This window comes from Leptodactylus fuscus, chromosome 4 (genome assembly GCF_031893055.1).
Source record: "Leptodactylus fuscus isolate aLepFus1 chromosome 4, aLepFus1.hap2, whole genome shotgun sequence".
NCBI classification, from domain to species: domain Eukaryota; kingdom Metazoa; phylum Chordata; class Amphibia; order Anura; family Leptodactylidae; genus Leptodactylus; species Leptodactylus fuscus.
In genome coordinates, this window is record NC_134268.1 from 19,153,174 (window position 1) to 19,214,121 (window position 60,948).

General features: G+C 46.7%; 4 protein-coding genes across 8 annotated transcripts in view; 2 read left to right on the forward strand and 2 right to left on the reverse strand.

The window, feature by feature from the left end:
* MTSS1 (MTSS I-BAR domain containing 1) overlaps positions 1-4,615 on the forward strand; it is a 116,699-nt gene extending 112,084 nt beyond the window's left edge. Inside the window, exons 13-15 of one of the 4 annotated variants that reach the window (XM_075270118.1) lie at positions 2,097-2,258; positions 2,588-2,750; positions 2,865-4,615. In XM_075270118.1, the coding sequence (XP_075126219.1) occupies positions 2,097-2,258; positions 2,588-2,750; positions 2,865-3,556 (1,017 nt within the window). In that variant the 3' untranslated portion in view covers positions 3,557-4,615. The remainder of the gene's footprint in view (positions 1-2,096; positions 2,259-2,587; positions 2,751-2,864) is intronic. The other 3 variants (XM_075270117.1, XM_075270119.1, XM_075270121.1) reach the window with 3 other exon arrangements.
* A 6,813-nt stretch (positions 4,616-11,428) lies between these two features.
* NDUFB9 (NADH:ubiquinone oxidoreductase subunit B9) lies at positions 11,429-18,791 on the reverse strand. The gene is made up of 4 exons (XM_075270111.1): positions 18,643-18,791; positions 16,295-16,487; positions 12,045-12,158; positions 11,429-11,637 (listed from the first exon to the last, which is right to left on the reverse strand). The coding sequence occupies exons 1-4, from the start codon at positions 18,726-18,728 to the stop codon at positions 11,506-11,508; spliced, it is 525 nt and encodes a 174-aa protein (XP_075126212.1). The 5' UTR covers positions 18,729-18,791; the 3' UTR covers positions 11,429-11,505.
* A 330-nt stretch (positions 18,792-19,121) lies between these two features.
* On the forward strand, positions 19,122-38,132 carry TATDN1 (TatD DNase domain containing 1). The gene is made up of 12 exons (XM_075272067.1): positions 19,122-19,182; positions 23,022-23,087; positions 23,381-23,430; positions 23,877-23,940; positions 26,192-26,335; positions 26,414-26,456; positions 26,776-26,861; positions 34,486-34,526; positions 35,649-35,725; positions 36,155-36,225; positions 36,703-36,829; positions 37,708-38,132. Exons 1-12 carry the CDS (start codon positions 19,161-19,163, stop codon positions 37,808-37,810), a joined length of 894 nt encoding a protein of 297 aa, XP_075128168.1. The 5' UTR covers positions 19,122-19,160; the 3' UTR covers positions 37,811-38,132.
* Positions 38,133-42,070: 3,938 nt separating this feature from the next.
* On the reverse strand, positions 42,071-54,754 carry RNF139 (ring finger protein 139). Of its 2 annotated transcripts, none has more exons than XM_075270113.1 (2): positions 54,436-54,754; positions 42,071-44,122 (listed from the first exon to the last, which is right to left on the reverse strand). In XM_075270113.1, the coding sequence occupies exons 1-2, from the start codon at positions 54,449-54,451 to the stop codon at positions 42,321-42,323; spliced, it is 1,818 nt and encodes a 605-aa protein (XP_075126214.1). In that variant the 5' UTR covers positions 54,452-54,754; the 3' UTR covers positions 42,071-42,320. The 2 variants fall into 2 exon arrangements, with proteins under 2 accessions (XP_075126214.1, XP_075126213.1); XM_075270112.1 differs by having other exon boundaries at positions 54,395-54,754.
* Positions 54,755-60,948: the final 6,194 nt, after the last annotated feature.

Below are 60,948 nucleotides of genomic sequence, written 5' to 3' on the forward strand. Positions count from 1 at the left end.
CTCTTCTGTCAACATCTAATGTTTTTGGGTCTTCCATTTCAGTTTTTGAAAAAAAAAACGTTTTATTCTGTAAATCTCAGCTTTGCACAACCCCTGGCTAGAGCTGTCACCACTTTTTGGGTCCTCAGATTACCATTAAATGACCATCTAGCCACTTGACGGCACGATTGGTTGATAGGCTTATCTATGGATCATCAGATGACCCCAATGGACTGATCGTCCAGACAATGGATGACTGGTGGAGATGGGTTTTTGCAGAAGGTTAGCATTGTTTGACCTGATACGAGCAGTGCTAAAGAGGCGTGCCACTTGACCCATTTGCTGAGACGTAGTCGTGAAGGTTTGGGTCATGTAGATGAGACCATTCAATAGTTTGCTTGGTTATGTCCATGTCATGTTGTCTTATGAAGACAACTGCTTTGATAGATGGGAGTTCCCAATTCTAGTCTTCCCCGATGAGCCAGAACAAAGAGCTTCTCTCTTTTGACTGCCAATCTTCTGAATGGTTGGCTTTCAGCACCAGAGTCAGCTCAGTCATTCATAATGGGGTTGTCTTTGATAGGACAACCTCTCCACAGGCAAATCTCCTAAACTTTACCTTCTTCCATAAATTGTAGATACATTTAAACCTTGTTTAGATATTGAAACCTGTTCTCCTAGAAGGTGGTCCTCAAATACGTTGGCTAGTGTGCATAGTATGTGATAGACCTGGAATCTGGTCTAGCTAGAGGGTTGCTCTTCTCAAAGAGGTGGTCATTTGGAAAGGTGATCACATCCTTGGGACCCTCTCGTTACTTACCATTTTCCAATTCAAAGCAACGTCTTCTCTGTCCAAAGCGAACGTAAATATCCAACATGATGTTCTTGACTGATCACCTTTTAACCATTCCATGGTGGGCATTTTTCTTATTGCCCTATGTAATAGTGTCCAGCCTTATGACTTGACTGACTTGCCACCTGAGAGTCACAAATTCTCTACACTTGGATATGGAAAAAATTTTTGCACATCTACCACGGCAATGGACGTCTACTGCTCCTAACCATTCATGAAACCCCTTTGGCTGCCCATTGTACATAGTACAGGGCATTGCATCACACAGATTATTGACCATGTACAGTTTTGGTCGTGCTACATTATCAACTCTCTGGTTGTCTCTACCCAATTCTGAGGATCCTATACTGTCGTACAGCTGGGGTTGTGCACTGAGGTAGTTTCAGCTTTTGGGGTGAGCTCTTCGATCTTATAACTGTAGCTGATTTCTTCTCTATTAATAACCATGTCTTGGATTGATAGATCGATAGATGGATCCAACTTTGAACATCATTTTTGTCTGTAGGCCACTAGCTAATGAACTTAGTACATGGGAGCCGTATCCATCATACTTAGGAAGTTCCTCTGGTGGTGGCGATCAGAATTCTATCATCTCGATCATTTGGAGGATGGGTCTTCTGTATAGGAGTGTGGTGATGTTTTATCAATTCTGATATCCTATCACATGACCATCGTGGTGGACCCTACGGACGGTGCTGCTTTCCATAACTTGAATAGAAGTGAATGGTAGACGTGCACTGCTCCGCTATTTCTGAAAGTACTGGTGGTTTGGACTTGGGGCCAACTAAGCCCGTTTCCACCATGACTTGACAAGATTGGGATTACCCAATCATAGACGTTTATGGCTTGGACAGCAACGGTGCTGAGTTGCATGGGTAAATATTTTTGGAGTACAGTATTCTAAGACACCCTTAACTTTTAATTTTTGGCACTATGATTAGAAGACTTGGAGCTTCGGCTCCTATACTGATCTTCTAGTAAAAATGATCTCCACAAAATTTTGGACATGAAAATAAAATGATGTTCAATGTTGAAGACCCAGAAAGAAATTTGAAGTAGAAACTGCTAGAGAACTTTATTAGATTTTGATGCTGGACCATGTTTGATCTCATGATCATGGTGGGCAATACTCCTGTCCTATGGTTGAGCACTATGGTGGATCTGTAGGAAGCTTCAGTCCAGGACAGTCAGTTATATAAGGGGTTAAACCATCTTTCCAAGTGCTACGAATTAGTATCCATACAGCATATAACCTTTCATCCAGGACTGGGCTAAGCCAGGTCCATACGACCAACCTACGGTGAACACTCTTCAGAGACGTAAACGTGAAGCCAGTGATCCCTGTGGAGGAGCCTATATCTCCGCTCTTGGACTGACCAGTGACGCCCGATTGCACAGGAACGCCAGTGTACCTGCAACATCCAGGGTAAAGAGTCATGCCTTGGGTCATCTCTGCTTTTAACCACGCTTCTCTTCGAATGTCTTCTTCTGCTTCTAACACATGGCTGAATTGTTGAGTGTTTTTTTTCTATTGACCTTTATGAAGATCGCTGTAGACATATCTCGGATCTCTTGACTTGCGGTGATTTGGGTGTAGATGTAGATCCGGAACGTTTTACGATGGATGATATGTTTGTTGAACTGACCTTTCTTTTGAGATTATGGTTGACTTGGATGAAACTACTTCCTCTGGTGGTGGGTCTTGGTCGAGCTCGGTGCATTGTGTTCATTGTTCTTCTCTCTTGTATTTACCAGCAAGGTGAAGAAGCGGAGAACTGTGACGACCTGGCTCTGGCCTTGAGCAGAGGATTGCAACTTGATACGCAGAGGAGTAGCAGAGATTCCTTACAATGTTCTAGTGGGTACAGCACACAGACCACAACCCCATGCTGTTCAGAAGACACCATCCCATCACAAGGTATCCTTCTTACTGCCATTGGTGAATTCCTTTATTTGTAGACCCTTGTTGTACCGGCTGGACACTCATAACCTTATATGATCCTGATTTTTTAAACCTTGCTCTTGTCTTCAGTTTCAGATTACGATTACTTCTCGGTGAGTGGAGACCAAGAACCTGACCAACAGGATTTCGATAAATCTTCCACCATCCCTCGAAACAGTGACATCAGCCAGTCCTACAGGAGGATGTTCCAGGCTAAACGTCCAGCCTCCACCGCTGGGCTGCCGGCAGCTTTCGGACCTGTTATCGTCACTCCTGGTGTTGCCACCATACGTAGGACACCATCCACCAAACCATCAGTGAGACGTGGCACCATTGGTGGAGGTCCCATACCAATAAAGACACCAGTTATCCCTGTTAAGACCCCCACAGTGCCAGATATGCCAGGTGGGCTCCCCACCAGCACAAGCGAAGAATGCTCTGAGCAAAGTCCTGACTCGCCTTCCCCCATGGAGGCTTCGGTGCTTACCGGCGAAATACCAACATCACTGTGGAGTGGACAGGCTTCTGTAAATCCCCCAGTCCCGGGACCACAAGGCATGATCATGGAAGAACAGAGGCAAGGAAGGTCAGAAAATGATGAGGAGGATGATGATCAGGATGACTCTTACATCCCTGATGCCCCGATTCAAGCCCACCCAGGGGGAACCGAGTCGGCACCATCGGAGACACCTCAAGGAGAAGATATGCTAATTGCTATCCGCCGTGGAGTGAAACTTAAGAGAACCACCACGAATGATCGCTCGGCCCCTCGGCTCTCCTAGAAGAAATGGGATATGAAGGTTTGGGACTACAGGACTTCACCCTGGTGGCCACTCTCTTTAACCCATTCCAGTCCGTGATCGGCGGATTGTTTCGGAGCGTACCCAGGGATGACTCTTAATAAAAGAAGATATATAAATATATATATTCTCACAGCAGAGTAGAAGAGCAAGGTTACTATCTGTCCGTGTCCTCATACTGTAAATAGTGATTGGACTTCTGCACATAGTTACTCCCCCGTTTTACGTTTCTCGGTTATTTTTGGTCCCTTCCCATTTTTTTCGTTCCCGTTTTTTTTTTTCCATAAAGTGCCAAAATCTTCTTTTTTTCGTTTTATATCTCTACGTCTTTGTAAATTTTAAACCGCTTTTAGATGGGATAGGAACCAGTGTGCATCGTAACAGAAGAAGGACTGTTTTTGTGAACCCCCCCTTTAAGAAAAAAAAAAAAAAAGACAAAAAACTTTGTATAGATCAAGCATGAGCGTACCTTTGTGGCATGATGGGAGATGTAGTCCAACAACCGTTGCACAGCCGGAGGATGATGAGGTGTAGAACACCTCCGAGTCATAGCAGCTTAGATTTTCCTATACACGACTACAAGCTTAGGTTTTTGTTTTTTTTTAATTATTATTATTATTGTTATTTCAATTTTTTTTAACTGTTATAAATTATTAACAATTTAAGCAATATAAAAAAAATATAAAAAAAAAATAGCATGTAACCAGGGGGACTAAAGGGTTAAGAACGCCATGATAACATATGCTGTCACCTACACACACACGACACTTGTAATCTAGTCATTCATTGCTTGTAGTTCCTAAGCCAACCACAGTGTTCCTCATCCATCGAGTGCTTTCGACCCCCCATCAGTATACACGTCATATGTAATATATAGAAGACCCACTGTGTCATTTTTAGTACCGTATGTAATTTCTTACTGTGCCTACAGCGCCACCCGTGTCTACTGGTTGTGGGTGGTATTGCAGCTAGTTCACACGTAAATTACGTGTGGCTTATTTTGGTCCTGAAAAAAAACACTTCCTAATTTTTTGTAAAAACCGCTTCCCCTCCCGTAAAGTGAATGGGACGCAAAAAACGTGTCTCGTTTTTCGCCTCCCATTCACTTCTATTGCTTTCTTCAGGTGGAAAACGCCTGAAGCAAGGTCATGTCCCTTCTTTTTTTCTGTTAGCCGTCTACATAGACCACCATTGTATGGAGGCGGATTTTGAGGCGAAATCCGCCGTCAAAATCAGCCTCTTTGCCCCCGTGTGAACTAGCCCTTAATGGGATTGAACTGCAATACAACACACAACCTGTTGACGGGGGTGGCACTGTAATCCAGTGCAACCCTTTTAACGCTACCAGACTCTGTTGTTGGCAGCCATTTTGTGGGCTGAAGTATTAGCTATCACATATAGGGAGTTGGCACATGCAATGGCTGCCTCCAATGAAGACCGGTATCGCGTCCCTGCTTGTTTTTCATCTTTTTTTTTCTTTCTTTAGTAAATACGTGCGCTCACATTATCTCACCAAGTACTAACATAATAAGGGGTTAAGTATAATGTTAATTATAATAATTAAAAAAGGCTAAGGCAATTCTAAAGATATTAAACAATTACGGTAGCTGGGAGTTCACAGATGTAAAATAGAGATTAAAAAAAAATAAAAAAAGTTAGTAAAAATAAAATGTAAAAAAAAAAAAAAATTTCAAAAAATTGCTTATTCACCTATAAGACCCAGCGGGCTGGGTCGTGTTTGCAACGTTTGATCACATCTTAATGACACTTTACACCCACACGTCGCTGTTAAGTATTGTGGAGGCAAATGGTTTAACAAAAATTTTTTTTTTTTGTAAATTTTTGACACGAATTTGGCACAGGATTTCCATTGACTGAAGGAATATTTTGTTTTGAGGATATTCTCTGTGAATGATTCTTTGGGTTATATGTTATGTACTTTTTAGACTGTTTAGTGGTGGGGATATAACACTGTAGCAAAAAAAATAATACAAAAATAGATGTATATAGTAATGCTGACCGCCACTTTAAGAGGTCAAAAGAAATCTGCAGACGTGTTAGACGATGGAACGGCCAGTGGAGAGACCACTGAAATGGGTTTAGGTCTTCGAGACGTAAAGTGACTCCCGGATCAGGGTCATGTCACGTAAAACGAGGAAATTTTTTGTTTTTACCAATCTTGACAGCTGGCCAAGCACATTAGATCTACTGTATGTGGGGGGCTTCCAACTATCCTTGATGTCGGAGATGGAAAAATTTACTTTTTAGCATTGATCAGTCTTTTGTTCTCATGAGATTCCAAAAATTTGCAACTTTTTTTTTAGATATATTCGCCAAGGCTGCCATGGTAGTTGGATGGTAGAAGACGACTTTTGGAGACAAAAAGTTAGCTTGTGGGTAATACAACAAAAACTTTCTTAGAAACAGTCGTGGCCAGTCATATTTTCCCTTTTCTCCTTCGTTGACCCTTCTTTTTGAGTTAGTTTTTGACGTGAGGAGCCCAGTGTAGGTATCTGGAATTTTTGGCACTGGATTGATGGTTCCTCTTGTTGGCAATAGGAGGCCATAATTATATAGGAAGATCTATATCACGTAGGCCTCACTCGAATGGTTACGGGACCACTCACTGGACCTTATGTATCAATATTGTCGTGGTGGGGGCAAAAATATCTCCATGTTTTAGGTTTCCATCATTTTATTAAATTTTTTTAAATGTTTTTACTTCTAATAAAGTTCCCTTAGTCTTTGGCCTAAAAACCGATCTCTCAGATTCACAGATACAAGAATGATGCCATGCCAAAGCTCCATGTTATGTGACCCCCCCCCCTCCCAAAAAAAACTAAAAATATAAATTTTTGAATACCTTTTCTCCCCTATATTTGTAGACACATGGGAGTGATATTAACAGATATTCCTTTCTAGGGCAATATCGCGAAAGGGTCAGCAAACAAGATTTTGGTTCTTAAAGGAAAATGCACAGCAGGTTACAGAAGCCTAAGCCCCCGGCAGGTTACGGAAGCCTAAGCCCCTGGCAGGTTACGGAAGCCTAAGCCCCTGGCAGGTTACGGAAGCCTAAGCCCCTGGCAGGTTACGGAAGCCCCTGGCAGGTTACGGAAGCCCCTGGCAGGTTATGGAAGCCTAAGCCCCCGGCAGGTTACGGAAGCCTAAGCCCCCGGCAGGTTACGGAAGCCTAAGCCCCCGGCAGGTTACTGAAGCCTAAGCCCCCGGCAGGTTACTGAAGCCTAAGCCCCCGGCAGGTTACGGAAGCCTAAGCCCCCGGCAGGTTACTGAAGCCTAAGCCCCCGGCAGGTTACTGAAGCCTAAGCCCCCGGCAGGTTACGGAAGCCTAAACCCCCGTCAGGTTACGGAAGCCTAAGCCCCTGGCAGGTTACTGAAGCCTAAGCCCCCGGCAGGTTACCGAAGCCCCTGGCAGGTTAAGGAAGCCTAAGCCCCCGGCAGGTTAAGGAAGCCTAAGCCCCCGGCAGGTTACGGAAGCCTAAGCCCCCGGCAGGTTACGGAAGCCTAAGCCCCCGGCAGGTTACGGAAGCCTAAGCCCCCGGCAGGTTACGGAAGCCTAAGCCCCCGGCAGGTTACGGAAGCCTAAGCCCCCGGCAGGTTACGGAAGCCCCTGGCAGGTTACGGAAGCCCCTGGCAGGTTATGGAAGCCTAAGCCCCCGGCAGGTTACGGAAGCCTAAGCCCCCGGCAGGTTACGGAAGCCTAAGCCCCCGGCAGGTTACTGAAGCCTAAGCCCCCGGCAGGTTACGGAAGCCTAAGCCCCCGGCAGGTTACTGAAGCCTAAGCCCCCGGCAGGTTACTGAAGCCTAAGCCCCCGGCAGGTTACGGAAGCCTAAACCCCCGTCAGGTTACGGAAGCCTAAGCCCCTGGCAGGTTACTGAAGCCTAAGCCCCCGGCAGGTTACCGAAGCCCCTGGCAGGTTAAGGAAGCCTAAGCCCCCGGCAGGTTAAGGAAGCCTAAGCCCCCGGCAGGTTACGGAAGCCTAAGCCCCCGGCAGGTTACGGAAGCCTAAGCCCCCGGCAGGTTACGGAAGCCTAAGCCCCCGGCAGGTTACGGAAGCCTAAGCCCCCGGCAGGTTACGGAAGCCTAAGCCCCCGGCAGGTTACAGAAGCCTAAGCCCCCGGCAGGTTACCGAAGCCTAAGCCCCCGGCAGGTTACCAAAGCCTAAGCTCCCGGCACATTGGATATTTGATGTCAAAAATGCAATATTGTCAATGGTGCTAGTCTCAGAAAACCAACTCTGCAAATTCCTTGTTGGCTATCGTTCGAGTTGTAAAGTAATGTGTGAAGTTGTCGTGTTTCATGTATGAAGACGTTCGCTACTGTGATTCCTTTCAAGATGTTATGTTACAGTACGGCGTTATTAAAGGGCATGGTCATAGACAAATAATAAATAAACTGTTGATTTTTTTTGCTTTTTTCTTAGCCCTAAAGGTTTTTCTTTTTGTAAGCTTGACCATTCAACCAGCCACTCTGTATGTTCATGGCGAGCAAGATCAATAACAAGAAGGCAGCCATTTTGTAGAAAGTTTACTCATAGTATCCCGCACCATGTCATTGGAACAAAACGGATTGGGAACCCTCGGCGGAAGCGAGTACATCACGGAATGGACTCAGATGTCACTCCGTGTATATTGATGTACAATCGTCCCCCCGTCAGATGTCACACTCGGTCGTTTACATGGGGCCTTAGATCACCATAGGAGCTAATGCGGACACTAATATACATCCATATTACAGGCATGTTATGGCAACCTAAGGGCTCATTGGCCATCTAGACTGAAGCCTATGAGGGATCCCTGAAATCGGATTACCCAGGGGGGCGCACAAAGTGCTTTGTTCATGGCCGAGTGTAGAACTATGTTGTCTGAGTTAGGCCTTAGACTGAGGTAAAATGGCCGGGATCAATAGTGTTGTGTGACTAGTAAACTGACTAGTTACCTGCTCACAAAATGGCCGCCCCCGTGATTTATTTTTGGATCAAGATCTAACCCAACCTTTCACGCACAACAAGCTAACTGAAATCCCAGAAGGTAGCCATCTTGTTAATTTCCATAGCACACAACGGGGCAGATGGATTGAAAGGAATGGTGTTAGCAACTAATCACAGCGCAGCTTTCATTTCATATTCTGCTTATTAAAGATTAAACCTGCGCTGTGATTGGTTGATGTGGGAAACTAACACTATTTCTATTGGACAGTATATAAATCTTACCGGAGAGCTTTGCGGTTACAGACGGCAGCCATCTTGTCTGAATAAACATCACCGCTAATGCTTCATGGGAGTCAGGGAGATTTGGGACACAAAACCACCCACAAACCTTTATGGATTGGGGGTTTAGTGTCTGAAATCGACAAAGAGCTCATCTTATCTTAATAGGCCATGTGGAAACGGTCCCTGGTTTTATGAGCAAAATAAAGTTTTTGTCTGAAACCATCGCCATGAGCTGATCCCCTCAGTGTCTCCAACCTGAAAGGCATTGTCTTTAATGACACAACCCCTTTAATAAACCCAGTAGTTTATTGATAATCTTCCTATTTGGGGCTGTTGGTACAGTCCACAAAATGGCTGCCCCTCACCTATGTACAGGATAGGTACACCTTAATACGGCGCAGTTTACGTACACGCCCAGCTAGAGAAAGTCGCAGTAGACATTTTGTATACTCAACAATTCAATCCTTGGCTTGTAGAGGGTCCATTGGCCCACAAAATGGCCGCCCACTGTGTGTTCCTGAGGGGTCCACTTTTTAAAAAATTTTTGGTTACTATAAGGACGCAGTTACCCATGTCTGAAATGAATAAAGTGACTAGTATAAAGTACGTGGTTGTCCTTCCCCTCCGACCAGTAACGTGTAGTATGACAATACCACCCGCGGTCACTGTAGGATTACGCCCTCTTTTTATCGTTCTGTTTTGTGTTCTTTTTGCATATTGTATCGCAGTGTCACGGCGAAAGACGCGAGTCAGGACGACGACGTGCGCCTCTTCTGCTCTTGTGTTTAGTTGCTAGTTTGTACTGAGAGTTGACCTCTCCCTGTGCAGGTTGTTTTTCATTGTTTCAATGACTTTTTGCTGTAACTGTGCCTCCCTGTACATGTAACGATTGCTTCAGCCTACATAAAAAAAGAATAAAGAAAACCTGGATAAAGGCATGTGCGTTGTCTTGTATGAACTCATTCCTCTTGGTGGCAGACTCCTGCCTTCAAGGGCACCTCCAATTCTAAAACAACTTTCCATAGACTTCTATGTCTGAGCTTGGATACCAAGCTGTGGGACCGAGAGCCTTCAGAATCTGTAGCAACAAAGAACGTGGCCCTTTAGCATCCAACAACCACACACTATCCTAAAGGTCCGATGAAATGCCACAAAACTTTAAGCTTAGCAACTTAAAATCTTAATGTGCCGTCACTCGGTCAAGGAGTTTGGTGCCAGGAAAAGGCTTCTCATAGCCATAGCAAAATAGAAATAAATTTCCTGCACTCAAATTAATGCTTCCAAGATATTGTGAACTTTTATTAACATCCGACAAAAACGTTTCGGTCTTATATAGACCTTCTTCAGTTTGTCTGGTGGGTGCAGGAGATGAGAACTAGCCAGAAGTCCTGGAGGATTTGCAGGGAGCCCCTGAGATCAGCCAACACTTTACAGGTGGAGCAGAGGCTGCAAATAAAACATGGCCCTACAACGTGGCACCTGAGGTCCTCAGGTGCCACGTTGTAGGGCCATGTTTTATTTGCAGCCTCTGCTCCACCTGTAAAGTGTTGGCTGATCTCAGGGGCTCCCTGCAAATCCTCCAGGACTTCTGGCTAGTTCTCATCTCCTGCACCCACCAGACAAACTGAAGAAGGTCTATATAAGACCGAAACGTTTTTGTCGGATGTTAATAAAAGTTCACAATATCTTGGAAGCATTAATTTGAGTGCAGGAAATTTATTTCTATTTTAAGCTTAGCAAGATAGTGATCAAGATAGATCTTAAGACTGTGACATTGTCCCCAAATGTACTGGAACCCGCAGCAACTGCTGATAACACTGGGGATGGTAATAGGGTCACGACGTGACCTGCCTGTGACAGCGGAGGGGCTCATTATGTGAGGCAGTAACGGCGGGTCACATGGTAGTCCTCAATAGTATCTGCGGGCAGCAGAGAGATCTGTTCATACAGTAACCCATGCAAGAAAAAACAGGTCACACTGTGATCTTGTAACTCATTGGAAGAGGTGAACGCAGGACAAGGAAAGACGCTGAGGGGACAACTATTACCATTGGGGGGCGGGGGGAATAAATAAATAAAAATCACTGGATTGTTCCTTTAATGAGGAACCCAGAGACAGCCACCATGTTTGTGTCAGTACATATCATATCCTATAACACTACTATGCTGGAGCATCTGTTTTTGGAACTGTGTATTTCATTCTACTGTTATTCCTCCTGGAAATGTATATATAACTGAACATTGGGTGTTACCAGTTGGTGCGTATCCCTGTACTCTCAGATTGCTAGCACTGTCATACTATGGTAGGGGCGCAGCCTGCACCAAAGGGAATGGTAACACCCAGTTGTCAATGTACTAAGAAATTTCCAGGAGGAAAAACAGAGAAACATTAGAAAGCAGAAAAGATACTTCAGATTGTTATTTCATTTTTCTAAGTCAAACATAGAAGGTTTTATTTCTTTAGTCCTTCATTCATTAGATGGATTTAAGTGGGCGCCATGTTGTACCTGTTACCCCGCTGGCCATGGAGTACAGGAACACTGGCGGCCCCAACAGCAGGGGGGGGGGGGGAGGGGGGCCCAGACGTAGAAAGTGATTAACAAAGCAGACAAATCAGAGCCTGAATTATCTAGACATTTAATATATACTGATCAGGTCATGTATACGGTGACAACAGCTATTCGATGTGCATGACTGTTCCTATGTGGGCCTTTCACGTGGTCTTGTCACATAATCCCACCACAGGGGGGGCAGGTCACCCTCTCTGCGGGCCGGGGGCAAGGCTTCAGTCTTTGGACCGTCACTTGGGGTCTCCTCCATAAGTTGCTGAACCTGAGGAGAAGAAGAACAATGTATCAGCTACACATGACCGGCCATTACATACATCCTACAACATGGCTGCTGAATCCGGGAGGTTGGATTATGTGGCGCCGTTCCTGCAGGAATCACCGCGGCCTCCTTATGTATTCCAAAGCCTGAAAACCCCATAGTGTAAGATATCATGCTGTGGGTGAAAACTGCAGCACAAGTTACTTTGCAATCTAGGATTAAGTGAGAATGTGACGTCTCATTCACTGTTAGTTCTGTATATCAAAGAAGATTAGCCCCTGCAAATACATCCTGTGTGAATACACCTTTATAGCACAATATTACCAGTCCACAGCTATGACTGCACCAGATCAGAACCAGCAGAGCTATAGAGTGCACGATATACTACATGGCCATGACAGTGCACTGACCTCACGATCCCAGCTGGCTTCACGAAGCTTTTTCCACTGCTCTCTCTTAGCAAAGTAGTCTGGGTACATGGCCTTCTCCGATGGATGCCAGTGCTCCAGACACCACTCGGGCACCTGAGGACAACAGACAAATCATATACATGGTATTACATATACAGGTATATATCATACAGGGAGAGAAGCTGAGCTCTGTGATATATAGGTTATATGATAGAGGAGAGAAGCTGAGCTGTGTGATATATAGGTTATATGATAGAGGAGAGAAGCTGAGCTCTGTGATATATAGGGTTATGTGATAGAGGAGAGAAGCTGAGCTCTGTGGTATATAGGTTATATGATAGAGGAGAGAAGCTGAGCTGTTATATATAGGGTTATATGATAGAGGAGAGAAGCTGAGCTCTGTGATATATAGGGTTATATGATAGAGGAGAGAAGCTGAGCTCTGTGATATATAGGGTTATGTGATAGAGGAGAGAAGCTGAGCTCTGTGATATATAGGTTATATGATAGAGGAGAGAAGCTGAGCTGTTATATATAGGGTTATATGATAGAGGAGAGAAGCTGAGCTCTGTGATATATAGGGTTATATGATAGAGGAGAGAAGCTGAGCTCTGTGATATATAGGGTTATATGATAGAGGAGAGAAGCTGAGCTCTGTGATATATAGGTTATACAGTCCTATGAAAAAGTTTGGGCACCCCTATTAATCTTAATCATTTTTAGTTCTAAATATTTTGGTGTTTGCAGCAACCATTTCAGTTTGATATATCTAATAACTGATGGACACAGTAATATTTCAGGATTGAAATGAGGTTTATTGTACTAACAGAAAATGCGCAATATGCATTAAACCAAAATTTGACCGGTGCAAAAATATGGGCACCTCAACAGAAAAGTGACATTAATATTTAGTACATCCTCCTTTTGCAAAGATAACAGCCTCTAGTCGCTTCCTGTAGCTTTTAATCAGTTCCTGGATCCTGGATGAAGGTATTTTGGACCATTTCTTTCTACAAAACAATTCAAGTTCAGTTAAGTTTGATGGTCGCCGAGCATGGACAGCCCGCTTTCAAATGATCTGAAAACAAAGATTGTTCAACATAGTTGTTCAGGGGAAGGATACAAAACGTTGTCTCAGAGATTTAACCTGTCAGTTTCCACTGTGAGGAACATAGTAAGGAAATGGAAGAGCACAGGGACAGTTCTTGTTAAGCCCAGAAGTGGCAGGCCAAGAAAAATATCAGAAAGGCAGAGAAGAAGAATGGTGAGAACAGTCAAGGACAATCCACAGACCACCTCCAAAGAGCTGCAGCATCATCTTGCTGCAGATGGTGTCACTGTGCATCGGTCAACTATACAGCGCACTTTGCACAAATAGAAGCTGTATGGGAGAGTGATGAGAAAGAAGCCGTTTCTGCACGTACGCCACAAATAGAGTTGCCTGAGGTATGAAAAAGCACATTTGGACAAGGCAGCTTCATTTTGGAAACAAAAATTGAGTTGTTTGGTTATAAAAAAAGGCGTTATGCATGGCGTCCAAAAAGAAACAGCATTCCAAGAAAAACACATGCTACCCACTGTAAAATTTGGTGGAGGTTCCATCATGCTTTGGGGCTGTGTGGCCAATGCCGGCATCGGGAATCTTGTTAAAGTTGAGTCGCATGGATTCCACTCAGTATCAGCAGATTCTTGAGAATAATGTTCAAGAATCAGTGACGAAGTTGAAGTTACGCCAGGGATGGATATTTCAGCAAGACAATGATCCAAAACACCGCTCCAAATCCTCAGGCATTCATGCAGAGGAACAATTACAATGTTCTGGAATGGCCATCCCAGTCCCCAGACCTGAATATCATTGAACATCTGTGGGATGATTTGAAGCGGGCTGTCCATGCTCGGCCACCATCTAACTTAACTGAACTTGAATTGTTTGTCCAAAATACCTTTATCCAGGATCCAGGGACTGATTAAAAGCTACAGGAAGCGACTAGAGGCTGTTATCTTTGCAAAAGGAGGATGTACTAAATATTAATGTCACTTTTCTGTTGAGGTGCCCATACTTTTGCACCGGTCAAATTTTGGTTTAATGCATATTGCACATTTTCTGTTAGTACAATAAACCTCATTTCAATCCTGAAATATTACTGTGTCCATCAGTTATTACATATATCAAACTGAAATGGCTGTTATAAACACCAAAATATTTAGAACTAAAAATGATTAAGATTAATAGGGGTGCCCAAACTTTTTCATAGGACTGTATGATAGAGGAGAGAAGCTGAGCTGTGTGATATATAGGGTTATATGATAGAGGAGAGAAGCTGAGCTGTGTGATATATAGGGTTATATGATAGAGGAGAGAAGCTGAGCTCTGTAATATATAGGGTTATATGATAGAGGAGAGAAGCTGAGCTCTGTGATATATAGGGTTATATAATAGAGGAGAGAAGCTGAGCTCTGTGATATATAGGATTATATGATAGAGGAGAGAAGCTGAACTCTGATATATAGGGTTATATGATAGAGGAGAGAAGCTGAGCTCTGTGATATATAGGTTATATGATAGAGGAGAGAAGCTGAGCTCTGTGATATATAGGGTTATATGATAGAGGAGAGAAGCTGAGCTCTGTGATATATAGGGTAATAGGATAGAGGAGAGAAGCTGAACTCTGTGATATATAGGGTTATATGATAGAGGAGAGAAGCTGAGCTCTGTGATATATAGGTTATATGATAGAGGAGAGAAGCTGAGCTCTGTTATATATAGGGTAATAGGATAGAGGAGATAAGCTGAGCTCTGTGATATATAGGGTAATAGGATAGAGGAGAGAAGCTGAGCTGTGTGATATATAGGGTTATATATATGATAGAGGAGAGAAGCTGAGCTCTGTGATATATAGGGTTATATGATAGAGGAGAGAAGCTGAGCTGTGTGATATATAAGGTTATATGATAGAGGAGAGAAGCTGAGCTGTGTGATATATAGGGTTATATATATGATAGAGGAGAGAAGCTGAGCTGTGTGATATATAGGGTTATATGATAGAGGAGAGAAGCTGAGCTCTGTGATATATAGGGTTATATATATGATAGAGGAGAGAAGCTGAGCTCTGTTGATATATAGGGTTATATGATAGAGAAGAGAAGCTGAGCTCTGTGATATATAGGGTTATATATATGATAGAGGAGAGAAGCTGAGCTCTGTGATATATAGGGGTATATGATAGAGGAGAGAAGCTGAGCTCTGATATATAGGGTTATATAATAGAGGAGAGAAGCTGAGCTGTGTGATATATAGGGTTATATGATAGAGGAGAGAAGCTGAGCTCTGTGATATATAGGGTTATATGATAGAGGAGAGAAGCTGAGCTCTGTGATATATAGGTTATATGATAGAGGAGAGAAGCTGAGCTCTGTGATATATAGGGTTATATAATAGAGGAGAGAAGCTGAGCTCTGTGATATATAGGGTTATATAATAGAGGAGAGAAGCTGAGCTGTGTGATATATAGGGTTATATAATAGAGGAGAGAAGCTGAGCTGTGTGATATATAGGGTTATATGATAGAGGAGAGAAGCTGAGCTCTGTGATATATAGGGTTATATAATAGAGGAGAGAAGCTGAGCTCTGTGATATATAGGGTTATATAATAGAGGAGAGAAGCTGAGCTGTGTGATATATAGGGTTATATAATAGAGGAGAGAAGCTGAGCTGTGTGATATATAGGGTTATATGATAGAGGAGAGAAGCTGAGCTCTGTGATATATAGGGTTATATAATAGAGGAGAGAAGCTGAGCTCTGTGATATATAGGGTTATATAATAGAGGAGAGAAGCTGAGCCCTGAGCAGGGTTATAGTTGGAGGAGGAGAAACAGAGGAACACCACAAGGTAAGGGTTATTAGAGAAGCTGCTGCAGAGTTGCGGCCGGTATACGTTGTAGCACATACACATCAGGTTGTGACACGTGCGCACTGTATCGCCCGATCACTGTCCTGCCACCTTATTGGGGGTTCAGCAGAGGGGCCCTGCAGGGTGTTACGGTCATGTGGCCCATTAGGTCTCACTATCAGCTTTATCATGGAGGACCCAGCACATCTCAGCATAATACGGACACGGACTCCCCGGTGCTACAAGGAAACCGTTCCGAGGTTGCTGCAGCAGATCACTGGATCTCTTGTGATCATCTTATCAGGAGACCCTTTAACAATAAGGAACTGTCCCCCATTATGGCGCTATCCATGACTGACCTTGTAGCAATCGTATCTCTCGTAGGACGTTCCTCCGGGGGAGTCTGGGAAGATGTACGGCTGGGGGTGCTGGCGCAGGTAGAACTCCTCTTCTCCCGTCTTCAGCATTAGCGTCGCCTTCACCAAATCCTTCTCATTCTTATTTTCATCGAAGCGAGCTCTCAGCAGACAGGCCTCATAGCGGAACTGGTCTCTGTGCAGGGAGGATTACACGACGGGTTATTATCTGGCAGGGCCGCCTGGATAAAGCCACGTACACACACAGCGGTCACAAGGAGCATCTTAAAGCAAAACCCGGCCGTGGCACCTTCATTCTGATGATCATTGTCTAGGGGTCACCTGGATATGGAATAACCTGCCGATCCAATCACAAGAATCAGGGTCGCATCCCCTGCCCAAATGGACCAGCAGATAAGAGCGGGATCCTCTCTATAGGACTGCAGCTCAGCTAGCCATGACACTCCCGCTGCTGTCAAACTACAACTCCCAGCATGCTTCATTCACTTCTATTGGAGATCCAAGAAGAGCAGAGCACGTGAGCATGCTGGGAGTTGTAGTTCCACAACACGTCATACGCCTAAGGGTCCAGCAGAAATCCGCTCCAGCCTAACATACAGATTCTGCTGCAGATTTCTCCCATCTACAATGAAAGTGATCAAACTCCGCAGCAGAAACTGGCGCGAGGAGCCAATGGCCTCTCCTATAATACGCAGCAGGTTTTATGTGCGGAAAATCTGCAGCAAATACACCACATGTCCTGGTGAGCTATTGGGCAGCGCATGTGTTATTAGCCCATATGGATGTCACAGAAGGTTCCCGCACTAGTCACTACCAGAGCTGTGGATTTCTCTTCTCCAGTCAGATCCAAAGCTAAAGCTAGATTTCTGCTGGGAACTGAACTGTTAAAGGGACGTTACCATCCAAGACATCCCATGACTAGGATCAGTTGCAGTGTGACCTCTGGAATGACGGGGTCACTGTGCAAATGTAGCGCTGCATCCTCTTCTAGGTTGTTCCTGCAGAGCAGCGCTCTCAGCCAGACACAGGTGCACGGAGCTGCTGCTGGATCCAGGCACCTGAACGGGGCCAACTGCACCCCCCTGTACAGTGTGTAGAGACCGTGAGGGATCATTAGGGGTCACAGGTTATGTGATGTCACACAACTGCACAATGCAAACACTACAGGGCGCGAGTCACGGCTTTCTAGGGAGGTTTTTGTGGTGGAGGATGAAAGAGTGTTTGGGGGTGCTAAATTTGGGGCACTAAGTATATGGGTCCATGCATGTGAGTGAGTTGGAGGACACCCTAGTGCATTCACGTCAGATAACAGGAAGTAGAAAAGGACCTGCCCTATATTCACCCGATATTGGAACGGAATCGACTGGAACGTATTTAAAGGGGCTCATTTATAGAGTAACAGGGACACCGGGCACCCCTGTAATGAGCAAGTGCTGCTTCTATTTCACAGGCCATATAAAATCCCATTTATTGGTCATATGACCTGTTTGCCTCTCAGTCCCATTCAAGCAAACGGGACAGAGCTGTAATACCGGGTACAATGTATGGGGCTGTCCTTGGCCAGCGGTGAAGAGGCCGCAGTCTGATCGGTGGTGGTGCCGGGTGTCAGACCTCCGATACTGATGACCTCTCCTTATCCAATAAGTCATGGAGAAGCCCTTTAAGACACTTCTAAGACATCCAATACACTTTGTACTGAAGTTTGCAAGATGTTTTCTGACCTCTGTTCACTACGAATGAGAAACCTTCAGTATTTACCACCAGAGAACCAGGGGTGACCCCGACCCTCTGACAGCAGAACTTGTGACAACCGCTGCACAAAATATCACAAACATGAAACGGGAAAAAAACTTTGCACTGGTTTACGGCGGACTGACGTGAAGTATGGTCACATGATCGCAGCGGCCAATCGAAACCCTGCAGGGTGACATGACCTGGACTACTAGATCCCTGTGTGATGAATGTGGAGCAGCCCTTTAAGCACATTTACTATTAGATCTGCCAATGGCGTCGGAGTCAGAAGTTTCCAAGGAATTCTGCAGACTTATACGTGACATATACGGTGCAATGTGTTACTATGGATTCAGCAACTGCGCAAAAGTCAGAGGCAAAATCTGCAAATCCTGAATATAAGCTGGAATCCATGCAGAGAGCTGGAGCAGAGAGGCTGCCGGGACATAATATAAGTCAGTGCCCCCCTGCCCCCTCCTCCGTGCCCGGCTGTCATTGAGTGTCCTCTCCAGGGGGCAGAGGCTGGTGCCAAGCACAACATGGCGTCCTCCGGGCCGGCCCCCGCAGCGCTGCCTTACCCGTCCACGTCTTCCTCTTACCTGAAGACACACCAGGACTCCAGGTGCCGCAGAGCCCTCTTGTACAGCCGCAGCACCTTCTGCTGGTGGCTCAGCAGCCCCGCCATCTTACCACCCCCTCCTCCAGCCAAGTCCTGCTGACACTGGCGGCTCACACCGGGGCGTGACGTGGTTCTCTACAGCGATTGGTCGTCCGGAGAGCACGTGATGAGGGGACGCTCGTTACGTAAACTGCAGCGTCTAGTCTTTGCGCTAGAGGGAAACTGGGCGCCATTTTGTCAGAGACCAAATTCTATCATATTTAACACAATATTGTCAGTCATGGAGACAAATGGTTACGAACAGACGAGAAAGAAGATTTAATAAAATGTATAAAGCGTTATCTTGGTTGTTATTGAGTTTTGCTTGTTGGATTTCTTCTGTAATGTCGGGTGTATTTCAGGGTGTATCAAAATGGAGGGGTGAAGGGGATAGCAAGATGATTGCTGGCCGCAGTGCATGCTGGGACAAGGAGGGAGGCTCAGCACGCTGGAGTCAGTATGTCAGTCTTCAGATTCATTGGTGAGAGGATTATTACCCCCTATCCCAGCCCTTCATACCCTCCTGCCCGTGCACAGCATGCCATGGTTGTGACTAAATACTAGACCCAGTAAGGACCTCTTCTATGTCTCCTATACTTACAAGGTGTCATCCCAGTGAGGTCCTTCCAGTGATAATATACACTCACCGGCCACTTTATTAGGTACACCATGCTAGTAACGGGTTGGACCCCCTTTTGCCTTCAGAACTGCCTCAATTCTTCGTGGCATAGATACAACAAGGTGCTGGAAGCATTCCTCAGAGATTTTGGTCCATATTGACATGATGGCATCACACAGTTGCAGTCGCAGATTTGTCGGCTGCACATCCATGATGCGAATCTCCCGTTCCACCACATCCCAAAGATGCTCCTCTATTGGATTGAGATCTGGTGACTGTGGAGGCCATTGGAGTACAGTGAACTCATTGTCATGTTCAAGAAACCAGTCTGAGATGATTCCAGCTTTATGACATGGCATTGCATTATCCTGCTGAAAGTAGCCATCAGATGTTGGGTACATTGTGGTCATAAAGGGATGGACATGGTCAGCAACAATACTCAGGTAGGCTTTGGCGTTGCAACGATGCTCAATTGGTACCAAGGGGCCCAAAGAGTGCCAAGAAAATATTCCCCACACCATGACACCACCACCACCAGCCTGAACCGTTGATACAAGGCAGGATGGATCCATGCTTTCATGTTGTTGACGCCAAATTCTGACCCTACCATCCGAATGTCGCAGCAGAAATCGAGACTCATCAGACCAGGCAACGTTTTTCCAATCTTCAATTGTCCAATTTCGATGAGCTTGTGCAAATTGTAGCCTCAGTTTCCTGTTCTTAGCTGAAAGGAGTGGCACCCGGTGTGGTCTTCTGCTGCTGTAGCCCATCTGCCTCAAAGTTCGACATACTGTGCGTTCAGAGATGCTCTTCTGGCTACCTTGGTTGTAACGGGTGGCTATTTGAGTCACTGTTGCCTTTCTATCAGCTCGAACCAGTCTGGCCATTCTCCTCTGACCTCTGGCATCAACAACACATTTCCGCCCACAGAACTGCCGCTCACTGGATGTTTTTTCTTTTTCGGACCATTCTCTGTAAACCCTAGAGATGGTTGTGCGTGAAAATCCCAGTAGATCAGCAGTTTCTGAAATACTCAGACCAGCCCTTCTGGCACCAACAACCATGCCACGTTCAAAGGCACTCAAATCACCTTTCTTCCCCATACTGATGCTCGGTTTGAACTGCAGGAGATTGTCTTGACCATGTCTACATGCCTAAATGCACTGAGTTGCCGCCATGTGATTGGCTGATTAGAAATTAAGTGTTAACGAGCAGTTGGACAGGTGTACCTAATAAAGTGGCCGGTGAGTGTATATATATATGTATACAGCCAGGTCCTTCCAGTGATAGTATATATATATGTATACAGCCAGGTCCTTCCAGTGATAGTATATATATATGTATACAGCCAGGTCCTTCCAGTGATAGTATATATATATATATGTATACAGCCAGGTCCTTCCAGTGATAGTATATATATGTATACAGCCAGGTCCTTCCAGTGATAGTATATATATATATGTATACAGCCAGGTCCTTCCAGTGATAGTATATAGCTGTCTCACACTGTATCCATCCTAAAGTTTGTGTGTTTGAATGTTTGTTCCTCAATCACAGCCAAACGCCTGTACAGATTTGGCTGAGATTTCGCACATACCTAGATATTTTGCCGGAAGGAATGAGAAGCCACCTCCCGAGCCGCGCACTCCCCCGACAGCCCCACCGGGACCGGCGAAACGATACTCCAGCTCCATTGTACAGCCTGTCATGGCGTCCTCGCTGCTCTGTCCACGGCGCTCCCATTGGTCCACGCCAGGCTCTGGGCGGGCCTGTGGAGAAGCGGCGCGGCCTGATACGTCCGAGGCAGTGTGTGGGCGGGCCGCTCTCTGCTCCCGAGCCCGCCCAGCATGGCGCCTACTCGCAGCTCCGGCTACGTGTGGCATACATGGTGCAGAGCAGTTACGCACATCTCCCAGCCATCCGCCCGACAACTATGTGGAGTGAGTGAGCGGAGACAGCAGCGTGGGAAGGTCCAACTATTTCTTTGTGTTACAAATCTAGGGGGACATAATGTAAGGGGCCTATGAAACTGGGGGCAGATAAAGAGCAGGAGGGAGCACAGCATGACACTGGGCCAGATGAAGGGGAGGAGAACGGCATGACACTGTGGCAGGTGCAGGGGGGGGAATGGCATCACAATGCTGCAGATGAAGGGGGAGCACGGCATGACACTGGAGCAGATGAAGGGGGGGGCCGTGTGGGGGCACATAAAAAAAACCCCATGAGAATGGGCGGAATCAACGTAAAAGTGGGTGGCGTTAAGTTTCCCTCGGCGCATATTTTCTCCCTCTTTCGACTCTTTCAAAAGTTGGGATGTATAGGTAGGTACAGAGACCGCGGTGCTTAGTATTGCAGCTCATCCCCATTCATTTCAATTAGATTGAATTACAGCATGGCCGTGTGATGTACAGATTCTACCTGAGTAGCAGTGGAGCTCAACAGCATATTCCTAGAATACTCCTTTAGGCTAAGGCCCCACGTTGCGGAAACGCAGCTTTATTTGTTGCAGTTATTTGAGCCAAAGCCAGGAGTGGATTGTGCAAAAGGTAGAAGTATAAGAACTTCCTATTAGAGATGAGCGAACACTGTTCGGATCAGCCAATCCGAACAGCAAGCTCCCATAGAAATGAATGGAAGCACCTGACAAGTACACTTTGCCGGCATCACAGGTGCTTCCATTCATTTCTATGGGTGCGTGCTGTTCGGATCGGCTGATCCGAACAGTGTTCGCTCATCTCTACTTCCTATATATTTCCTATTCCTCTTGTAGCCATTCTTGGCTTTGGCTCCAAAAACTGCAACAAAAAAGAAAACAAAACTGCATTTCCGCAACGTGGGGCCTCAGCCTTAAGGATCTCCATAGTGGAGTTACTGAATTCCTGCCTCCAGGCACCTCACATATTAGTAACCCTTACGCCGGCTTCACACGGACATTACAATTCGGGACACTGAAGCTGCGAGGAAGCCGGAACTCCAAGCATCATAAACAACTATACTGCTGACAACCAAATGTGTCCATGTGAAGCCGGCCTGAGGGTGCCATTACATGTGGTCTTTATTCACATTAGCGCATGTGATGTTGTTTCTACTCTGATCAAAAACACACCTGTGTAATAGAAGCCCTAGGGGGGGGGTTCAGGCTACCCTTGTTAATGTCCGTTGAGGGATGTCAGCAACAAACATAAACTGCAGCAGAGAAATGGACAGAGACAGTCAGTGACCATTCCCATTAACACTAATGTAAATGCAGGGTGTAGTGTGGGGGAGACTTGCTGAACTTTCTTGTTCTTTTAAAAATTAAACTGCCCCCCTGATGGCAGAATCATGTGTTCAGATAATCCCATAGACAATCGGACAACCATGTGAAGACCGTCCAAATTCTAACGTGTATGGCCTGTATAGTGCCCCCTCCCCATAGTATAATGCCCCTTATTGTTTACTTTAGAATATAATGCCCCATACATTATAATGCTTCCTTATTGACCCCACAAAGTATAATGCCCCTTAGTGTTGACCCCTTACTGGCCGCACACAATAAAACGCCCCTGAGTGTCACATACAATATAATGCCCCCTTACTGGCCCCACACAGTATAGTGCCCCTTAGTGGCACCTTAGTATATACCTCCTACATAGTGGACCCACACAGTGTAATGCCCCTTAGTGTACTGAAGACATTTTCTTCCTTGTGTTTGTTCTCAGACATCGGTATAAACCTGACGGATCCCATGTTCAGGGGAATCTATAGAGGCACAAAGAAACATCAAGGTAAGTTGTATCAGTAACGATGTCATACAGTGCACAACACCTAGGGGGCGCTCACTGTATACATATGGGCTCCTAATGATGAGAGACCAATAATGTGGCCCTCTGGGTGCGTCACACCAAAAATGTTCTCCCCTGTTCTTCCAGCACATAGAATTATAGAGTCAGGAGGGACCAAGCGTCACATGTGGCCCCTTCTGTGGCCCGGCTGGTCAGGACTTCCACCCAGTCCTTATCAGCTCATCCGTGGTCATTCCTGAGATAAGAATGATTCATGTTTTCTCTTCCATTTACAGATGACTTTGCAGATATAATTGAACGTGCTGTGAAGGTCGGCGTGGAGAAGGTGAGGGGGTGCATGTCCTGTCCCAACACACTCACTATTAACATGGTTGTCCAGTATTAGAAAACATGGCGGCTTTCTTCCAGGAACAGAGCCGCACTTGCCTCCATAGAAGTTAATGAAGCTGATCTGCAGTACTACTATGGGAGGGTTTCTTAGACATGCCCTGTGTAGGGAGGGGAGGAGATACGCTGTGACATCATCTATTCTCAGTAGTGATGTAAGGATGGCTCAGTGGTGTTATCTATAGAGGTCTTAACTTCTGTTGTAATATTGTCTGTAAAGTAAATGAGGTGATTGCTGCAAAGAAAGTCCCTACAGGATTGGCAAATGCCAGTCTACTGTTAGGCTAAGTGGTCAGAATACAATTGCAGGATATAGCACATTTTTGTTGACGGGTACAACTCGTTCACCAAAAATAACCAAACCTTCTGTTTATTTCTCTTCAGTTTATGATCACAGGAGGAAACCTACATGAGAGCAAAGAGGCGATCGATATGGCCCGGACCAATGGTATTTATCTATCACATATTTCGCTAGTCCCCCTATTCCTGAGAAATTGATTCAGGTAGTTTTCCGTTACCAAATTGAACTTAAGTTGTAGTTATCGTGAGTTATATCCTGTATTATACTCCAGAGCTGCGCTCCCTATTCTGCTGGTACAGTCACTGTGTACATACATTACATTACTTATCCTGTATATACTCCAGAGCTGCGCTCACTATTCTGCTGGTACAGTCACTGTGTACATACATTACATTACTTATCCTGTATTATACTCCAGAGCTGCGCTCCCTATTCTGCTGGTACAGTCACTGTGTACATACATTACATTACTTATCCTGTATTATACTCCAGAGCTGCGCTCACTATTCTGCTGGTGCAGTCACTGTGTACATACATTACATTACTTATCCTGTATTATACTCCAGAGCTGCGCTCACTATTCTGCTGGTACAGTCACTGTGTACATACATTACATTACTTATCCTGTATTATACTCCAGAGCTGCGCTCACTATTCTGCTGGTGCAGTCACTATGTACATACATTACATTACTTATCCTGTATTATACTCCAGAGCTGCGCTCACTATTCTGCTGGTACAGTCACTGTGTACATACATTACTTATCCTGTATTATACTCCAGAGCTGCGCTCACTATTCTGCTGGTGCAGTCACTGTGTACATACATTACATTACTTATCCTATATTATACTCCAGAGCTGCGCTCACTATTCTGCTGGTGCAGTCACTGTGTACATACATTACATTACTTATCCTGTATTATACTCCAGAGCTGCGCTCACTATTCTGCTGGTGCAGTCACTGTGTACATACATTACATTACTTATCCTGTATTATACTCCAGAGCTGCGCTCACTATTCTGCTGGTGCAGTCACTGTGTACATACATTACATTACTTATCCTATATTATACTCCAGAGCAGCGCTCACTATTCTGCTGGTACAGTCACTGTGTACATACATTACATTACTTATCCTGTATTATACTCCAGAGCTGCGCTCACTATTCTGCTGGTGCAGTCACTGTGTACATACATTACATTACTTATCCTGTATTATACTCCAGAGCTGCGCTCACTATTCTGCTGGTACAGTCACTGTGTACATACATTACATTACTTATCCTGTATTATACTCCAGAGCTGCGCTCACTATTCTGCTGGTACAGTCACTGTGTACATACATTACATTACTTATCCTGTATTATACTCCAGAGCTGCGCTCACTATTCTGCTGGTGCAGTCACTATGTACATACATTACATTACTTATCCTGTATTATACTCCAGAGCTGCACTCACTATTCTGCTGGTGCAGTCACTGTGTACATACATTACATTACTTATCCTGTATTATACTCCAGAGCAGCGCTCACTATTCTGCTGGTACAGTCACTGTGTACATACATTACATTACTTATCCTGTATTATACTCCAGAGCTGCGCTCACTATTCTGCTGGTACAGTCACTGTGTACATACATTACATTACTTATCCTGTATTATACTCCAGAGCTGCGCTCACTATTCTGCTGGTACAGTCACTGTGTACATACATTACATTACTTATCCTGTATAATTCTCCAGAGCTGCGCTCACTATTCTGCTGGTGCAGTCATTATGTACATACATTACATTACTTATCCTGTATTATACTCCAGAGCTGCACTCACTATTCTGCTGGTGCAGTCACTGTGTACATACATTACATTACTTATCCTGTATTATACTCCAGAGCTGCACTTACTATTCTGCTGGTGTAGTCACTGTGTACATACATTACATTACTTATCCTGTATTATACTCCAGAGCAGCGCTCACTATTCTGCTGGTACAGTCACTGTGTACATACATTACATTACTTATCCTGTATTATACTCCAGAGCTGCGCTCACTATTCTGCTGGTACAGTCACTGTGTACATACATTACATTACTTATCCTGTATTATACTCCAGAGCTGCACTCACTATTCTGCTGGTGCAGTCACTGTGTACATACATTACATTACTTATCCTGTATTATACTCCAGAGCAGCGCTCACTATTCTGCTGGTACAGTCACTGTGTACATACATTACATTACTTATCCTGTATTATACTCCAGAGCTGCGCTCACTATTCTGCTGGTGCACTATTCTGCTGAAGTGTTGTACCTATTGCCAAGCTTGCTGACTGTTTCCAGTGTAACATGCTGTGTACCTATGAGATCTATTTATAGACTATACTGTGGATTTGCCAGGTCGCTTCTTCAGCACGGTCGGCTGCCATCCCACCAGGTGTGGAGAGTTTGAGGCTGGAGACCCCGACCAGTACTTATCAGATCTACAGAAGCTGATAGAGGACAATAAGGGGAAGGTTGTGGCGGTCGGAGAGTGCGGCCTGGGTGAGTGTAACGCAGATCTCTGATTCTTTGTGCAAACCATAAATCCTGATCTTACCAGATTTCTTTTCTTCTGCGCAGACTTTGACAGACTGGAGTTTTGTCCAAAGGAAACACAACTGAAGTAAGAAGGATCCATCGCTCGTAACCTCTAATTCAGTGCAGTAATTTGGGTGTAACATGAGTCCAGCTGTGAGATATACTTATTGTAGAATACCTGGGGGGGGGGGGGTGCCGCTAAATCCGCATGACGTGTGCTGCCCCCAGACCCTAGGGGAAGGTAATGCATGTAGCACTGTTTCCTTGTTCAGGATCACAATGTGCCCAGCTGTAATCCTGCCCCTGCAAAATGTGACGTGTGGCCCTTGGCTGGAGCCCAGAGGCCACATTGTAGACCCCGCTGTCTTATGGTTGTATTTCTTCTCATTCTTCTTTCTATGAAGGTATTTTGAGCAGCAGTTTGCCCTGGCAGAGAAGTCTCGGCTCCCCATGTTCCTGCACTGTAGAAACGCTCACAAGGAGTTTTTAGGTAGGTGGACGTCACGTTTGGGTTACAATACTATGTGTAGGAATTTAATATAATGTATACTATCATATGACTTCCTAATAGTGTCTGCTTGCCTCTCTAGTCACACTCAGCAAAAATATAAAAATTCCAGCTGCACACAGCCACCACTAGGGGGAGCTCACCGAGGACAGATCTATACAGCTCAATAAAACGCAGTGAGCTCCCTCTAGTGGTGGCTCGGTGAAGGGCAGCAGATCAGTAATACATACACTCACCGGTCCCTTTATTAGGTACACCATGCTAGTAACGGGTTGGACCCCCTTTTGCCTTCAGAACTGCCTCAATTCTTCGTGGCATAGATACAACAAGGTGCTGGAAGCATTCCTCAGAGATTTTGGTCCATATTGACATGATGGCATCACACAGTTGCAGTCGCAGATTTGTCGGCTGCACATCCATGATGCGAATCTCCCGTTCCACCACATCCCAAAGATGCTCCTCTATTGGATTGAGATCTGGTGACTGTGGAGGCCATTGGAGTACAGTGAACTCATTGTCATGTTCAAGAAACCAGTCTGAGATGATTCCAGCTTTATGACATGGCATTGCATTATCCTGCTGAAAGTAGCCATCAGATGTTGGGTACATTGTGGTCATAAAGGGATGGACATGGTCAGCAACAATACTCAGGTAGGCTTTGGCGTTGCAACGATGCTCAATTGGTACCAAGGGGCCCAAAGAGTGCCAAGAAAATATTCCCCACACCATGACACCACCACCACCAGCCTGAACCGTTGATACAAGGCAGGATGGATCCATGTGTCAGAATCTATGTGTTAGAACCTCTGTTTCATCATGTGAAGATACTGTTCCAAGGATCTCCACTAGTGGCCGCTATTCAGGTGTCATTATTACTCCTACCACTGGAGGCTGCTGTTCCTTGACTCTTGCCCACAGTTAATGTGGCGAGTATTGCTTCATGACCATGGCCATCTTGTTTCCTGTTTGCGGCCATCTTGTTTCCTGTTTAGGCCTATATATACCCAGAGCATATTATAACCAATGCTTGAGTATTGTGTTTGTTCCCAGTCCTCTAGCTCTGAGGTATTCTTGCTCAGTATACCTTGGCTTCTCCTGCTTACCCGCTCCGTGTATCGACTCCTGGCTTCATCTGATTACCCGCTCCGTGTTTCGACTCCTGGCTTCACCTGACTACCCGCTCCGTGTACCGACTCCTGGCTTCACCCGACTACCCGCTCTGTGTACCGACTCCTGGCTTCATCTGACTACCCGCTCCATGTACCGACTCCTGGCTTCACCCGACTACCCGCTCTGTGCACCGACTTCTGGCTATCCATCGATCAAGTCTCTTACTCCGCTGTGTCTGCCGTCCTTCCTGGCTATCGGATTCCAGCTGTATCACCAGTATCGTAACAGGATACTCAAGCCTTAATAATGGAATCCGCCGGGATTAAGAGTCTGGAGGATCGTGTGAACCAGATGCACGGTACACTGTCCAAGCTTCATAGTGAGGTGCGTGACTTCAAGACTAAACATACGGCCTTGGAAAATCAGACTACACACCACATTCAAGTTTATGGACAAGCCATCCAAAACTTGCAGGAATTGGTACGTGATCTAACTGACCGCATGGTCAAACTGGAGTCCCAAGAGCGTGGTGGAACAGCATCTGCCCTTCCCACTCTGCCACTTCCACCCTTTAGGTTTGGTGGGGACCGAGATAAATTTCGAGGATTCCTCAATCAGTGCCAACTCTTTTTTGAAGCTCATCCCATGCATTACCCCACCGACCGATCCAAGGTTTTGTGCATCATCATGCTCCTGACACATAAGGCATTAGCCTGGGCTAGCCCTTTCATCGAGACAAACGATGTTCGGCTGAATAATTTAAAAGACTTCCTGGCAGCTATGAGTGAAGTGTTTGACGATCCCAACCGAGTGGCTACAGCGGAGGCGACTTTACTAGCACTACGCCAGGGCAAACGCTCAGTAGCTGAATATGCCTTGGAATTCAGGAGGTGGGTAATTGACACTAAATGGAATGATGCTGCTAAGCTTACAATCTTCAGAAATGGTCTTTCTGGGACAATAAAAGATGAGTTGGCACGTGCTGAAGCTCCCACTGAGGTGGATAAATTCGTACAACACTGTATCCGGATTGACACTAGATTGGCTGAACGTAAACAGGAGAGATGGGGCTCCTTGTGGTTCCGTAACAATAAGGCTGCATTCACACAGAGTAACGCCAGGCGTTTTTTGTGTGTTTTTTGCACATAGCGCCGCGTTTACGCCGCGTAGCGCCGCGTTAACGCCGCGTATACGCCGCGTTAACGCCGCGCTATTTAGCGGTGGCGTTGCCCGGCGTATACGCGGCATATACGCGGCGTATACGCGGCGTAAACGCGGCGCTATGTGCAAAAAACACACAAAAAACGCCTGGCGTTACTCTGTGTGAATGCAGCCTAACAGCTATACTTCTGTTTCAGCTCCGGCTACCAGAGACTCCCAGGAGAAAGGGTACCAGGAATCCGGAGTAGAGCTGATGCAAGTAGACAGCATGCAGAGATGTGAAAATGCTGAAAGAAGAGAACGTAGGCTTCGAGAGAATCAATGTTTCTATTGTGGAAAGAATGATCACTTCCTCATTAATTGTCCCCACCGGGGGCGCAAGACTGTTGCCGCTATGGTCGAACCAGAATTTTCAGATGAGGAATCTGTGTGCTCTGAACATGTTTCACCTGTGGTTGCAGTTACTCGCTCCATTGCACCTGGTATAGGAAAGGAGAACAAGGACTCCCACTGTGTTATGTCTGTAAAATTCCTAGCCAACTCCCAGTGGATATCCACACAAGCTATGGTCAATTCTGGAGCTAACGGTAACTTTATGGACATTGACTTTGCCAGAAGACATGGGGTGAAACTGCAAAAAAGGCGGTCTCCTATCGTTATGGAAACTGTGGACGGGTCTCCACTGAACTCAGGACCAGATGATCATGAGACCGAACCCCTGGAGATGGTCATGGAGCTTAATCACCATGAGGTCCTATCTTTCCTTCTAATTTCATCCCCACACTTCCCTATTATTTTGGGATTGCCATGGCTGCGTACACAGAACCCTATAATTGATTGGGAGACTAAGAAAATATCCTTTCCATCCGAGTCTTTACAACAAGAGTGTTTTTCTGAACAACCCCAGAGCAAGCCAGAGGAGAACCCTCAATCAACTACAGGATTACCAGTCATATATGCAGAATTCGCTGATGTCTGCGATAAGAAGAATGCTGACAAACTCCCGCCACACCGCGATTATGACTGTCCGGTGGAGTTGTTACCAGGTGCGGCTATACCTTTTGGAACCATCTATCCTTTAGCAAAGCCCGAACTGAAGTCTCTCAAGGAGTACATTGATGAGAATTTGGCAAAGGGATTTATTCGTCCATCTTCATCACCAGCAGGTGCACCCATATTTTTTGTTAAAAAGAAGGATGGTTCACTTAGACCATGCATCGACTACAGGGAACTGAATAAGGTTACCATAAAGAACCGTTATCCCCTGCCATTAATTCCTGAATTGCTGGAGAGAGTCCATCAAGCAAAAGTATTCACAAAGCTAGACCTCCGAGGAGCCTATAATCTTATTCGTATTAGACCAGGGGATGAATGGAAGACAGTGTTTAGATCACGATATGGGCATTTTGAATACATGGTCATGCCCTTTGGTCTTTGTAATGCACCGGCAACCTTCCAACACTTTGTTAATGATCTTTTCAGAGACTTATTAGACTTATTTGTTGTCATCTACCTTGATGATATTCTAATTTTTTCCAACACATTAGAAGAACATCAAGATCACGTGAAGACCGTGCTGAAACGTTTGAGGGACAACCAACTCTGCATCAAGCTGGAGAAGTGCGAATTCCATCAAAGAGAAATACAGTTTCTGGGTTATGTAATCTCTCCTTCAGGACTATGCATGGATACTAGTAAAGTTCAAGCAATCATGGACTGGCCCATTCCCAAAAATGTGAAGGAGGTGCAACGCTTTGTGGGATTTGCCAATTTTTATAGACGTTTCATCAAACATTTTTCGGAGATAATTGCACCAATTACCCGATTAACAAAGAAGGGAGCAGCCTTCGTCTGGTCCACGCAGGCACAAGAAGCTTTCTCTCAACTAAAGACTAAGTTTACAACAGCTCCCATATTGATACATCCTGATCCGGAACGTGCATTTATTGTTGAAGTGGATGCCTCGGATTGTGCAATCGGAGCCATTTTGTCACAAAGAGTTGGGGAAAAAGACATGCTACACCCTTGTGCCTACTTCTCAAGACGCCTGACCTCATCAGAAAAGAATTATGATGTAGGAAACAAGGAGCTCCTAGCGATCGTAGCCGCTTTCAAAGAATGGAGACATCACTTACAGGGCGCAACACAGCAAATAGTGGTCTTAACTGACCATCGCAATTTAGAATTTGTTAGATCTGCCAAATGTCTGTGTCCTCGTCAAGCCCGATGGAGCTTGTTCCTAAATCAATTTAATTTCTTAATTTCCTACAGGCCTGGTTCTCGGAATGGTAAGGCCGATGCCTTATCTCGAATGTTTTCCACTGAATCCTCTCCTGCAGAGCCACCAAAGACTATCCTCCATGAATCAAGATTCTTCGGGGTGATCCATAACACAGACCTGCTGGGGAAGATAAGAGAAGCCTATACAAGTGACCCAGTCTTGGCACATCCCCCCAATGATTTATCATTAGTCTTCAAGAACAAGGTGTGGATCCATGAGGACCGTCTCTATGTTCCTGAAGCAGTACGACTAGAAGTCTTAAAACTAATTCACGACTCCAAAATAGGGGGTCATAAGGGAGTGCAGAAGACACAAGAATTCCTATCCCGCTTCTTTTGGTGGCCTGATCATCTCAAGGATGTGAAGAAATATGTGACATCTTGCAGTACCTGTGCAAGGAATAAGATTCCGCGCTCTTCACCTATGGGATTGTTACAGCCCTTACCAATTCCATCTCGCCCCTGGGGATCAATTTCTATGGACTTTATCGTAGATCTGCCAGTTTCTAAGGGGAAGAATACCATTCTGGTGGTGGTGGATCGTCTCACTAAAGCCGCACATTTTGTCCCTTGTTCTGGATTACCTTCAGCTGAGGAGACAGCTGATCTTGTCATTCACAACATTTTTCGTCTTCATGGAGTGCCTGATGAGGTTGTCTCAGATCGTGGAGTACAATTTACCTCAAGATTCTGGCGAAGTTTTTGTACTGCATTAAATATCGATATTAATCTATCATCTGCCTTCCACCCTCAGTCGAATGGACAAACAGAGCGCACCAATCAGACCTTGGAACAATACCTACGATGTTATACATGTCATCTGCAGGACGATTGGTTTGACTTACTTCCTGTGGCAGAATTCTCTTATAACAACTCACAGCACGCATCAACGAAACAGACTCCATTTTTTGCAAATCTAGGTTACCACCCCAATATTCTTCCTAACTTTCCGATTGAGACCTTCATTCCTGCAGTCACCGATAGAATCCAAGCATTACAGCAAAATGTCAAGATGTTAAAAGAGACTCTGAAACTTGCTCAGGAAAAGTATAAGAAGACAGCTGATAGGTTACGCAGACCTTCACCGACCTTTCAGATAGGGGACGAAGTTTGGCTGTCTACTAAAAACTTAAAGCTCAATGTACCGTCAGTAAAACTAGGACAGAAGTTTATTGGTCCTTTTAAGATAACAGCACAAGTAGGCTCTGTGGCTTTCCGTCTCCAACTCCCCAAGACAATGAAGATACATCCAGTATTTCATGTGGCACTATTGAAACCAGTTGTTCCCAATCCGTTTCGAGGCCGTCTGTTGCCTCCTCCGGGTCCCATTAAAGTTGCTGGAGAAGAACACTACGTGGTTGAGAGAATTCTGGATTCTAGGATCTTCAGAAACCGTCTGCAATATTTAATACAGTGGCAGGGATATGGTCCTTCGGAAAATTCATGGGAGCCCATCAGCAACATCAATGCTCCTCGTTTGATTAGAGAATTCCACCAAAGATATCCAGACAAGCCAGGTCAAGCAGCGTCCAGAGGCCGCTGTTAAAGGAGGGAGTAATGTCAGAATCTATGTGTTAGAACCTCTGTTTCATCATGTGAAGATACTGTTCCAAGGATCTCCACTAGTGGCCGCTATTCAGGTGTCATTATTACTCCTACCACTGGAGGCTGCTGTTCCTTGACTCTTGCCCACAGTTAATGTGGCGAGTATTGCTTCATGACCATGGCCATCTTGTTTCCTGTTTGCAGCCATCATGTTTCCTGTTTAGGCCTATATATACCCAGAGCATATTATAACCAATGCTTGAGTATTGTGTTTGTTCCCAGTCCTCTAGCTCTGAGGTATTCTTGCTCAGTATACCTTGGCTTCTCCTGCTTACCCGCTCCGTGTATCGACTCCTGGCTTCATCTGATTACCCGCTCCGTGTTTCGACTCCTGGCTTCACCTGACTACCCGCTCCGTGTACCGACTCCTGGCTTCACCCGACTACCCGCTCTGTGTACCGACTCCTGGCTTCATCTGACTACCCGCTCCGTGTACCGACTCCTGGCTTCACCCGACTACCCGCTCTGTGCACCGACTTCTGGCTATCCATCGATCAAGTCTCTTACTCCGCTGTGTCTGCCGTCCTTCCTGGCTATCGGATTCCAGCTGTATCACCAGTATCGTAACACCATGCTTTCATGTTGTTGACGCCAAATTCTGACCCTACCATCCGAATGTCGCAGCAGAAATCGAGACTCATCAGACCAGGCAACGTTTTTCCAATCTTCAATTGTCCAATTTCGATGAGCTTGTGCAAATTGTAGCCTCAGTTTCCTGTTCTTAGCTGAAAGGAGTGGCACCCGGTGTGGTCTTCTGCTGCTGTAGCCCATCTGCCTCAAAGTTGGACGTACTGTGCGTTCAGAGATGCTCTTCTGGCTACCTTGGTTGTAACGGGTGGCTATTTGAGTCACTGTTGCCTTTCTATCAGCTCGAACCAGTCTGGCCATTCTCCTCTGACCTCTGGCATCAACAACGCATTTCCACCCACAGAACTGCCGCTCACTGGATGTTTTTTCTTTTTCGGACCATTCTCTGTAAACCCTAGAGATGGTTGTGCGTGAAAATCCCAGTAGATCAGCAGTTTCTGAAATACTCAGACCAGCCCTTCTGGCACCAACAACCATGCCACGTTCAAAGGCACTCAAATCACCTTTCTTCCCCATACTGATGCTCGGTTTGAACTGCAGGAGATTGTCTTGACCATGTCTACATGCCTAAATGCACTGAGTTGCCGCCATGTGATTGGCTGATTAGAAATTAAGTGTTAACGAGCAGTTGGACAGGTGTACCTAATAAAGTGGCCGTTGAGTGTAGTATTCCCACTGTGATAGTACAGGCGGTGAGCAGGCTGTGATAGTCCATGTCCGTGCAGTCTCCTGACGTATGACCATATCAGCGATGGCTGAGCACGTCAGACACTTCGTATCAGTCACATCTTGTCTCTGATCCCTAGACCGAGACTTGGAGGTTTCTTATTAATCACCTTATGTCCTAATTCTCCTATTTCAGATATAATGCGGAGGAATCGAGAGCGCTGCGTTGGGGGTGTGGTGAGTGTGTCATGTGACCAGAGATGGCGCTCACTTTCCTATTATACAATCCCTAATCCAATAGAGTCTAATGTAACATCTGACGTCCGTGCGATTGCCAAGATCTCTGCTTGCCACAAATAGCCTTGTTGCTGTGTAAGCGGAAAATCTAAATATACGGAATCGTTCTCACAGCTGGGAGGTTGTTACAATGTGTTAGGATAGACAAGAAGCACAAAGCAAAGATCCTGAAAATTGTAACATTTCTAAGGATGGGTTCAGACTGTCCGTTGCTCTCATCCGTCACAGCTTTTGACTCCTTTCAGTGAAATCCTGCAGTTTTCTCTCTCCCCCCCTGTGTCTGGCGTACAGGGCTGTGGGTCACTTTATACAGATCTATCTCAGGCATTGTAAAATGGAGAAACCTGCTTTTTGTGTCATATGTAAGCGCAGATTCTCATCCGTCATGTGTCACTATGGATGTTGTTCTACCTTTAGTATTTCCAGAGATATCACTGGTTGGCACTGGGCTATTTATATACAGCTGCACACAGTATATATATATATATATATATATTCCAATCCCCTGTCTATTCCACTAGTGATGTCTCTGGGAATTATAGAGGTAGAACTGAGTCCTATGTGTCCTATGGAAGGCGAGAATCTCCAATTTCATATGATACCAAAAGTAAGTTTTTACAATTTATAATGCGTGAGATATTGAAGGAAGCGTCATACAGCCCCGTCCACCATATACAGTGACAAGGACAGCTCTCAATAGAGGAGCAAGGGAAGGTGTGACCAATACAGGATCTCACAGAAAGGAGACAAGATAGGACTTCTATAGGAAACACTGCTGTGCTGCCATCTATAGGTTGCACACTGCATTGTTGGTGCTGCTGTGGAGATACTAGAATGGTGTGGTTAGAAGTGAGTTCTCGCTGGACTGGCATGGATCCAGTAGGTGGGACTGTCAGTAGTAGGCACTGCCCCTTGTGTCTGTGAAATGGCTTTACCGTGTTAGTGAGGGGCGATTACCGTATCCTGTGAGAAGGAGCGGCTCTATAGGTATACATGATGTATATAGTCCTGGTGATATGTGCCGGGTCAGTGCAGGCCCTAACATGGTGTCTCTTCATTCAGGTTCATTCATTTGATGGTACAAAAGAAGACGCAGAAGCCATCATCGGCCTGGATCTCTACATTGGCATCAATGGCTGGTAAGAGGGAATGCGGAGTTAGAGGGGACCTCCTAATGCACCCCATTAGTAAATAGTAAGTTAATGGGGGAGGGGATATTTCCTGCTTATTACGCCCCATTCATCTGCAGAGCTCGGCATTCCACCCTGGGAGACGGAATTCCTCTTCATTTTCTATCATGTGAACTGCCCCTTAGTGTTAGAAGACCCTTATGAGGATTTGTCCATATGAAATTCCCATAGCTGAAAAATTTAGGCATTTGAAGCTGATTTTTCAGCGGCGATCTATTCTGCCTTACTCAGGCCTATTGATTATCTATCCTAAGTATCGGTCATCCATTAATAATCCTGTAACACCCCAGTGCTGTCCCATCCCGTATCTCGCTGACGTGTCTGTACACGGATCCAGCTTTCCATTTCACTCTTACATTTTTACTTTTCCTTTACCAGTTCCTTAAAAACGGAGTCCAACCTGGAAGTGCTGAAGACCATCCCGAGCGAGAGGCTGATGATAGAGACAGGTGGGCACCAAGACAATAGGGACCCCTCAGTAGTGCAGCCTCGGGGTTTGGGCCTGGGGTTTCAAAGAATTATATCAAAGCATAGAAATAAGATATTACACATGGGTTTTCTTGATATACCCTACAGGAGGGGGTCTCCTGCTCCCCTCTATAGGGCCCTGCTCCTTCTTTGGCCAGAGATTTGACCTCAATACAGACCAAAGAATGTCCTAAGCATCCGGCCATAGGTATGGACAAAGTAGAGGCGTCGTCCTACCTTTTTATTGACTCTAGTTGCCCCTTCTGCATCTTGGAAGCCATACTTGACAATATAACCCTGCAGCCATCAGTGAGGGGTCTCAGCTCACCGATACCACCCACCCTATCACATGATCTCACTACACCTATAATGGAGAATTCTCCTCACATGACCATTGCGGACTGGTGCATTGTGCTCTTTCTTAGATATCTGACACCGCTGTCCTGTTTTTATGATAGATGCCCCATGGTGCGGGGTGAAAAATACTCACGCCGGCTCCAAGTACGTGAAAACCACATTCCCTACGAAGAAGAAGTGGGAGTCAGGACATTGCCTGAAGGACAGGAACGAGCCCTGCCATATCAAGTGAGTATCGGGCACATATCATTGGACACATATCTGTTCTCTTAGTATCAGTCCCCACTATTCATGTATCCTGGCCAGAACATTATGATAGGAATACCCGCTAGAAGGCTCCATTGTGATCCAATAATACCTGCAGGTCCTGATGGCCATCAGTGGCTTCCTATACTGTAGACTGCTATATCCATATAGGTGAGATACTATTGTAAGAGAATGCAAACTGCACCAGAAATATCACAATGGTGCACGTATGTACATGGGATACATTAGATGCTACAGTTTCTGTACATGTACACTGCAGGAAAGACTTGGTGCTTGTATTTTAAAGTTCTGCCCCTGTCCATGGATTGGTTGGGGTACTGGTCTATAGATCCCTGAATGTCGCTTCCAGGTTACAGGCTGGGTGGCGCCATGTTTGTCTGTCACAGTTCAGTCTCAAGTGTATGGACTAAACGGCAATACCAAGCACAGCCACTATACAATGTACGGCGCTGTGCTTTATAGGTAGTGGAGAGGCCGCAGCGCTCACCTGACCTGGTGCAGAATCTTCAAACAGCTGATCGGTGAAGGTCCTGAGTGTCAGACCCCTGCCGATCTTCAAGTGATGATTTATTCTAAGGATAGGCCATCAATATTATAAGTCTGGAAAACCCCTTTAATACGGGGTCAGCTGCAGGGCCCATTCACCTATATAGACAATCCTATAATATGGGGTTAGGTGTGTATTCACACATGGCTGATTTGTTGCTGAGATTTCTACAGGTGATCTAATGTGGCAAACAAGGATATAGAGGACTGGCACACAGAAATATTTGCTACGTGTGAATACAGTTTTATAGTCCCAGCAATGACTCTATAGGTGACGTCTGTATGTGTTTCAGGCAAGTGGTGGAGATCATGGCGTCAGTCAGAGAAGAAGAACCCGAGGAACTGGCGAAGACTCTCTACAACAACACAACCAAAGTTTTCTTCCCAGACGTGTAAGGTGGAATGGCTATAAGGATGAATTCACACATGGCGGATGTGGTGCAGTATTTTCAGTCCCTGATTTTGACTGAGGCTAGCAGAACTCCAGAATAAGACGACTGAGATGAACAAAACTGCGGTGTGTGAACTCATCCTAATAAGCACGAGACAATGGACTGGAGTCTATGGCCGAGGTCAGTGCCCTGCAGGGGGCGCAGCGGTCACCCAGGCTCTGCCATAGATCTGGCTCCTTAGTGCATCATGTACCTGTTCTTAAGGAATTGTCCTAAGCCTGTCCCATATCTGTTTGTGGTGGCAGACCGGTCTCTCTATTATAAAGTATGCAACAAACAATGGCTACCATTCATCTGTATACCATCACATGGGCATATAGCAGCCACCAGCGTGTAATAGCGCAGACCCTTCCTCATGGTACTGACCTGCTTACGATGTACCCAGTGTATGGACACCGCTCAGACGTACAGGCAGGCGAGGACATCCACATCACTGGGCCGTGCACATACAGATCACATTGCTTCATGCTGTATTGGGCCCTGTTATGATTGGAATATGTTCACATGCAACAGGTTTATTGTAAAAATTACATACGTCTGTGTGACTTGCAGAAATCCATGCAGGCGCTGCAGAAACCACTCCATTTCTGCAACAAATCTAGGTGTAAGGGTCCTTGTATCCGTCCTATTTCCCAGACTACAGTTTCTGATCACATGACCCTATAAGGAAGAATCCAGCAGATACATCAAGATATATTCAAGCCTGCAGACAATCCCTTTAATATATCCTTAGTATTATTCTCCAAGGTCTTGTGATCTGGTCTCTGCTCCGTGTCCAGTAGCCACAGCCTATCACCCACTAGCCAATATGCCTTTTCTCTCTGCTTTCAGAAAGCCATAATACAGTCACATGACCTGGAGCTCTCCGTTCCGGGGTCAGTGGTGATGTAGATGTGATCCCTTATCTTCTGCAGTTTCCTTCTCTATACATGTCTATAACTTCAGCATGTTGGCTATTGGAGAGCAGTGCATGGTGGGAGCTCAGGTGACACATACATAGCTGCTGCTAACCTGTTAGGTAACATGTCTGACTAGGGTGGAGTTACGTTTTTTTGTTTTCTTTCTTTTTTCATTGCCATGGATGAGCGGCAGTATTGTGAAAACACAACCCCTTCACCATCTCCTTCAATAATCTCCGCTCCCCTGATTCTGGCACTGTTGGTCTATTATTCTCTAGCCCCCACCATTCCTGAGCGATCTGTGTAGTTAGTGTCAGCACCTAATCTACCAATAAAGTGCAAAGGGCTGGAGTTCCTCTTTAATAATGGGGAATTCCAGGTGCTTATTTATTTAATTACATATCGTTTTAGTATTTAGCTCTCCTTTTCTTATACAGGGCTCCAAATCCTGTGCATGGGCAGCCTACCTAAACATGAGGACCCTACAGACAGAATCCCTATCCACTTAAGAAGCGGTTTACTAGACCCCGCAGACTAGAATAGATCGGCCCCAGTATAAAATTGGCAGAGAAAAGTTCTCCTTGCAGGCCTTTTGTCTCCGCCGATATAAGTGAATGCTAACGTAGCGTTAGACCGTATATAATCTGGAATAATGATCATGTTGTCATATGAAAGAGGAGATCAGTGGAAACACAGCCGGGATTTGGGACATTACATTACATATCCCAATCCCATCTGTTAACCAATAACATCTCTAGTACTATTACATGTGATCTTGGTGCCATATGAAAGCTGAAAATCTCATTTCTTAATCCCCCTTTTTATAAAGCCTGAAATCTGACTTTCTGAAGTGACCCCTCCAGCCTCCTCGCCTTATACAAGACCCCGACCCCATACTCCTAGGGACAGTACAGGATAAAGTAGTACAAGATTTCACGGAAAGGAGCCAAAATATATCAGTAAAGTATATTACAAAATGTATTATGACTAGAGATGAGCAAATACTATTCGAAACAGCTGTTTCGAATACCTTGCTCCATAGGAATGAATGGACGCAGCTGGCGTCCGGCCGCTTAACCCCCTGCACGCTGGCCGCTCCCATTCATTCCTATGGGTGCGTGGAATTTGAAACTACCGTTTCAAATCGTTATGACACAAAGTCAGAAAAACAAAAGGTGTCTGAAAACTTAGGCTCGCTTTAGAGCAGATTTCCAGAATTAGATATCAATAACTGATTCTTACATAGCCGAGCAGCTGTTTAAGGGTCTGTTCACACAGTTGTTTCCAGGCAAAAAACAAACAAAAAAAACAAGCTCCCATTCATTTCCATGGGAGTTGCTTTCTTTTTTATTTTTTCCTTTTTTCCTGCTAGCAATTTTTTAAACTAGCAGGAAAAAGAAGCGGCATGCCCTATATCAGGGGTCGGGAACGTACGGCTCGCCAGCTGTTGCAAAACTACAACTCCCAGCATGCATACTGGCTCTGCTGTTATTGGAACCCCCATGGAAGTGAATGGAGCATGCTGGGAGTTGTAGTCTCACAGCAGCTGGAGAGCGGAAGGTTCTCTATCCCTGCCCTATAGCTTCCTGCGGCTGACTCACTCCCGGTTGGGCCCATTCAGTCGGGCTTAATCAGGAGTGCATTGGCATCCCGTAGCGGCTAGCAGTGCGGAGAAATCACACTGCGGAAAATGTTTCTACCATGTGAACTAGCCCTTAAGGGACCGTGGTGTTTGGCTGCTGAGGGCTGCTTCATCTTCAGTCACATGGTCAGGCTGTAGCTCAGTCCCAGATGTGTATGTAAGCAGTGAAGAGACCACAGCAGTAACATGAACATCATGGCCTCTGCCCATAACTAATCAGTTAGTGAGCTGGGAGTCGGACCCCACTGATCTGATACTAAAGGACAGACCACTGTCTGCACAAGGGACACCTACATTTACTGTGACTCCCTCCATAAACCTGGTGCGAGTTATACCTGGAATCTGACAGGCACAGATTTTAATTTTTCCGCCTGAGACCTCGTAATAGCTCAGAGACCCCTTAATAACTCTGGCGTTCTACAGAGCATATGAGATTCTTCATTGTGAGCAGAGGGCCTCTTTAAGGTGTAAAGCTTCTGCATTTGGTGGCCTCTGACAAGACAGGGCCGAATCCAAGATTTCACCTACGTCTTGGTTCACTACATCAAGATTTCAGTCCTTTGTTAAACGTGAACACACAGAAGGAAAAATTCTAAAAAGCAAATCAGAAAATTGTTGGGACACTTTTGCAAAAACCTGTCAGTCAGTAGTTACATTGTCACAGTAAAAGGGTCAATGTAAACTGCATTTGGCCACAGCGGACAGACTGGGAGCAGGTCAGGCCAATAAGTACTAAGGGGCAGGTCCTAACATTAGTGCATGCAGCACCTCTGCACACTTATGTGTCTACAAGGTTACAGACTACAAGCCATCCCTGTAGTCCTGTTACTTTTTCATCTGTCCCCTCAAATTTGTAGCTTACCAAGAAAATGGCGGCGGGGGAAGGTCTCAGAATAAGACCCTATAGAGTCTGTTTGCAGTCGGCAAGAATGGACACACATAGGTCAGCCTAGGAGCTGTATACACAAAACAGTGGGAGAAACTACAATGCAGCGCCAGAACCAGCATAGGACCGCACTGATTTCTAATGGGTTCCGCCATGGCGCACGCAGCCTTATTATACCATCAGAAGTGACAATCTTGTGATGGGGCCTCTGATAGAGATGTGAGCAGAATCTAATCAGCATTTAGGCTGCATTCACATTGCGCTTGCATATCAATAGCTTGCCGTTCACTGTATATAGCAATATATATAGATGTAGCCAAATGATCCAAACATTTGCAATTGGTTAAACTGCTGCAGTGAAACAGCAATGACAAGGCATAAGAAAAACAATAAGGCCTTTTCATCGTCTTATCTTGATATCTCGCTGCAGCAGTTTAGGTTAAAGGGGTTGCTTGGGAAGAATTAATTTAACTACCAGGGCTCAGGGTTTGGGCAATGTCACAACCCCTGGGTCATGTGATCTGAGGAACGCCTATAGGTAACCTGGGGAGCGGAATATTGCCTTGGATCACATGACCCCCGGGGTCCCCATGGGACCAAGTAAGTAAATGAATACTTCCTGGACAACCCCTTTAACTCTATTACATCTGTATATCATGGATATATTCCTGACACCTCCCTCTAGAATACAGTGCGAACGTAACCCAACCTGTACCATTATGGAAGACTTCTGCCCTAGAGACTCCGTCACTGCGGCTCTCAAGGAAGCAATGGATGCAAAATCACTTTTTTATTTCATGTACCAGAATGTACACATTTTAATTAGGTCACAAAAGAGACCAAGAGATATGTACAGTAGCACTTAGAAGACGCTCGTCCGTTCAGACCTTGCTTCAGGATTCTGATTGTGCTTTCAGACAGAACATAAAGGAGTTTCCCGATCTTACATCCACCTCTCCATGTCTTATTAGTAGAGACACACAACAGCAGAGAAGAAAAAAAATAAAATAAAACCAATAAATAATACTCAAGCCCTCATATCGTCATGAATGAATTCTTCTTGGATGGAATGGTGCCGCTCGGCCGTCCACTCTTCCTCCTCCTCTTCCGTGCTCTCGTCTTCACTTAAGTCGTGACCGCCCAGCTCTCGCTCCGGCTCTCCATCCGCAAGATCCTGTGCGGCTTCTTCATTTGGCACGACCAGTCCGTTGTTATTGGAGAACGAGGTGGTTTCTTTCACCTCGTCCTCAATGTAGACTTTTTGATGGCACATTGGACACGTATCTTGGATGTACAGCCACTTGCGTAGGCAGAGCGCGTGAAAGTAATGGTGGCAGGGCGTCACCCGGGCCGACGTGCGGAACTCCTGATAGCAAATGGCGCAAACGTCGTCAATTTCGTTGTCGGAGACTTTGACTTCTGGAAGAGAGTTGATCTTCTTGACAGCTGTCCTGCGGTTGATGAACGTCTTCCACCCGTTCTTGGCTTGCAAGTAGATGTTGAAGTAGGCGTGAAGACACATCATACAAGCTCGGATCTTGCTTCCAGACTCAAACATCATTGTGTAGGCCCCATTGCCGAACATAATGACGCCAAAGATGAACTCTATGATGCTGCCGGTGGAGCGCACGTAGTACACGTAGTCGTCCAGCTTCTCCCACACTACACTGTAGTGGCCGTCGATCATGAACAACGTGTACACCGTCAGGGAAACGATGACTTTAAGGCAAAGTTCAACGCAGAACGCCGTGACGGCAAATAACCAGGTGTTGAGGGCGTAGTAGTGCCACAAGACACAGCTAAGGAGAATTGGAAGCACAAAGAGGAATACTGAGACCAAGAGCACCGGGAAGTGCCTGCGAAAAGAAGAAACATGGGAGGCACTGAGTGACATTAACACGGGGTCCGTCATTCCATGGATAAAATGTAAGATGGCAGTCAACAGAAGGCACATGTTCCGACAAAGGCGGATAAGTCTCTCTTCAGGCTTTAACCCGCTCAGGCCAGTCTGTAGGGCTAAAATAAAGAACAGGACGGGAGCTACAAAGCCAAGGCGTTTGTCTTCTTCTTCGGTGGAACCAATGAAGGCGAGTATCCCGAGTCCGAGGTAATGTGCTATAGAAGAGATCACAGCACTCATCCCCAAGACAGTCAAGGTAGAGTCGCAGCCGCTGATTATGAGATGGCAGACCAGTTCCCAAAAGTCGCCCCACCGCAAGAAGTAGGAGGCTTCTGCTGCGCTGCCATCTGATAACCTTACCATGTAGACCAAGAACACAGCCTGGGTCGCTAGTCTAGTCAACCAAAAAACTCTCAACACGTCGGGGAAGTGGATTTTTTTCCAGGCGTCTTCCACCATGACCTGCAGTCCGTAGACTTGGTACATGTGCTTCAGCAGGAGGAAGGTGTACTTGGTAGAGTAGTAGAACCATTTGAAGCGCAGGGACAGGCAGACCGCCGTGTAGATGGCGAGCACGAGGCCGGAAATGATGACTAACGTTTCCTGCACCTCGTATGGAAGTTCTACGATGGAGCCCACAGTAGGCACGAGCATATTCACAAGGATGAGGTGAGAGTACCGAGAATTGATCTCCAGCAATGTGAGGAATCCTATGCCGAATACTAGCTGTAAGACAATCAGGGGCCACAGGGAAGATCCGCTGAAGGAGAGCTCCGCCAGTCTGTAAGGTGACTTCAAGGTAATGTGCAAAGTGGTATAATAGTTGATCAACACTGACGTTACAGCAATTACGAGGGCCATGCTGATGGTGTAAAACTTGAAAAGTGCTCTCCGGGATAACACAAGGACTACGGCGGACGCCAGGACACCTGCAAAACACAATGAAGGGAGATGGGTTAGTACTCAGCCCTCAGAAATCACATTCTAAAATTACTTTACATTGGGTTTCAATTAAACAAAATTTTGGCATTTCTATGGTAAGAGACAAACCTAACCTTGTATAGTCCGACCCTGCCTAACCTCGTATAGTCCGATCCTGCCTAACCTCGTATATGCCTAACCTTGTATAATCCGATCCTGCCTAACCTTGTATAATCCGATCCTGCCTAACCTCGTATAGTCCGATCCTGCCTAACCTCGTATATGCCTAACCTTGTATAATCCGATCCTGCCTAACCTCGTATAGTCCGATCCCGCCTAACCTCGTATAGTCCGATCCCGCCTAACCTCGTATAGTCCGATCCCGCCTAACCTTGTACAGTCCGACCCCACCTAACCTTGTACAGTCCGATCCTGCCTAACCTTGTACAGTCCGATCCCGCCTAACCTTGTACAGTCCGATCCTGCCTAACCTTGTATAGTCCGATCCTTCCTTCCCTCTCTTCTATCTGGTCCCTACTTTATGCCAATATACCTTCAGTGGTAGAGAGCAGATAAAAGGGAATCAGACTACACAAGGTTTCATTGTTGTCTGTTACCATGGAGATATATGGGTCTGCATGGGAGCTGTGAACAGAAAACAAAATGTGTAGTTTAAAAGCTAACGAAAGGTTCATTTATTTTTCATTTCTGAGCAATAAAAATAAATAGTTGGTTGGACAGGTAGACACATCCTTTAACAACAACCGTTCACAGTTCTATGGAAAGATGTAGAATAATTAAGGGGTTCTCCCCAGACTTGGGCTCCATGCACACGACTGCAGATAACTGTATAGACCCATTCAATGCTACAGACCCATGCACACTTCTGCAGTTTTTACGGCCGGGTGTCTGGGCCATAGAAAAGAACCGCATATTATGAAGCCTGTCCTATTCTTGGCCGCATTTGCAGTACACACAAGTGTAGGGATCATTCATGTCCTTTTTGCAGATCTGTGATTTCAGACAACACCGAGATTTATTTTTTTCTGCGGACGGTAAAAACCTGCGTAGTCTTCAGGTACGTGATCAATGTGATTGGTGGGGGAATCGATACCCAGGACCTCCACCTCTTCCCTGTGCTAATATCACATTCATCCATCACATGGCAAAGAGGCCACTCAAGAGAATGGGGAGTTAGGCAGGAGTTACAATACCAAGCATGGCCCCTAGGACAGTGATGGTGAACCTTTAAGAGATCGAGTGCCCAAATTGCAACCCAAAACCCACTAATTTATCACAAAGTGCCAACACTGGAATGTAACCTTAATAATGTGCGGATGCATATTGCAGACAATTACGGACTTGCAAAATAAGGTCATACGAATGGAGATTTATAGAGCTTTCTGCTGCACAGTGGCCCCCACACAGTACAATCTGCTGCACAGTGGCCCCCACACAGTACAATCTGCTGCACAGTGGTCCCCACACAGTACAATCTGCCGCACAGTGGCCCCCACAGTACAATCTGCTGCACAGTGGCCCCCACAGTACAATCTGCTGCACAGTGGCCCCCACACAGTACAATCTGCTGCACAGTGGTCCCCACACTGTATAATCTGCTGCACAGTGGTCCCCACACACTATAATCTGCTGCACAGTGGTCCCCACACAGTACAATCTGCTGCACAGTGGTCCCCACACAGTACAATCTGCTGCACAGTGGTCCCCACACAGTACAATCTGCTGCACAGTGGTCCCCACACACTATAATCTGCTGCACAGTGGTCCCCACACAGTACAATCTGCTGCACAGTGGTCCCCACACTGTATAATGTGCTGCACAGTGGTCCCCACACTGTATAATGTGCTGCACAGTGGCCCACATACAGTATAATCTGCACCACAGTGGCCCCCACAGTATAATCTGCTGCATAGTGGCCCACATACAGTATAATCTGCTGCACAGTGGCCCCCACACAGTACAATCTGCTGCACAGTGGTCCCCACACAGTATAATCTGCTGCACAGTGGCCCCCACACAGTATAATCTGCTGCACAGTGGTCCCCACACAGTACAATCTGCTGCACAGTGGCCCCCACACAGTATAATCTGCTGCACAGTGGTCCCCACACAGTACAATCTGCTGCACAGTGGCCCCCACAGTACAATCTGCTGCACAGTGGCCCCCACACAGTACAATCTGCTGCACAGTGGTCCCCACACAGTATAATCTGCTGCACAGTGGCCCCCACACAGTATAATCTGCTGCACAGTGGCCCCCACACAGTATAATCTGCTGCACAGTGGCCCCCACACAGTACAATCTGCTGCACAGTGGTCCCCACACTGCATAATCTGCTGCACAGTGGTCCCCACACACTATAATCTGCTGCACAGTGGTCCCCACACACTATAATCTGCTGCACAGTGGTCCCCACACACTATAATCTGCTGCACAGTGGTCCCCACACTGTATAATGTGCTGCACAGTGGTCCCCACACTGTATAATGTGCTGCACAGTGGCCCACATACAGTATAATCTGCACCACAGTGGCCCCCACAGTATAATCTGCTGCATAGTGGCCCACATACAGTAAAATCTGCACCACAATGGTCCCCACACAGTATAATCTGCTGCTCAGTGGTCCCCACACAGTACAATGTGCTACACAGTACAATGTGCTGCACAGTGGCCCCCACACAGTATAATCTGCTGCACAGTGACCCCCACACAGTATAATCTGCTGCACAGTGGTCCCCACACAGTATAATCTGCTGCACAGTGGCCCCCACAGTACAATCTGCTGCACAGTGGCCCCCACACAGTACAATCTGCTGCACAGTGGCCCCCACACAGTACAATCTGCTGCACAGTGGTCCCCACACAGTATAATCTGCTGCACAGTGGCCCCCACACAGTATAATCTGCTGCACAGTGGCCCCCACACAGTATAATCTGCTGCACAGTGGCCCCCACACAGTACAATCTGCTGCACAGTGGTCCCCACACTGCATAATCTGCTGCACAGTGGTCCCCACACACTATAATCTGCTGCACAGTGGTCCCCACACACTATAATCTGCTGCACAGTGGTCCCCACACACTATAATCTGCTGCACAGTGGTCCCCACACTGTATAATGTGCTGCACAGTGGTCCCCACACTGTATAATGTGCTGCACAGTGGCCCACATACAGTATAATCTGCACCACAGTGGCCCCCACAGTATAATCTGCTGCATAGTGGCCCACATACAGTAAAATCTGCACCACAATGGTCCCCACACAGTATAATCTGCTGCTCAGTGGTCCCCACACAGTACAATGTGCTACACAGTACAATGTGCTGCACAGTGGCCCCCACACAGTATAATCTGCTGCACAGTGACCCCCACACAGTATAATCTGCTGCACAGTGGTCCCCACACAGTATAATCTGCTGCACAGTGACCCCCCACACAGTATAATCTGCTGCACAGATGGGTGCTCAAAGAGAGAGGCTCCGAGTGTCACCTCTGGCACCCGTGCCATAGTTTCGCCATCACGGCCCTATGATATGTACATTGTAGTGCTTAGTATTCAACAAAGAGGCCGCAGCGCTTGCCCAAACTCTTCAAACAGGTTACTCGTGGAGGGTCCAGGGTGTTGACCCCACCGATCACATATTGTTGATCTTATATTGCAACACATAGGATTCGGGCAGACTTTATTGCACGACAAACTCTTACAACTAAGGTCACACGTAGTAAAAAAAAAAAAAAAAAAGTTGACTGTCCATAAGGAAAGGGATAACCAGAGCCAATTTTTCTCAGCCTTAGGTTGTAAATTCTTTGCTAGATGTCTTTAAATAAAAGTCTACGAGTAACCGGGTCCAAGTGTCAAAGGTGTAATTACAGAAATACTAGAGAGCGATCCCCCCGGAGCGGAGCGATGTGACTGGGCAGCGGGTCCGGTTACTTGGCAGAAAAAGGCGTCTTAATAATTTATAATAGCAATATGTTAATGGAGGCGGCAACATCATTATTGTAATGAGGAAGTAGGGGAAAAAAAAGGGATCAAATAGGAAATTTACATGAAGGAAAGAGACGAATGAATGGACGTCCTCATCGGTAGTCAGATGACAAGAAACATGGAGATCCGTCCTTAATCCCGTCTGAAGATGTAGGACGGAAGTCACGGACAAGTGGGAGACCTTGGGCTTATGTCAACCGCAGCAGAGTATCGGCTGCCATAAACAAGGCCTACATTCTGCCCATGGCTTCACACATAGAAGTGATGAACTTCCTACAGCTTCTGTATATACAGAGATAGAAGTATATGAGTATACAGGGGACTGTAGTGGGTGCAATTCACCAGTATACGGGGGACTGTAGTGGGTGCGATTCACCAGTATACGGGGGACTGGAGTGGGTGCGATTCACCAGTATACGGGGACTGTAGTGGGTGCGATTCACCAGTATACGGGGGACTGTAGTGGGTGCGATTCACCAGTATACGGGGGACTGTAGTGGGTGCGATTCACCAGTATACGGGGGACTGTAGTGGGTGCGAGTCACCAGTATACGGGGGACTGTAGTGGGTGCGAGTCACCAGTATACGGGGGACTGTAGTGGGTGCCATTCACCAGTATACGGGGGACTGGAGTGGGTGCGATTCACCAGTATACGGGGGACTGTAGTGGGTGCCATTCACCAGTATACGGGGGACTTTAGTGGGTGCGATTCACCAGTATACGGGAGACTGGAGTGGGTGCGATTCACCAGTATACGGGGGACTGGAGTGGGTGCGATTCACCAGTATACGGGGGACTGGAGTGGGTGCGATTCACCAGTATACGGGGGACTGGAGTGGGTGCGATTCACCAGTATACGGGGGACTGGAGTGGGTGCGATTCACCAGTATACGGGGGACTGGAGTGGGTGCGATTCACCAGTATACGGGGGACTGGAGTGGGTGCGATTCACCAGTATACGGGGGACTGGAGTGGGTGCGATTCACCAGTATACGGGGGACTGGAGTGGGTGCGATTCACCAGTATACGGGGGACTGTAGTGGGTGCCATTCACCAGTATACGGGGGACTGTAGTGGGTGCCATTCACCAGTATACGGGGGACTGTAGTGGGTGCCATTCACCAGTATACGGGGGACTGTAGTGGGTGCCATTCACCAGTATACGGGGGACTGTAGTGGGTGCGAGTCACCAGTATACGGGGGACTGTAGTGGGTGCGAGTCACCAGTATACGGGGGACTGTAGTGGGTGCCATTCACCAGTATACGGGGGACTGTAGTGGGTGCCATTCACCAGTATACGGGGGACTTTAGTGGGTGCGATTCACCAGTATACGGGAGACTGGAGTGGGTGCGATTCACCAGTATACGGGGGGCTGTAGTGGGTGCGATTCACCAGTATACGGGGGACTGTAGTGGGTGCCATTCACCAGTATACGGGGGACTGTAGTGGGTGCGAGTCACCAGTATACGGGGGACTGTAGTGGGTGCCATTCACCAGTATACGGAGGACTTTAGTGGGTGCGATTCACCAGTATACGGGAGACTGGAGTGGGTGCGATTCACCAGTATACGGGGGACTGGAGTGGGTGCGATTCACCAGTATACGGGGGGCTGTAGTGGGTGCGATTCACCAGTATACGGGGGACTGTAGTGGGTGCGATTCACCAGTATACGGGGACTGTAGTGGGTGCGATTCACCAGTATACGGGGGGCTGTAGTGGGTGCGATTCACCAGTATACGGGGGACTGTAGTGGGTGCGATTCACCAGTATACGGGGGACTGTAGTGGGTGCCATTCACCAGTATACGGGGACTGTAGTGGGTGCCATTCACCAGTATACGGGGGACTGTAGTGGGTGCCATTCACCAGTATACGGGGGACTGTAGTGGGTGCGATTCACCAGTATATGGGGGACTGTAGTGGATGCGATTCACCAGTATACGGGGGACTGTAGTGGGTGCCATTCACCAGTATACGGGGGGCTGTAGTGGGTGCGATTCACCAGTATACGGGGACTGTAGTGGGTGTGATTCACCAGTATACGGGGGACTGGAGTGGGTGCGATTCACCAGTATACGGGGGACTGTAGTGGGTGCGATTCACCAGTATACGGGGGGCTGTAGTGGGTGCGATTCACCAGTATACGGGGACTGTAGTGGGTGCGATTCACCAGTATACGGGGGACTGTAGTGGGTGCGATTCACCAGTATATGGGGGGCTGTAGTGGGTGCGATTCACCAGTATACGGGGACTGTAGTGGGTGTGATTCACCAGTATACGGGGGACTGGAGTGGGTGCGATTCACCAGTATACGGGGGACTGGAGTGGGTGCGATTCACCAGTATACGGGGGACTGTAGTGGGTGCCATTCACCAGTATACGGGGGACTGTAGTGGGTGCGATTCACCAGTATACGGGGGGCTGTAGTGGGTGCGATTCACCAGTATACGGGGGGCTGTAGTGGGTGCGATTCACCAGTATACGGGGGGCTGTAGTGGGTGCGATTCACCAGTATACGGGGGGCTGTAGTGGGTGCGATTCACCAGTATACGGGGACTGTAGTGGGTTCGATTCACCAGTATACGGGGGACTGTAGTGGGTGCAATTCACCAGTATATGGGGGGCTGTAGTGGGTGCGATTCACCAGTATACGGGGACTGTAGTGGGTGTGATTCACCAGTATACGGGGGACTGGAGTGGGTGCGATTCACCAGTATACGGGGGACTGTAGTGGGTGCCATTCACCAGTATACGGGGGACTGTAGTGGGTGCGATTCACCAGTATACGGGGGGCTGTAGTGGGTGCGATTCACCAGTATACGGGGGGCTGTAGTGGGTGCGATTCACCAGTATACGGGGACTGTAGTGGGTGCGATTCACCAGTATACGGGGACTGTAGTGGGTGCCATTCACCAGTATACGGGGGACTGTAGTGGGTGCGATTCACCAGTATACGGGGGGCTGTAGTGGGTGCGATTCACCAGTATACGGGGGGCTGTAGTGGGTGCGATTCACCAGTATACGGGGACTGTAGTGGGTGCGATTCACCAGTATACGGGGACTGTAGTGGGTGCCATTCACCAGTATACGGGGGACTGTAGTGGGTGCGAGTCACCAGTATACGGGAGACTGGAGTGGGTGCGATTCACCAGTATACGGGGGACTGTAGTGGATGCGATTCACCAGTATACGGGAGACTGGAGTGGGTGCGATTCACCAGTATACGGGGGACTGGAGTGGGTGCCATTCACCAGTATACAGGCACAAGTTCACCTAAACTCTTTACACAGATCTTATCAGGGATGGCTAATGTACTTATGTCCTATATAAAGGTGCAAAGGTTGATGCGATACGGCTACAAGTGACAGCACAAAGTACAGCGTGCCGCCCGCTACCCGGTGCCGGGTACAGGAGGCCTTATAGTAATGTAATACTGACACATGGCGGGTACACAACACTGGCCAATATCCCAAATAACGGTGCAGAGGAGCGGCCCACAGCAACCAACTGGGAATGTGCGGGGTTTTTCCTTTGTCAGGACCTGTTATTTGCAGACACATGATATAGGGGTATTGCCCTGTGTATGATAATCCATCAGATGGCGCTGTAATGGGATCAGTGGCACTGACAGGACAATGCGACGCTTATTTCTATATAATCTGTGATGTCACGAGGCAGACATGCGACCAGGGCATCCTAATAATAAAGCGCGGGCTGATAGGTCAGGGACATGGCATCAGGCCAACGGCTCGGCATCTGGGCAAGACATTAGTACTGTGCAGCGGTCACAAGACACGCTCTGGGGTGACACGCTGCGACCCCAGCCAGTATCTGGAAGGAAATAGATACAGGCTGACCCCAAGGATGACTTGCTGTTATACTAGTGATGCGGCGCTCCATGTACGAGAGAGCTGGGAATCCTATAGTGAGTGCGACTGGATGACAACACCCAGCGGACTGCTAGAGAAGGGTTAATATCCCCAATACAGATGAAGCGGACTAGAGGAATAAAGGTCCTAGTGGCCAGGACTCAGTTGGGGGCTGTGAGGTGACCCCCTGACACTCAGCACATTGGATAGCGTTTGGCTCTTGATCCCTGTGTGTCTGTAGGATTAATACCAGAGATCAGTGCAGGACCTGATCATGGGCATTGCTGTCGGGTCTGGTCTATATAATACAGCTATGACATCCGGCATAATAGGAAGACAGATTTTGGGCTAAAGGGGTTTGTCCAGGACTTGATATTGATGACCTGATTGGGAAACAACAATGCAAAGGCCGGATTAGACACACAGGCCGTTTGCACAAGTCTATTGTATAATCACTCATTGACGGGTTTGGCTACGTGACCATGGACCTGAAATGGGTGAAGGTGATCCGATCTGTTATGAGGCCTAATGTCACCGTCACACCAGAGGACACCCAAGAAACAGACAATAGCCATAAGAGGAAACTAATGCAAGTCATCCCTGATAGCAAAGATTTCTAAATGTTACATGAGCAGGCCAAGCGTGCCCCAAGCACTATGGACGCCCCACCCAAGGAGGAGCTTATACCGCATGGTACTTCACGGGACCTATGTGACTAGAAAGCCAGAGCTGCAGCATCAGCCATTAAAGGGGTTGTCTGTGATGAGACAACCCCTTTAAAGTAAAACTGCATTCTAAAGATATACATGTTTATCAATGCGGCCCCATTTTCACCGGCCCGTCTTTCCCTGGCGCTCACTTCGCTGTGATTGGTAGAATATGGCCTTTGCGGGACTCCTGACCACTGATGTGTGGGTCATATCTACACAGTAAGGGCTAGTTCACACGGGGGGCAAGGAGGCGGTTTTTGACAATGGTGGTCTATGGAGACCACTAGCGAAAAAAAGAAGCGGGCTGCCCCTCTTCAGGCGGCAGCAACCTCTGGAGTCGGCCCATTCATTTGAGCTGATTACGGAGGGGGAAGCCGCGACTGCGACGGTCGTGGCAGGCGGGTTTTGACCAGAGAGTGACACGCCTCCCCGCAACAAAATCCGCCCCCGTGTGAATGAACCCCAACACCAGGCCGGGCAGCTATTTTGTTCATCATCTTCCAAGAAACTTCTCAGAAACAGAAAGTGGAACCTTTGGCAGTGACAATTTGACCAATAAAGTTACTTTTGTACAATCAGTCCCTGAGAAGACAATTACGAGGCTGCACTTCCTGCTGTCACATTTACAGGAAAGCTTTATAGTTGAGTCACCTTCCTCCACACTCAGGTTTCTCTAGTCGCCGCCATGACAGGGGTAACCACCCAGCTTTCTCAGACCCCTGAATGTAAAGAATGCAGCACTGCAGGGGTCAGGGACTATTGGTGCCGCTCACATTCAATTGTTTCTCCAGGCGCTTTCATCATGATTGTCAGCAGGAGGTAGTGGCCATATTGGTCATCACCCAGCTTTCTTAGCCTCCTGATTGGAAATTCTGCAGTTATGCAACAATACACACTCATACCACTAAGCACATCTGTCATGCAGGAGACAGGGAAAGCTGAGTAACCTCCTCAGTCATGGATGAAACGGCAGCCATATTATTAGCCACCCAGCTTTGCCAGGATACTGAAAATACATTTTTTCACAACGTAACATTAGACATCCAAGTCAAATATTTCACCTCGACGTAGATTCATCATACAGGACCCAGGGAAAGCTGGGTATCAGCCTTTGCAAAACAAAGTGGTGGCTATACTAGTTGTCACCCAAATATACAGTCATGTGACCATGTGTGTACTGACACTGACAAGTTGGGTGCGAGCCATAGTGACAGATTAAGCGGCTGCCATACTGCTAGTCACCCAGCTCTCCCAGAGCCCTGAATGGAAGTTCTGTAGTGTTACTCGGTAGTGGACATCCAATGTTACTTCATCTCTAGGCACATTTGTCATACAGCTGGCAGGGAATGTCAGACTCTGCAGCAGCCATATTGGATGTCACCCAGCTTTCCCAGACTCCAGAACAGAAATCCTGCTGTATTACACTATAGTAATAATAATAGAACAATAACTGTACAATAGGCATCCCGCTCCCGGATATCTGTCAGTCTGTAGACCGGAAAAGCTGGGTGACAGCCTCAGTGACACACGAAACAGCAACCATCATGGCCGTCACCCAGCTTTCCCAAGATAAGAAGTGACACGTGACTAACAGACGTCGTAACAACCTGACAGGAGGGGACGAGCCCGGGGCACCGTCTCCTCGGGGTGTTACACGAACATGGACATGCCCTTGAAGTTCTTACCCAGCAGCCTGAGGATGCCCTGCACCAGGATGGACACGTACCCCGCCGAGGCATCATGGGAAGAGTTCAGAATGGCATCAATGATGAAGACAGGCGGAACCCGCAAGGCCACATCCAGCACAGCCCTGACCCGTTGACCCACCACTAGTAACTGAGGGGCCGCCATGGGCTACCCGTCTGCCGCCCCCTGTAGGGGGATGCGGGGTCTTCCTTGGTGGGTGAAGAACCCCCGCTTCCCCGGGGCTACTTGCCGCCGTTGCCGGTGTGTTCTAACCCTAGTTCCATGCTCCCCGCACCTGCCGAACGGCAGCCGCTGCGTCACAGCCCGCCCGCGACGCACGCTGACGTAACAGCCATGGGGAACGTGAGGCGTCAAATCCACGCATGCGCATAACGATTCTTTTTTTTTAACCGCAACTTTATAAAAACGTATACATACACAAAGCGCACATATGAGATTTTTTTTTTAAAATAACTTTATTTTAACCAAACAAAATACACAGATGAGGTACATTGGCTCCATTTATTTTTACTTCCCTCATGTAGCCATGTTTTCCAATCTGTGGGTCTCCAGCTGTTGCAAAACTACAACTCCCAGCATGCCCTGACATATGGGCATGTTTTTTGTCCAGTTGTATGGCAACTCATACTTACCAATTCTCCTTCAACCCCTCCTACCCCCACACAGCCCACCCCATGTGCGCCCCCGGCCTCCCCACCCCTGCGCCACCTCTGTCCCACTTCCCACGCCACCGGCCCCCGCACTCCCCCACTCCGTTTGCTCCCGGCCCCCCTCCACGCAACTTTATCAATGTGGCCATTTAGGTAATATTAGTGAAGATTGCCCCATTTCCCCCTCCCTCTTCCCACCCCCGGCGTACTCCCGGGAAGGCCGAACCTTATCGACGCGTCGCGGCCCCATGCGCAGGCGGCATGTTCGGCACTGGGCAGGCTGCACATCACATGGCAGTTTTGGCCCCGCGCTCTGTGGCCAGCTGCCTTCGCGAGCACACGCAGGCAGGCTGCACATCAGACACCATGTTCGGCCACTTGCTCCGTGTTCGACTGCCTCCATTATAGGTCTGCCCACAGTATCGCGCGATCCAATTGGTGAACGGCTCAAGGACCTGAGATGACATCATCTCGGGTCCTTTAGCCTTCACCAAGTATACATTCGTTGCGCGTGGTCAGGAAGCCCGGGGACTGATGGGGATGGAAAGTAGCCTATGTTCTAATCCGGGTGCCATTCTATCTGTGTGTGAAATTTGGGCAAAATCTGTTTGGCCGTTTTGGCGTGATTGAGGAACAAACATCCAAACACACAATATTAGTAGGATAATATTATGGCGGCTATTTAAGCCACGCCCCTTGAAAATATGATTATGTGTTTGGCGAACTTGTTTTGTTCGGACCAAATACAGTCAAACTAGGACTGCTATGAGCAGATGCCCAGGGGAGGTGAGCAGACATAACATATAGTGTTACTCACCTCCCCTGGGCTCCGGTGCTGCTCTTGGTCTTCTTCTGGTCTCCTGAATGACATCAGGAACCGCTGAGGCCTGTGAGTGATCCTCAGCAGTATATGGCGCCATGACGTGAGGACACTGCAGAGACCAGAAGGGTACAAAGACCACTGCCAGAGCCCAGGAGAGGCGAGTAACACTGTGTTTTGTGTCTGCTCACCTTCCCTGGGCCTCCGATTATTATACTCTGGGGTCTGAAGTGACTCCACAATATAATAGTAGTCCTATTAGAAGAAACTGCAGGTAAAGGCTCGTGAATATTGCAATAGCCAAAATAACATACACAAAATCTCGTCCGGATAGACAGACGCTTTTGGTTATTTTCCCATTAGTTGCCCAGGACATATTCTGCATTTTATATGCCAGTCATGTTACAAAAAATGAGTAACAGGTACATTGCGTGTCCACATCACATGTGTGTGACACACAACAAAAAGGGCAGTGTCATAGCTCAAAAGGCATCGGGTCCTGATAAAGAGGACATGGCCTTCTGAAAAAGTTTCACGGGCCAAGGCCTCCAAAGGTTGTCAAGTGTAGTTTTGAAGTTGGTAAAATAGGCAGGTTTAGGACTCCTCCCTGGACGAGGCTGTAGGTACATTACATGGCCACTGTGAAGTGAACAAGTCGGTTTAAACAGAGGAGTCATGAGTGTGTTGGTCTTCTATTGATCACTTATAGATTATCAATCCTGAAGATAGGTCATCCATGAAAATGAGCTGGAAATCTCCTTTAGGCCGAGGCCTCACCTTGCAGAAATGCAGCTTTTTTTGTTGCAGATTTTGTTGCAGTTTTATAAGTCAAAGCCGGGAGTGGATTGAGTAGAAGGGAGAAGTATAAGAACTTCCTATATATTTCTCATTCATTTTTGGCTCAAAAAACCGCAGCAAAATCTGCAACAAAAGCGGCTGCGTTTCCGCAAGTTGGGGCCTTAGGCCAGGGCCCCATGTGGCAGAAACCCTGAAAAATCGCAGCGTTTTACAGTAAGGGCAAAATGGATGGGATTTTAGCGACTCCCATGCCAACTTGGCGGTAAAACCTGCGGTAAGGACACGCCAAAACCGGCACATTTTTGAAAATCGCAGCATGTCAATTATACCTACTAAACGCCTGCATTTTCTCCATAGGTATAATTGTAATAGAAAGTCCACAGAGGAAAACACTTTCTGTTTAAAGCGCTGCGGGAAGAACCGCAATCAATTGCCGCTTCGGTCTTTCCCATAGCACTTAATTAAGCCTTAATTAGGGCACATTATTAATAAGGGGCATTATTTTAGGGGGACACAGAGGTTTTGCTAATTTAAGGGGCCACATGGGGGTTACATTATATATCTTATACTGTGGGTAGCAGCAGGATGGGTATTTTATGTAGGTGAGGAAAATGTGGGCTAGGTGCCTGGAAAAGTGAGGAGACAAAGATGTCTGTGTTGCAACCTTTACAGAGACAAGTCACAGCTGGAACAAATGGTATTGGCAGTCTAGTCCATATGGAAATGCGAGACATTACAGTCAGAGACATCACCTGAAAGTCACTAAATGTTTATTAACGGCTGACGCCCGTGAATCGGGGTGAGGCCATGGAAACGTACTTGTTTGAACTGGTTGATGGGAAAAGCTCAGTATGGTGGCCAAAAGCAGGTCTTGCTGTAGCATGGAGCAGACCTTGGCACGGACAGGGCCCGAGTGTTTGTGAATAGAGATGAGCGAGTACTGTTCGGATCAGCCGATCCGAACAGCACGCTCGCAGAGAAATGAATGGACGTAGCCAGCACGCGGGGGGTTAAGCGGCCGGCCTCCGTCAAAGCGGAAGTACCAGGTGCATCCATTCATTTCTATGGAGCGTGCTGTTCAGATCGGCTGATCCAAACAGTACTCGCTCATCTCTATTTGTGAACTGTGCACCGCTGTTTGGTCCAGTGCCTCATGACAGGTCCTGATGGCCGGGGCCCTACGTGGATCCTGGTGCTGACCACACCAGAGCTGCAGCAGGTGAGAGAGAGGTTGATCCATCAGTGCAGGATACCAGGGGCGCATCTCCCATGAGGCGACCTGATGACCTCAGGCGAGCCTCATGGAATAAACCAGGGGACGTAATATTTTTCTCTAATCATCCGCTACTTATTGTATTATTGCAATAAATAGCAGGCAATTCTTTTTACCCACCTATCCACTCTCCGGGGCAGGCTGACCTCTGCTGCCACCTCCAGGCGGAGCTGCACTTATGTCACGAGGCTGAAAGATGCTACTTCCAGTGTCTTCAATGTCAGCTACAGCACCCCCTGGAGGCGGCAGAAGAGCTGTCCTGGACAGGAGTGTATTGCAATAATATAATAAGTAGGGGCTGATTAAAAAAAAGAGTCATATACTTAGTTGGGCCAAAAAAAAAGGGAGTCATATACATTTTAAATTGAAAGGAGAATGCAAAAAAAAGAAGCGCCCCATAGACAAAGCAGTATGGTCTTCTTTATACAGCTTGATTGCAATAAACTCCCTTCTCCTCTAGGTGGCGCTACTTACATTGTTATATCATATGACTAGACAGCGATGCATGAAGTGTCATACAGGAGTCTAGTATTTCTATGGCATTGTTAATAGATTGCAATGGACAATCCCAGATAGTACACACTTGACATGACTCATGACATGGACTCATTCTATACCAGTACTGAACATGAGAACGGCCTGATTGTAACCTCATGTCTCTTGGGTTTGAGCAGTGCGGAGAACAATATGACAGTTTCCGGATAACTTTTTTACTTTTAATGGGTTCTTCTTCGTACAGCTCCAGGGCGCTGCAATAAGGCAGCTTCGGCACCTCTACCTGCAAATTCTGTGCAATTCTTTGACCATCAGACTGATATGCTGGGATCACAATAGAATGGATTTTTTTTTTATTGCAGATTGTGAGTGCCATATAGGGATCACAATGTACATTTTTTTCCCTATCAGTATGTCTTTGGAGTATGGGAGGAAATCCACGCAAACACGGGGAGAACATACAAACTCCTTGCAGATGTTTTGTCCTTGGCAGGATTTGAACTCAGGACTCCAGCGCTGCAGTGCTAGCCACTGAGCCACTGTGTTGCCCCTAGAATGGATTTTTTGTACCAGCAAATTTGTTTCCCAAAACAGAATCAGAATCCCAGTATATGTACCCAGCCCCGCAGATAGGCATATGAGGGTCACCTGCATCAAACTGTGTTTTCACCTTGTGAATCGCTGTCTCCATTGTCGTCATTGACTTGTGTAGGTGACTACAATCCCATGGGACCCCAGAGATCAGCTGACCACACACCAACCACTGAGGGGGACAGTATACTGTATTTTGGGCACTATTGGGTGGGGTCCAGATATAACTTTGCTATTCTATTCACAGAAGATCCACATTTGTTACATAACCTTTCAGCAGTTTAGACTCCTTGGACATTAACCATAAAATGTCTTTGTGAGAAGCCTCTTCCCCAAAGTCAAGTCCCTTTGATATAGCAGATAGTTTGTTCGTGAAAAAGGTGCCAATTCCAGGTGCCCATTGCTATATAGCTTGTGATGCCCCTGCCCTTGTAGAATAAAATAACCTCCAATTGGGCATGAAATGAACCAGAGACAAATATCAGAGGTTACTAAAATCTCTGCTGTTCTTGTGGAGCCGTGACCGTAACATTGTAGCATTGGTGACGTCACAGAGACGGGGTAATAGAGAGCTACAACATGGGATGATAAATTGCTGCGTATCCAAAAAGTGCAAACTTTTTATTAGACATTACATATGGCTGACATTGGAAAAAACTTTTAAAAATAAAAATAAAAAAATTTCCTATGATATGCATGCAGTACTCCAAAAAGAGCACTAGATGGCGAAATTATTCTATGGCGGAGGAATAAACCCCTGATCTCTGTACAATGATAACATATGGATAATACAGCAATGCTATACTTACCTGTATCATAAGCTAAGACTAGAGATATTCTGTGTATTTTTAAGATGTTCTTATCTGTCAACACGGCAAAAAGTCATTTCTTAATCCTATTTAGCAAATACAATATGACTCAACCCCATCTGGATCTTTTTCAGATTTCACAATGGGAGGGGAGGCGGTCTATAGGTATGAAACACCTCCTTGTATGTATACAGACGTCCTGCTAACAGATCTTTCTAGTATAGTCAATTCCATCTGGAGACGTATTATTAGGAATATGGGTAAGAACACACACCACTTCTTCCAAGTTTAACAGAGCTTGTAAGATATAAGTCACATTCTAACATAAAGACTGATGTTCCCAATGTGTGAGGACCACAAATTAAAGCAGGGGCTCCAGCAGAGATGGCAGAAGGACTCAGCGTCCTGCACGATCTTGCCACAGCTTGGACGTCCCTGCCGATTAGGCCCATTAATCCAGGCTTAATCAATAGAGGAAGCATTCCGTGGCGGCGATCCCATGGCCGAATACGGTGCAAAATTGAAAGGAATGTCTCTTCATTTTTGGCAGTGTCAACACACCCTGAGGCTAAGGCCCCACATTGCAAAAATGCAACTTTTTTTGTTGCAGTTTGAGCCAAAGCCAAGAATGGTTAGAAGAGGAATGGGAACTATATATGAAGTTCTTCTACTTCTACCTTTTGCTTAATGCACTGCTGGCTTTGGCTCAAAAAACCGCAACAAAATCTGCAACAATGTGGGGCCTCACGGGACATAAACGCCGCGATTTGCCCGCCGCAGAGACGCTGCGGGAAAATTTGTGGCGTTTTACAGTGCAAGCAAAGGGGATGGGCTCATCCCTACTTTGCGGGAAAAAACGCAGTGCGGACACGCTGTGATTTGCAAAGCCGGTGGCTTTGCCGTAGATATAATGGGAAGAGAAAGTCCGCAGAGGAAAACTCCATGAACTTTTTCTTCAAAGTACTGTGGAAAGAAACGCAACGCGATCACGTAGCGGTTCTCTCCACAGCGCTTTATCACTGCGTTTACATCCCGCGGGGTCCCGGCCTAAAGCTGATCTCACGTTCACTACCTCAAGTTGTTTACCGCTTCCCTT

Bases quoted from the DNA above. Each gene is read 5' to 3' on its own strand.
- NDUFB9 (XM_075270111.1), bottom strand. From the start codon at position 18,728: ATGGCGGGGCTGCTGAGCCACCAGCAGAAGGTGCTGCGGCTGTACAAG. The intron at 16,488-18,642 runs GTAAGAGGAAGA...CTCCCTGCACAG, and splicing joins GAGTCCTGGTGTGTCTTCAG to AGACCAGTTCCGCTATGAGG. The intron at 12,159-16,294 runs GTCAGTCATGGA...TGTTGTCCTCAG, and splicing joins AGAGATACGATTGCTACAAG to GTGCCCGAGTGGTGTCTGGA.
- TATDN1 (XM_075272067.1), top strand. From the start codon at position 19,161: ATGTCAGTCTTCAGATTCATTG. The intron at 23,941-26,191 runs GTATTTATCTAT...TGGATTTGCCAG, and splicing joins CGATATGGCCCGGACCAATG to GTCGCTTCTTCAGCACGGTC. The intron at 26,336-26,413 runs GTGAGTGTAACG...TCTTCTGCGCAG, and splicing joins GGTCGGAGAGTGCGGCCTGG to ACTTTGACAGACTGGAGTTT.
- RNF139 (XM_075270112.1), bottom strand. From the start codon at position 54,560: ATGGCGGCCCCTCAGTTACTAGTGGTGGGTCAACGGGTCAGGGCTGTG. The intron at 44,123-54,394 runs GTAAGAACTTCA...TGTGTTTTGCAG, and splicing joins GGGCATCCTCAGGCTGCTGG to GTGTCCTGGCGTCCGCCGTA.